Source organism: Rhinoderma darwinii, chromosome 5 (assembly GCF_050947455.1).
Source record: "Rhinoderma darwinii isolate aRhiDar2 chromosome 5, aRhiDar2.hap1, whole genome shotgun sequence".
NCBI classification, from domain to species: Eukaryota; Metazoa; Chordata; class Amphibia; order Anura; family Rhinodermatidae; genus Rhinoderma; species Rhinoderma darwinii.
The window spans coordinates 213,804,068-213,876,156 of NC_134691.1; the positions used below are offsets into that span (position 1 = coordinate 213,804,068).

Here is a 72,089-nt window from a genome sequence, read left to right on the forward strand (position 1 = left end):
TAACAGCATGCAGTGTCAATCAGCTGCTTCAAAGGCCAGCAGGATATTGTCGTGTATTAAAAGAGGCATGGACTCGCGGGACAGGGATGTAATAATGCCACTCTACAAAGAATTAGTGAGGCCTCATCTAGAATATGCAGTTCAGTTCTGGGCTCCAGTTCATAGAAAGGATGCCCTGGAGTTGGAAAAAATACAAAGAAGAGCAACGAAGCTAATAAGGGGCATGGAGAATTTAAGTTATGAGGAAAGATTGAAAGAATTAAACCTATTTAGCCTTGAAAAAAGACGACTAAGGGGGGACATGATTAACTTATATAAATATATTAATGGCACATACAAAAAATATGGTGATATCCTGTTCCTTGTAAAACCCGCTCAAAAAACAAGGGGGCACTCCCTCCGTCTGGAGAAAAAAAGGTTCAAGCTGCAGAGGCGACAAGGCTTCTTTACAGTGAGAACTGTGAATCTATGGAATAGCCTACCGCAGGAGCTGGTCACAGCAGGGACAGTAGATGGCTTTAAAAAAGGGTTAGATAATTTCCTAGAACAAAACAATATTAGCTCCTATGTGTAGAAATTTTTCCTTCCCTTTTCCCATCCCTTGGTTGAACTTGATGGACATGTGTCTTTTTTCAGCCGTACTAACTATGTAACTATGAAAAATGGATTAAAATGGAATTTCTGCAAAAAAAAATGAAATTTGCAAATTTCCCTTCCACTTTGCTTTAATTCCTGTGAAACACAAAGGGTTAAGAAACTTTCTAAATGCTGTTTTGAGTACTTTAAGGGGTGCAGTTTTTAAAATGGGGTGATTTGTGGGGGTTCCTAATATATAAGGCACTCAAAGCCACTTCAGAACTGAACTGGTCCCTAAAAAAATAGGCTTTTGAAATTTTCTTGAAAATGTGAGAAATTGCTTCTAAACTTATAAGCCTTGTAACGTCCTAAAAAAATAAAAGGATGTTCAAAAAACGATGCCAATCTAAAGTAGACATATTGGAAATGTTAGCTAGTAACTATTTTGTGTGGTATTACTATCTGTCTTACAAGCAGATACATTTGAATTTAGAAAATGCTAATTTTTTTGCAAATTTTCTCTAAATTTTGGTGTTTTTCGCACAAAAATATTGAATATATCGACCACATTTTTTCACTAACATAAAGTACAATATGTCACGAGAAAACAATCTCAGAATCACTTGGATAGGTAAAAGCGTTCCAGAGTTATTACCACATAAAGTGACGCATGTCAGATTTAAAAAATGAGGCTGTGTCATATGGTCCAAAAGTGGCTGCGTCCTTAAGGGGTTAAAGGACCTTTCCATGGAAGGTAAAGTTTTGGTAATCAAAGCAGAACTTTTGCCGGTCATTTTATTTGTGGGCCTTGTATTTCCCATGAATAATTTATTGTTAAAAAGACTTTAAAAAGTTTTATTCTTTTTTTTTTGGAGCTCGCAGATGGAAAAACTATCCAGAGACAACGTATGCAGAGAAAAAAGGCAAGGAGGCAAGAGTATGCCTGATCTTGATATGTTCATTTACTTGACATTTTTCAGCTTTGGTATGTGGACATTATTCTTCACAGGTTATGTCCTGCAGAAATATTCATGGGTAAAGTTGGAGTTACACAGACCTTATGCTCTGATTCTCCCCAAGTTTTACGAGGTGGTGGAAAAAATTGTAGTGCAGTTTAAACTACAGCATGTAAACATTGAGGTGTTAAAAGATCAGAGAAAGTTAACCTGTTATGTGCAGCAAAAGAAAAACTACATTGCCAATTGAACAGTACCCGGTTGCATTGACTAAACAAATTTGGAAAAATGTCTCTGCTAATTGTTTATTTAATCCGCAGAAGGATCTAGCCTGGGCAGCAGTGCATCAGTGTGTCCCTGTTAGGGATTTTCAGCATAATAGGGGCCTAGTTAGATCAGCCAAAAGTCCCAGAATCCATTGCGGCGAGTCAGAAACTGTGGAACATCTACTATGGGCGTGTAAATATGCAAATTAAATCTGGGAGAAAGCATCTAGCTTCATAAAGGAGGTCGGTAAGGTGCAGACTCTTTGTTACAAACAGGTACTATATGGAGTCTCCTTAAATCTAATGAGATGTGAAAACCGAGTCGCTTGGCAAGTGATAAATTCTGTGAAAGATGCATTGTGGAAAGCAAGAAACATTGCTCTCTTTAACCCCTTCCCGACATTTGCCGTACATGTACGTCATGGAAAGCATTGACTTCCCGCATCTTGCCGTACATGTACGCCAAATGCAGAAGGGGTTACCGTATCAAAAATAAAAGTTTTAAAGTAAAGATGGCTGCTGTTCATAACAGCAGGACATCTGTACACGATGCCCAGGGGGGTGTCGCCTCCCCCCCGCATCGGCGATCGCCGCCATTGGCCGTTCAATTCAGACCGGCCAATTGCGGCTGTTTGCGGCTTTTGCCAATCACTGTGCCACAGGGCACAGTGATATGGTGGTGATTGGTGCTGTCTAGGACAGCACCAATGACTACCATGTTCCATATAAAAAATGGCGGTGATGCCAGCCCCCAGATCGCTATGGTTGGTCGGTCAGCACCGACCGACCAATCGCAGCCATGGCGGGTGTTTGAAACACCCTACACCAGCCCTGCCCACCTCATTCCGGTTGGGAACGGTGAGCAGAGCTGGTGTGACCGTCTGTGAAGCCAACTTACCGAATCTGAGGCCTTCTGTGCTGCGATCCTGCTGTGACGTCTTCATCCGACTGCTTCCTGCAGAAGAGTGAACCGTCATCATCATCAACTGTGCTGCTGCTGATTTTTTTTTTTTTTTAGCAGCAGCACTTGTTTTTTTTCCTAAACTTCTTATCCCTGTACCCTCCCCCCCCCCATCCCACCCTCCCCCTCTTTCTCTTTTTACGTCCTGCGGCCGCCGAGTGCGGATCAGTGACCGCCATCACTGACCGCCAATTTTTGGCACAGGACTTCCTTTTTTTTTGTATTTTTGCACCTCCCTGTGTGCGCCCTGCGGCCACTGAGTGCTGATCAGTGACCGCCATCACTGATCAGCATCCGTGGTAATTTTTTTTATTTTTTGGCCTTTTTTATTACTGCACCTTTTTTTTGCGTGCGCCCTGCGGCTACTGAGTGCTGAGTCTAATAATCAGCCTCAGTGGTAATTTGTTTACGCAGGTTTTTTTTTGGCCTTTTTTTCTTCATTTTATAAAACTGTAAAAAAAAAGACTAGCATTAGAGTAGCGGACGTTTACTGACGTCCGTTTTGTAAAAAAAGATATATAGCAGAAGTTCTAGCTATATATTTTTTTATACAGTTTGAATAAATTGACTTCTTATAGTTAGCGTCCATTTAGTGACGGACATTTAGGTCGTTCACTAAATTTTTGATAGCGTAGCGACAGTTAGTATAAATTTATAGCGTTATAGTCAGCGTCCGTTTAGTGACGGACATTCAGTTTTTTTTAACTGAAGTTCGTTCACTAAATTTTTGATAGCGTAGCGACAGTTAGTATAAATTTATAGCGTTATAGTCAGCGTCCGTTTAGTGACGGACATTCAGTTTTTTTTAACTGAAGTTCGTTCACTAAATTTTTGATAGCGTAGCGACAGTTAGTATAAATTTATAGCGTTATAGTCAGCGTCCGTTTAGTGACGGACATTCAGTTTTTTTTAACTGAAGTTCGTTCACTAAATTTTTGATAGCGTAGCGACAGTTTTAGTATAAATTTACATCTTATAGTCAGCGTCCGTTTAGTGACGGACATTCAGTTTTTTTTTTACTGAAATTTGTTCACTAAATTTTTGATAGCGTAGAGACAGTTTTAGTATAAATTTATAGCGTTATAGTCAGCGTCTGTTTAGTGACATACATTCAGTTTTTTTTAACTGAAATTTGTTCACTAAATTTTTGATAGCGTAGCGACACAGTTGTAGCTCAGTTTTTTTTACAGTTCTATATTGAACGTTCAATAAATTTCTTTCTCCTAAATTTTTCTTATTCTTCTCTTCTTTTTCTTTTTTTTTTCCTATAAATTTCATATTACACGTGTAAAAGCACAACATACAAAACCACCTCTATAAAGAGTATTACACGTGTTGAAGCACTACATACCCCCCTAATAAAAATGGCCCAATCATCTCAAAGGCTCTACTCCGCTGAGGAGGCATACGCCATCCTGGCCTCTGACACTGAATTGGCCAGCGAGGGAGAAGAGGAAATTGCCCCATTCATCTTGACCTCATCATCCTCATCCAGTGATGAGGAACCCCCGCAAAGACGCCCCAGGACATCAGCTGAGGCAACCCCCCAAATGAGCGATACCCTGTGGAACCCACCCCCTGATAATTATGAGCCTCACATTCCAGAATTCACAGGGAGCTCTGGAATTCTATTTGAGACTGTAGGCCTCGCAGAAATTCACTATTTCAAGCTGTTTTTCACTGAGGATTTTGTTAATGTAATGGCGGCCCAAACAAATTTATATGCCCAACAATTTTTAGCCCAAAACCCCACGTCATCATTTGCTAGGTGGACCCCCATAGAGGCAGCGGAGATGATGAAATTTTGGGGCCTTGTCCTACATATGGGCCTAGTAAAAAAAACAGAGATTAGGCAATACTGGAGTGCGGACATTTTATACAGCACCCCATTATACCGCATGGCAATGACCCGGGCACGATTTGAAATTATTCTGAAATTTTTGCATTATAATGATAATGCACAGTGCCCGCCCCGTGATGACCCCACATACGACCGCCTATTCAAAATCAGGCCAATGATTGATTATTTCTGCACCAAATTTCAGGAAGTGTACACCCCCGAAAAGAACATAGCAATAGACGAGTCCCTTGTACATTTTAAGGGGAGACTAAAATTCCGCCAATACCTGCCAAGCAAGAGGGCGAGGTATGGAATTAACCGGTTAAGGACTAGGCTGTTTTACAGCTAAATGACCAGAGCAAATTTCACAATTTTGCTATGCGCTTCTTTAGATGACTATAACTCAGCAGGTGAATAAAGTTCATCTTTGAATTTTACACTCTTTTTAAAGGACAGATAGGGCTTTGTTTTAGTGGCATTTGTCAGTATATATCATTTTTTTTTTTTCTCTAAAGTGGGCAAAATTGGAAAAAAATGCAAGAATTTAGCAATTGCGCCAGTTTATGCTAGCATTTTTCACACACGGTATGGACCACGGCCAAAATTAATCTCCTTTCACATTCTTCCACTTCTCCCGTGCATGGGGATACCAAATATGTGAGCCTTATTCACTGTGCGGGCATGTGCCAGGGCTTGGCATAAAAGGAGGCTTTTTGTCCTTTTCGGTCCAGGAATTTTGCATTTGATTTTATAGCCGTATACTGTTTTCTGGGGGTCCTAATGCTGCTGAAACATTAGAAACACCCCATAAATGACTTCATTCACACAAGTAGACCCCACAAGGTTTCCTTCAAGGGGTTTATCATATTTTTAGCAAGTCCAGTTTTCTTCTGAAAGTTTCTTGAATAAGATGGAACAAAATAAAATCAGCACTTTTTTAGCAAATGCGTCAGTTTAGGCTAGTATTTTTCACACACGGTATAGACCACGGCCAAAATTCATCTCCTTTCACATTCTTCCACTTCTCCCGTGCATGGGGATACCAAATATGTGTGTCTTATTCACTGTGCGGGCATGTGCCAGGGCTTGGCATAAAAGGAGGCTTTTTGGTCCAGGAATTCTGCATTTGATTTTATAGCAGCATACTGTTTTCTGGGGGGCCTAATGCTGCTGAAACATTAGAAACACCTCATAAATGACTTCATTCACACAAGTAGACCCCACAAGGTTTCCTTCAAGGGGTTTATCATATTTTTAGACAGTCCAGTTTTCTTCTGAAAGTTTCTTGAATAAGATGGAACAAAATAAAATTAGCTTTTTTTTTTAACAAATGCGTCAGTTTATGCTAGCTTTTTCACACACAAAATGGACCACGGACAAAATTCATCGCATTTCACATTCTTCCTCTTCTCCCGTGCATGGGGATACCAAATATGTGTGCTTTATTCACGGGCATGTGCCAGGGCTTGGCATAAAAGGAGGCTTTTTGGCCTTTTCGGTCCAGGAATTCTGCACTTGATTTTATAGCCGCATACTGTTTTCTGGGGGTGTAATGCTGCTGAAACATTAGAAACACCTCATAAATGACTTCTTTCACACAAGTAGACCCCACAAGGTTTTCTTCAAGGGGTTTATCATATTTTTAGACAGTCCAGTTTTCTTCTGAAAGTTTCTTGAATAAGATGGATCAAAATAAAATTAGCAATTTTTTAGCAAATGCGTCAGTTTATACCAGCATTTTTCACACACGGCATAGACCACGGTCAAAATTAATCTCCGTTCACATTCTGCCACTTCTCCCGTGCACGGGGATACCAAATATGTGGCCTTATTTATCACATAGAGATGTAGGAGGGCGGAGGATAGAAGAAGATTATTTCACATATCGCTTTTTTTCAAAGCTGGTTTTACAAAACTCAACAGAGTTTCTATAACACTTCCAAAATATCTGCTCTTGAAGCAGAAATCCCAAAATATTCATCTAGGGGTATAATGGGAATTTATTTTTTGGGGTTTTCTAAAATAAGAAATTGCAGGTTAATGCAAATGGAGCTCTCCAGCAGATGAACTTTAGAAAACATCAAACATGACATCCACCCCCCACCCATTCCCTCCCTCACCCTTGGAGTAAAATCATGGGAAAAATAAAAACGTGATGTAGGGCAAATATATTTTCAACAAATTAACTAAAATCTAATAATTCAGAACAGTGTGGTATTTTTTAAAACATGGCTCAATGCACAGGCCTGGTTGCGAGGGACATGAGGGACAGAAATATAGGGAATCTTTGCGGTGCCCGTCTTTTCTGCAGACGCGGCACTTTTTCTGGGGGTTGCTTCTGGTTGCTGTTGGGGGAATCCGACTGATGAAGTGTCTTTCAGTCAGTCGCGTGACATCCTCAGACTGGGGGCATTCTCGGGTGTCCTGAACATCAAAAATGAGGCCTTCAATAATTTTCTCCTGGAAATCCAGGTATGTGTCTCTGCCTCTGTTTTTTTTATACAGCACAAATGAATTGTGGATTGCCACCTGTAACAAATAAATGGCCACCTTTTTGTACCAGGTTTTAGTTTTGCGTTTTACTAAATAGGGCTGTAAAACCTGGTCGCTTAAATCCACCCCCCCCATGTACTTGTTATATTCGGACACGCTGACTGGTTTGTGCTTGTCCGATGTTGCCCCCCTTTCCCTCACTGCCACTGTTCCTGCGGTATGAATCGTGCTTAGCACATACACATCTTTGCGATCCCTGAACTTGACCGCCAGCAATTCTTCAGATGCATAAGCACAGGAGTCCCCCTTTACCATGCGCTTCCCCACTAATTGCTGTGGAAAACCAATTCGGTTTTTGCGCATGGTACCACATGCCCCAGTCCTTGCAGCTTGCAAATGCCTAAACAGGGGCACACTAGAATAAAAATTATCACAGTACAGGTGGTACCCTTTTTGAAGCAGAGGCTGCATTATCTCCCACACGATCTTACTGCTGGTGGAAAGATCAGGGGGGCATCCAGGAACATTTATTGTGCGGTCCCGCCCTTCATAAATCCTGAAGGCGGTGGTATATCCTGACCCGCTTTCACACAATTTGTAGAGCTTAACGCCATATCTTGCCCTTTTGGAAGGTAGATATTGGCGAAAGCTAAGTCTGTCATGAAAGTTGAGGAGGGATTCGTCCACACTTACATTCTGCTCAGGGGTGTAGAGTTGCAGAAATAAATTATTCAGGGAATTTATTAGCGGTCTTATTTTGAACAACCGATCCCGGTTTGCATCGGTACTTGGGGGGGCCTGTGCGTTGTCATTGAAGTGGAGGAACCTCATTATTGTCTCATAACGAGACCTGGGCATTACTGCAGAATATACTGGGGTGGCTTGGGCGGGTCTTGTTGACCAGTAAGACCTAATGGAGGGCTTTTTGACAATACCCATATTTAGGGTGAGCCCCAAATTTTTTTTTTAATTCCTGCAAATTGGTGGGCGTCCAATCTCTGGCATGGGTGGATGAAGGTTTCTGCCTTATATATTGCGTGGCATATAAATTTGTTTCTTGGACAATCTGATTTAGAATGTCGTCCGTTATAAATAAATGGAAGTAATCCATTTGGACAAAATTTGTATTGTCCACGGTTATGCCAGGAGTGGCCGTAAATCCGTGGATTCTAGGCCCAAAAGATGGGGCAGGTGCCCATACAAGAGCCTGGACTGGAGGGACCAGGCTGTCCCGTGCTACAGCGCTACTTGGCCCTGCAGTTTCATGTTCTGCAGTTTCGACTGCATCAGGGACAACGTCCCCTGAAGATGAACCTGAAGTGACGCTGTCATCGTCACTACCTAAAACAGGTTCCATCTCGGACGCCATCTCTGATGCGGTCTCCGACTCAGACCACAGCATGGCATATGCCTCCTCGGCGCTAAACAACTTCCTCGCCATAACGTAACTAACACTAACTAAACAAATTTTTTTTTTTTTTTTTTTTTTTTATAAAACACACAAACTAACTGGTATATATATCTACACTACCGCTAACAAAAAAATAAACCGCTATTGCTATATATATTATATATATGTGGATATATATATAATTATATACTCCCTACCTGACTATTCTAATAGAATAAAAGATAGAAAGGTAGATATATAGAAAAAAAGATAGATGGATAGATAGATTGTATAGATAGATAGAAATCTATCTATACAGAGAATGTTTTAGAGTGTAACTGTATTTTTTTGTAACTGTAACTGTAATCTTCTGGCAGCAATTCTCCCAAGTCTCTTCTTCTCCTCAAACTGAAACAATGTTTGAGGAGAAGAAAAGAGGCAGGAGATTTACTGCCAGAAAAGTCAAAATAAAACAAATGTGGTCGCTGTGATAGGTTTTCACAGCGACCACATGTTCAGGGACCATCAGATTGGTCCCTGATACTCTGCCCAGTGCCCAGAGCTGTTGGTAACAGCGTGGGCACAGGGCTGTGTGCACGCGATCGCGTGCACACTGTTTTATAAGCAGGAATGCATGTGATTGCTGTGATTGGTTGTCACAGCGACCACATGTTCAGGGACCATCAGATTGGTCCCTGATACTCTGCCCAGTGCCCAGAGCTGTTGGTAACAGCGAGGGCACAGGGCTGTGTGCACGCGATCGCGTGCACACTGTTTTCTATGCAGAAATGCATGTGATCGCTGTGATTGGTTGTCACAGCGATCACATGTTCAGGGGCCAAAAGATTGACCCCTGACATTCTGCCCAGTGCCCATGGCTGTTAGCAACAGCCAGGGCATAGAGCTGTGTGCACGCGATCGCACGTGCACAGTCTCTGAAGTGCGGCCTTATATATACTATACGCCGGACTTCAGAGACCCTGACCGCTGGCCGTATAAATACGGCCAGCGGTCGGGAACCTGTTAAAATGTACAAGCTGTGCGAGAGCAGCTCAGGGTACACCTACAGGTTTCGGGTTTATGAAGGGAAGGACACTAGGATAGAACCTCCAGACTGCCCCCCTGTCCTGGGAGTTAGTGGAAAAATAGTGTGGGACTTGATGCACCCACTGCTGGACCAGGGTTATCACCTTTACGTGGATAACTTCTATACCAGCATCCCACTATTTAAATGCCTCTCCACCAGAAGTACTGTAGCATGCGGCACCGTGCGCAAAAATCAGAGAGGCCTCTCTAAAAATCTGATTGGGCAACCCCTAAGAAAAGGAGAAAGCAGGGCACTACACAGCGATAACTTGTTGCTGGTCAAGTATAAGGACAAGAGGGACGTCCTTATGTTGACCACAATACACGGTAGTGGCATCACCCCTGTCCCTGTCCGAGGTAGCACCACAATGACCCCCAAGCCAGACTGCATCCTCGGCTACAATAAGTACATGGGAGGTGTTGATCTCTCTGATCAAGTACTGAAGCCGTACAGTGCCATGCGTAAAACAAAGGCGTGGTACAAAAAGCTGGCCGTGCACGTGGTACAGATGGCATTGTATAACGCTTACGTGCTATACCGATGTGCAGGCCGGACAGGGACATTCCTTCAGTTTCAAGAAGCGGTTATCAAGGCCCTTGTATTTGGGGACCAGGAAGGGGAGAGCCCCAGTACTTCTAGAAGCGATGGTCCACGTATTGTACCAGGGCAACACTTTCCTGGCGAAATCCCCCCCACTGGTAAAAAGGGAAGGAGCCAAAAAAGGTGTAAAGTGTGTTACAACAGAGGGAGAAGACGAGACACAACTTATCATTGTGAAACCTGTCCCGACAAACCTGGCCTGTGCATAAAAGAGTGCTTCAAAGTTTATCACACATCCATGGATTTTAATTGAAACATTTTTTTTAAATGCTCACTATACCCCTAGATAATTTACTCAAGGGGTGTAGTTTCCAAAATGGGGTCACTTGTGGGCGGTTTCCACTGTTTTGACCCCTCAGGGGCTTTGCAAATGCGACATGGCCACCGCAAACCATTCCAGTTACATTTGAACTCCAAATGGTGTTCTTTCCCTTCTGAGCCCTGCCGTGTGTCCAAACAGCCGTTTATGACCACATGTGGGGTACTGTTTTACTCGGGATAAACTGCTCTACAAATGTTGTGGTGCTTTTTCTCCTTTAGTCCTTGTGGGAATGAAAAAAAAATTTGCTAAACCTACGTTTTATTGGTTAAAATTTACATTTTCATTTTCACGGCCTACTTCCAATAAATTCTGCAAAAAGCCTGTGGGGTCAAAATGCTCACTATACCCCTAGATAATTTACTCAAGGGGTGTAGTTTCCAAAATGGGGTCACTTGTGGGGGGGCTCCACTGTTTTGACCCCTCAGGGGCTTTGCAAATGCGACATGGCCACCGCAAACCATTCCAGTTACATTTGAACTCCAAATGGTGTTCTTTCCCTTCTGAGCCCTGCCGTGTGTCCAAACAGCCGTTTATGACCACATGTGGGGTACTGTTTTACTCGGGATAAACTGCTCTACAAATGTTGTGGTGCTTTTTCTCCTTTAGTCCTTGTGGGAATGAAAAAAAAATTTGCTAAACCTACGTTTTATTGGTTAAAATTTTCATTTTCATTTTCACGGCCTACTTCCAATAAATTCTGCAAAAAGCCTGTGGGGTCAAAATGCTCACTATACCCCTAGATAATTTCCTCAAGGGGTGTAGTTTCCAAAATGGGGTCACTTGTGGGGGGTTTCCACTGTTTTGTCCCCTCAGGGGCTTTGCAAATGTGGCATGGCATCCGCAAACCATTCCTGCTAAATTTGAGCTCCAAAAGCCAAATGGGGTTCCTTCCCTTCTAAGCCCTGCCGTGTGTCCAAACAGCAGTCTATGATCAAATGTGGGGTACTGTTTTACTCGGGACAAACTGCTCTACAAATGTTGTGGTGCTTTTTCTCTTTTAGACCTTGTGAAAATGAAAAAAAATTAGCTAAACCTACGTTTTATTGGGAAAAATGTAGATTTTCATTTTCACATCCTACTTCCAATAATTTCTGCAAAAAACCTGTGGGGTCAAAATGCTCACTCTACCCCTAGATAATTTCCTCAAGGGGTGTAGTTTCCAAAATGGGGTCACTTGTGGGCGGTTTCCACTGTTTTGGCACCGCAAGAGTCCTTCAAACCGGATATGGTGCCTAAAATATATTGTAATAAAAACAAGGCCCCAAAATCCTCTAGGTGCTCCTTTGCTTCGGAGGCCTGTGTTTCAGTCCATAAGCACGCTAGGGCGACATGTGGGATATTTCTAAAAACTGCAGAATCTGGGCAATAAATATTGAGTTGCATTTTTCTGGTGAAACTTTCTGTGTTACACAAAAAATGGATTCAAAATGAATTTCTGCAAAAAAAAACGAAATTTGTAAATTTCCCCTCTATATTGCTTTCATTCCTGTGAAACGTCTAAAGGGTTAAAACACTTTCTGAATGCTGTTTTGAATACTTTGAGGGGTGCAGTTTTTAAAATGGGCGGACTTTTTGGGGGTTTCTAATATATAAGGCCCTCAAAGCCACTTCAGAACTGAACTGGCCCCTGTAAAAATAGCCTTTTGAAATTTTCTTGAAAATGTGAGAAATTGCTGCTAAAGTTCTAAGCCTTGTAACGTCCTAGAAAAATAAAAGGATGTTCAAAAAACGATGCCAAACTAAAGTAGACACATGGGGGATGTTAATTAGCAACAATTTTGTGTGTTATAACTGCCTGTCTTACAAGCAGATACATTTAAATTGATAAAAATGCTATTTTTTGCAATTTTTCACTATATTTTGGTGTTTTTCACAATTAAATACTGAATGTATCGGGCAAATTTTGCCAGTAACATAAAGTCCAATGTGTCACAAGAAAACAATCTCAGAATCGCTTGGATAGGTACAAGCATTCCGACGTTATTACCACATAAAGTGAAACATGTCAGATTTGAAAAATGAGGCTTGGTTAGGAAGGTCAAAAGTGGCTAAAGAGGGAAGGGGTTAAAAGAGAGGAGATTACTCCCAGAGATTGCATTAAATTGGTGGTTGCTAACATGTACAGTACATCTATTTTCTGTTGGATTGTTAAAAGTTTGAAAGTAATGCTGTGAATATGTGGAAAGTTGAGCAGTGGTCAAATTATTTCCAGATTTAATTGACTTTGTATTTTCTATTTTTCAGATTATCAGCCTAATGGGCAGCCTTAAAGGGAAAGGAACATTGTAAAGGGAAAGATATGATGATATCTGGTGTTATGGCTAGATGTAATGCTATTGTGTAGAAATGTTGTAATTCATTTACATTGTAATATTTTCGTGTTTCTGTTATGAGGAAGATCATATGATTCTGATTGTATTGTGTATTTTTGTGATATTTCTATTGTATTATGGTTCTGTGATATATTTGTAAAATCTTGTGAAGATTTGTGTGTTTTTTGTGATATGTTTAAATTGTATTGTGTTTTTCAATAAAAAGATAAAAAAAAAAATCTGTTCTTATCAGTTTAATAACTGATACGTCCCCTATCTGGGGACCATATATTAAATGGATTTTTATAACAGGGAGATGGAAATAGAGCTTGCTCTGTCCACTCCACGCATTGACCTAGTATTGCAGTATCTCCAGGACCGGTGCACCCTTTCCTAAACCAGTGACTAAAATCAGATGTGAAATGTGCTTTTTACTTTTGCCATTGTTTTTTTCTTGCTGATTGGATCTCTCCTTTAATCCCATTATTTGAACGCCTGTTGTACAATGCATTTTTGTAATGTGTGATAATGAATGACCTAATTATTCAATGACTTCATTAACAGTTTGCCACCTCTTGTGCTGTGCGTGTCTGTGTGTGTTTCCAGCATTTCAATTTGGAACAGCTCATTCACCTTCCTTTTCTTCTCTCCCTCCTCTTTGCTAAGTTAAAGAGCTGCACCTGAGCCAGCCACTCAACCCACAGCCGTCTGATTGATGCAGCACCACAGTCAAGTAGAGGAATAGTGGAACAGTGGAGTAGGGGGACAGCAAGCAGCCATTGCACCCGCCACAATGGACCTACCTACCTGTGCACACTATATGGATGTGATGGAATGAGCTGTCCTCCCTACATTTCAAAGAAGTAAGAATTGAAGTTGCAACAAAGCCTTGCCTACACCAATCCACCAATTTGGATTTGTTACTATGTTACCTGGAAGAATAACAAACTGTGCAAGGATGGAGGTTGTAGCAGGAGGAAGGACAAGGTGTCAGTAAAGTTTGAGGATGATGCCTATTTGCCATTTTGCAGTCCCCTGTCTCCCTCTTGTGGCCTCCTGGAGGCAGCTAGCTGCACATGTTGCTGTGCAGGCAACACGGGCACGTGTTGCCCTCCAAGGCAACACTGAGTGACTGACTGAGCAGCAACGTCTAATATAAGGTTCTGACGGAACTTTGCCCTTGTCATAGTGGGGCCCTAAGAAGTGAGAGCAAGCTTTATGACATCATAATGGGAACCCAGACAGACAAGCCTGGGCCCAGGCAGTGTTGGTCAGCAGGCACTGTATTGCAGGTGATCGAAGGCGTGAAGGGAGAAGGGGTGACTTGGGCATGCACTTGCTGCTGCTAGCATTTGTCTGCACGGCAGGAGGGCATTTGGGTGTTGCCAGGATGGCGTTTTTATGTAGATTCCTCCACTTTCTGCACAGCATTGTGGTGCAAGCAAAAGAAGCAAGGCATGTCTAGCTTCCTCTCCGGCCTTTATTCACCTCCCGCCTGCCTGGCTGCTTGTGTGAGTGTGTGAGCCGGCAGGGCCCCATGGAGGTGCCTAGGAGTAGGCTGAATCGCTGCAAGGGGTGAACAGCAGTATTGCCAGGCACTGCCAACACGCGCCACTCTGGGGTTATCGCTTCTCGGCCTTTCGGCTAAACCCAAGTGGTTAGCTGAAGAGGCAGGTTCGGACGTGGCATCCTTGGCCTTGTTGCATCGCTCTTGCAGCTTAAGCTACCTGCTGCTATAAGGGGTGAACTGAAGAACAACTGGCGATCAATTGGCGATGGAAAGCCGAATTTAATTCCTGAAGGCTGGAGAATCCAGGATGAAGCATGGAATCCGTATCGACATCGACGAAGCCTCCCAGGAGAAGATTCATTTGGAATTTCTGGTGAACACAGTGCTGTTTAACATCTTGGCAGTTGACAAGTCGGATATCCTTTGCCTAGAAGAACATGGAAAAGGTAGTTATGTCCTTGTCTTGGAAGACTACAAAGCTTGCCAGAATTTCTACAATCAGCTCAAGATAAAGTGGAGTCTCCCTGAGTAGGAGGGATTGGTATTCACCCTACTCTATACTGCTGGTGAGCTGGTTGTGACTGTGTTCATGTATAACCCTTGGGTGAAGGTGGATGACATTGCCTGTTTTCTGCTTCTCGGCCTTTTGGCTAAGATCAAGTGTAGTACCTGCTCAAGCTGAGGTTAGTAATCATCCCTGCCGGTGGTTGATCGGCCATCGTAGGGGGATGACAGAACGCCGAGGTGAGGGCAGGGAACCACAACGGTCATCACTCTGGTGTACGCATTTGGTTTAAAGGTACCATTTGTAGGTGACCAGGCGACCGCCGGATCGAGGTCAGGAGGTCGGGTAGTTTGAAAGCCCGAGTTGCTATGTGCCCCAGGGCTGGTGACCCTGGGGTGCCCTAACTCACTGGGGGTGGGATCCCACTGAGTGAAGGCACATTTGCACGCACTCTTCTTTCACACTTCTAAGCACACACCTTTTTTCTCCTGGCCTTCTGGCTGGGAGATGAGGAATTTTTTATACCTGGCGGATGTCCAGGCTGTATCACAGCGCACATCCACTTATTTAATTTTGTTTTTCACTGTGTGTTTGTCACGTTTGTCACAAGGATTTTGGGATGCGGTGCCCTTTTTGGACCCTCCTGAGGTCTAGGGGGAAAATGTGTGGCCTTCTGGTTCCTTTTTCCCCTGCAACCCGGCCTCCCTTCTTCGGAGGGGAGGTGCACCTTTGATGCAGGCTCCTAGGTGGACACTGGGGTGGCAGCCCAGGTAGAAGCCTAGGAGTGTGTTTAGGTCTCCCTAAGCTTCGGCGAGGGGGGATCATCGATCCTTGATCCTCTAGGCCTATGGCTTGGAGGGTTGAGGAATAGTTATGCGGGGCCTCTCTCTTTTAACCCCTTAAGGACGCAGCCTAGTTTGGGCCTTAAGGCTCAGAGCCCATTTTTCAAATCTGACATATTTCACTTTATGTGGTAATAACGTCGGAATGCTTAAACCTATCCAAGCAATTCTGAGATTGTTTTCTCGTGACACTTTGGGCTTCATGTTCGTGGTAAAATTTGGTCGATATATTCAGTCTTTATTTGTGAAAAATTGCAAAATTTAGAGAAAATTTACAAAAAATTGCATTTTTCAGAATTTAAATGCATCTGCTTGAAAAACAGACGGTTATACCACCCAAAATAGTTACTAGTTCACATTTCCCATATGTCTACTTTAGATTGGCATCGTTTTTTGAACATTATTTTATTTTTCTTGGACGTTACAAGGTTTAGAACATAAACAGAAATTTCTCATATTCTTAAGAAAATTTCAAAAGCCTTTTTTTGAAGGTGCCAGTTCAGTTCTGAAGTGGATTTGAGGGGCCTATGTATTAGAAACCCCCATAAAACACCCCATTTTAAAAACTAGACCCCTCAAAGTATTCAAAACAGCATATAGAAAGTTTTTTAACCCTTCAGGCATTTCACAGGAATTAAAGCAAAGTGGAAATGAAATTTGCAAATTTCATTTTTTCTGCTGAATTTCAATTTTATTCAATTTTTTTTTAGTAACAGAGAAGGTTTTACCAGAGAAACACTACTAAATATGTATTGTCCAGATTCTGCAGTTTTTAGAAATGTCCCACATGTGGCCCTACTGCGCTCGTGGACTAAAACACAAGCCCTAGAAGCAAAGAAGCACCTAGTGCATTTTGAGGCCTCTTTTTTATTAGAATATATTTTAGGCAGCATGCCAGGTTTGAAGAGGCGTTGAGGTATCAAAACAATGGAAACCCACCAGAAGTGACCCCATTTTGGAAATTACACCCCTCAAGGAATTCATTTATGGTTTTTGTTATCATTTTGACCGCACAGTTTTTTCACAGCACCTATTTGAATTGGGCTGTGAAATGAAAAAAATGATATTTTTTCCAATAAAATGTCATTTTTGATCAAATTTTCTTATTTTCACAGGGAACAACATACCCCATTTTGTTGCCCAATTTGTCCTTAGTGCGGCAATACCCCATTTGTGGTGATAAACTGCCGTTTGGGCCCATGGGAGGGCTCAGACGGAAAGGAGCGCTATGTGTTTGTTGGAGTCCAGATTTTGCTGGATTGGTTTTCGGGTGTCATGTCGCATTTGCAGAGCCCCAGAGGTATCAAAGCAATGGAAACCCACCAGAAGTGACCCCATTTTGGAAACTACACCCCTCAAGGAATTCATTTATGGTTTTTGTTATCATTTTGACCGCACAGGTTTTTCACAGCACCTATTTGAATTGGGCTGTGAAATGAAAAAAATTATATTTTTTCCAATAAGATGTCATTTTTGATCAAAATTTCTTATTTTCACAAGGAACAACATACCCCATTTTGTTGCCCAATTTGTCCTTAGTGCGGCAATACCCCACTTGTGGTGATAAACTGCCCTTTGGGCCCATGGGAGGGCTCAGAAGGAAAGGACCACCATTTGGCCTACTGGAGCTTTTCTGGTGCTAAGTCATGTGTGCAGAAGCCCCTGAGGTACCAGTACAGTTGAAACCCCCGAGAAGTGACCCCATTTTAAAAACTACACCCCTTAAGACATTCATCTAGAGGTGTAGTGAGCATTTTGACCCCACAGGTACTGTGTAAAAGATAATGCGCAGCAGATGGTGCAGTGTGAGATTTGCAATTTTATATATGTATATGCCATTTCAGTGTCCAATATAGTGTGCCCAGCATGCGCCACCGGAGATATACACCCCTTAAATTGTAATGTGGGTTCTCCTGGGTACGACAATACCCTACATGTGGCTGTTATCAGCTGCCTGGGCATACGGCAGGGCTCAGAAGGGAAAGATGAGGGGGGTAAGCTGTGCGGAGTGCATCAGGGTAAATTAAAAATCAAGGGATGTATGATACATTTTAAAACAATCTTTTATACAGAGCCCTGGTTTTTCGGGACACGTGTCGCATTGGTATATTGTGTTCTTCCTTATCCCCCTCTTATAGCAGACTCTGCACCTCTTTTGACTCTTTCCCTTTCCACCGGTTTGGGGACCTTCTCCTGGAAAGTGTTGCCCTGGTACGATGCGTGTGGCCTCGCTTCCAGAAGTACTGGGTGCCCCCCCTTCCTGGTCCCTAAAGATTAGATCTTGAAATTCCAGGAAAGTTCCCCTCTGGCCTGCACATCGACGTAGCACATACGCATTGTACAAAGCCATCTGTATGATGTGCCCGGCCAGCTTCTTATACCACACCGCATGGCGCTGTAGGGCTTCAGGACTTGATTTGACAAGTCCATCCCTCCCATGAACCTATTGTAGTCCAGGATGCAGTCTGGTTTGGGGGTGGCCTTTCCTTCATATATCCTAAACCTGTAGGTATACCCTGATGCACTCTCGCACAGCTTATACATCTTCACGCCATACCTTGCCCTCTTACCTGGCAGGTACTGGCGGAATTGAACCCTCCCTTTAAAATGTACCAGGGACTCATCAATAGAAAAACACTTCTCGGGGGTGTATGCTTGGGAAAACCGGGCACTGGAACGGTCTAATAGGGGTCTCCGTTTATACAAACGGTCAAAACTGGGGTCATCTCGGAGTGGGCACGGCTCATTATCAGTATAATGTAAGAAGCGAAGTATTGCCTCATTTATTTATTTTTTTAGGTTCCAGTTCATTTCTGAAGTTGCTTTGAGGGGCCCATATATTAGAAACCCCTATCAAACACCCCATTTTAGAAACTAGACCCCTCAAAGTATTCACAACAGCATTTAGAAAGTTTATGAACCCTTTAGGTGTTTCACAGAAATTTAGAGCAAAGTAGAGGTGAAATTTACTCTTTTTATACCATTTTTTTTATAACACAAAAGGATTTATCAGAGAAACGCAACTTAATACTTATTGCCCAGATTCTGCAGTTTAGAGAAATATCCCACATGTGGCCCTAGTGCGGTAATGGACTGAAGCAACGGCCTCCGAAGCAAAGGAGCACCTAGTGGATTTTGAGCCCTCTTTTTTATTAGGCACCATGTCCGGTTTGAAGAGGTCTTGTGGTGCCAAAACATTGGAAACCCCCCAAAAGTGACCCCAATTTGGAAACTAGACCCCTTGAGGAATCCATTGTAGTTTTCTTGGGGTGCATGCGGCTTTTTGATCAGTTTTTATTCCATTTTTAGGTGGCGTGGTGACTAATAAACAGCAATTCTACTATTGTTTTTGTATACTTTTTTTTTTACAGCGTTCACCGTGCGCTATAAATGATATATTAACTTTATTCTGCGGGGCGATACGATCACGGCGATACCAGATGTTTATAGGTTTTTTTTATGTCTTATGGCGTTTGCACAATAAAATACGTTTTGTAAACAATCATTCACTTTTTGTGTTACCTTATTCTAAGAGCCATAACGTTTTTATTTTTCAATCAATAAAGCCGTGCGAGGACTTATTTTTTGCGTAACGAACTGTAGTTTCCATCAGTATCATTTTTAGGTACATGCGACTTTTTGATCTCTTTTTATTCCATTTTTTGGGAGGTGAAGTGACCAAACAATTGTGATTGTGGTACGGTTTATTAATATTTTTTTTTACGGCGTTCACCGTGCGGGATAAATAACAAAATAATTTTGTAGTTCAGGCCGTTACGGACGCGGCGATACCAATTATGTATAGTTTATTTGTTTGTTTATATATTTTTATTAATAATAAAGGACTGATAAGGGAAAAAGTGGGACTTTTACTTTTATTACTTTTAAAACTTTTATTTTCTTATTTTTACACATCTTTTTTTAACTTTTTTTTTACTTTATTACTTTGTCCCACTAGGGGACTTGAGGGCAGGAGGCCCTGATCGCTATTCTAATACACTGCACTACATGCGTAGTGCAGTGTATTAGAACTGTCAGCTACTCACTGACAGCAAGCATAGTGGGTCCTGACGTTGTCAGGACCCACTAGGCTTCCGTCTATGGCATAGCCGGACGCCATTGTTTGGTGTCCGGTTGCCATAGTCACCATCGCCGGCCGCTATCGCGTAGCAGGCCGGCGATGGCAGCTTAACCCCTAAAAAGCCGCGATCTCTATAGAACGCGGCTTTTAAGGGGTTAATCAGCGGGGACACAGCGATCGGTCCCCGCTGTAGGAGCTGTGACAGCTGCTGAACAAGACAGCAGCGTCACAGCTCCTGTATGTGTCGGGAGGACGGCCGAAACGGCCGTTACTCCCGTGACGTACTATTACGGCATGGAGCGCGAACGATACAGCTGCCATGACGTAATAGTACGTCAAGGAGCGGGAAGGGGTTAAGAGAAGGGCTGCGATAGACCGCATCCTTGTGCACTTTTTGTGTGGCACCTCTGCACTTTTTATGCACTTGGGTGATAGAATGCACAACTCGGGCTTTCAATAAAAAAAAAAAAAGACATTGCCTGTTTTCTGCTGAAATACTTCTCAGAGATTAAAGGAGGAACAAAAATCTTGAATCCTGGGAAGTATCGCTTTCTGAATAAATTAAAGGCAGACCTTGAAGGAATTGAGGGGTTTTGCCATCCACCCTCTAATTTTATGCTGGGGAATTAAAGATGTTATCTTTTCTATAGCGGTATGCCCCAATATTGCAGGAAGTGTCTTCATTTTGGACACAGACAGGATAACTGCCCTACACCAGAAGTGACAGTTTGTAACAATTGTGGAGAAGCTGGTCACACTTCTAATACCTGTGTGAAAGGTACCATCTGCAACTTTTGTAATAACTTGGGGCACGTACTTAAAGACTGTCCAAGCAAACCTGGAGCGTCTTGGGCAGACGTTGTTAAAACTAGACCATCTGGTGGTCTTCCTAAAGGTCCCTCTGGAGGCCCAGAGTCTGTGGAGAGTTTGAAAGCGCCTGGAAAACAAAAAGAAAACTTGATAAGTGGAAACATCTATTCTGACAAAACCCGTCCTGTTGACTAAAAAAGTGACTGTAAAATTGGCTCCCACTGTCCCTACTGTCATTCAGAAAGTGGGAGAGACATCGGTTACCGAATCGGGTGTTCCATCAGATATGGAGCAACCTTCTTCTTCCAGAGCGGCAGGTCCTGATCCCTCCGTCCCCTGGGGGGAAACTATGGAGCTGGAGGAGCAAAGGAAGAGAAAAAAAAGTTGATATTTCAAGTCCTAAACTAACAAAACTAGTTTTAATCAAACAGTCACAAAACACTGAGGTGTTTTCGTCTGATTCGGATAGCATCATTCCGCAACTCTCGGATTCAGATGAGTAACATCAGAGTAGCCTCTTTGAATACAAGGGGTATAAAGGGTCCTACAAGGGCGGCTGATTTTTTTTTTTTCCTTTCTTGAATCTTTCAATTATGATATTTTTTTTATTCAAGAGTGTGGAATCGAGCATAATACCAATTATGCTGAATAGAGAGATGAATGGAAATGTGGACCATCAATATGGTCAGGTGACAATGCTAACAAGAACTCTGGGATTGGTGTCTTATTTAAAAACCGAGACATCGAAGTAACATCTTTCACAGAAATAGTTCCAGGTCGAGCTCTGTTAGTAAATACATCTTATAATGGACTTGATCTAAGGTTAGTCAATATTTATGTTTCTCCTATGGTAGAGGAGAGAGCACAGTTACTTGAAGATAAACAAGTTTTTCTCCCTGGGTCTTGTCCTCTGATATTGGGAGGTGATCTAAACTGCATGATGCCGGGAGAGGTGAGGTTGGGAGGTGCTTCCGAAGTACGCTTTGACAAAACTAGGAAGAAATTGAGAGACCTAACTTCAGATTTTAGACTGGCAGACGTGTGGTCAGTCTTACAGCCATCGGACCCAGGATATACCTGGGAGAACAATCTCTATAAATCTCGTATTGATTTTTTGTTTACAAGTCGGTCCATAAAGAGACATTCGATACACCTTGAAAACAATATTTTCTCTGATCACAAATTGGTGGGAGCTTTGTTAGAGCTGCCTGCTATGAAAAGAGATAGAGGGGTATGGAGGCTGAATGTCTCCATACTTGAAAATGAACAGTTAAGAACAGATTTTGCTTTGTTTTATGCAAATTTAAGGGAAACAAAAGTTTGTTTTACGACAATGCTTGAATGGTGGGAAAATGCAAAGATTAAAATAAAATAATTCTTCTTAAAAAAAAAAGTATTCAGATAGCAAGAGAAAAGAGAGTGTGGCTTAACACTAAAATACAAGCCTGCTACCGCTTGTAGAGTGTTGGAGTTGACGTAGACGATCTCATCCTAAAAATAAAAAGAGAGACATAGCTAAAGCCATTGAAGAAAAAGGAAAAGAAGTTATTTACAGTGCAAAAGTTAAGCACCTTGAAAATAATTAAAGTTGTTCACGCTATTTTCTCAAAAAAACAACAGAATTAAAAGAACCAATCAAAGAACTGGAAGGAGAAAAAGAAATTACTGGAATCTTAAACAAAACAAAACAATTTTATCAAGAACTTTTTAGTGAAAAGAAAATTGATCCCCTTTTCTTAAAAGACACACTAAGCACTTTAGATCTTTCTTTGGATAAAACTGATCAAGAATTATTAACCAAAGAGTTAAAGATAGAGGAAGTACTCACTGCCATCAAAAACTTTGCAAGATGTTAGACTCCGGGGTCAGATGAATTGCCCGTTGAGTTTTACCTAACCTTCTTACAAAATATAAAAGAAGATTTATTCCTGATTTTTAAAGAAGCTTTTAATAGTAATCTATTGCCGGAGTCTTGGAGAAATGGTGTAGTCATCCTATTATTTAAAAAGGGAGATAGGGAATTACTTGAAAATTGGAGGCCAATTACCCTGTTAAATGTGGACTACAAAATTTTGTCTAAAATTCTTGTCAACAGAATAAAGCTAGTGTTGGAGCAAGTCATACATCCGGATCAGGTATGTGCTGTCCCTGGCAGAGGCGTATGGGCCAATTTGATCATAAGGGACGCCATCTGATACCAAAAAGAAAGAAACCAGAAGTTAGCGATCCTGAGTCTAGACTTTCAGAAAGCCTTTGACAGGGTATCACATTCTTTTCTATGGTCTGTTTTAAGAAAAATGAAATTTCCAGAAGTTTTTATCCAGCAAATTGCTCTTTTATATTGTGAATCTTTTAGCAGGGTTCTAATTAATGGGTTTTTAACCGAAGACATTTTATTACATTCAGGTGTCAAACAGGGATGTTCTCGATCGCCCATCTTGTTTGTCTGTGCAAGCTAAGAAGAGAAAAAATTATTCATGGTGTTCCTATACCTGGAGGAAGAGGACTAGAAATAAAAGTCAAAGGTTACATGGATGACATCAGTATTTTCTGTGACTCTGTTGTATCTTTGAAAAGAGCGATTAGGGTAACTGACTTTTTCTGTGAAGCATCTGGCTTTAAGCTAAATTTACAAAAAAGTGACTGTTTTTCAATAGGAGAATGGAGTAATGTGGACATACCTTTGTTACAACTACAGTCAGAGAAAATCAAAATCCTTGGAGTCTGGTTTGATCCCAGAAATGATGGTGTTTTAAGCTGGACTGTAACAAAAGAAAAAGTAAAACGTAAAATAGACTCTTGGAAGATAAGGAAATTATCTATTGAAGAGAAAATTCTTATAATCAAAGCAGTTTTAATTACAGTTTTATTGTATCTTAATATGGTTTTTTTCACACCAAAATCAGTGTGTGAGAAGTTTGCAAAGACTGTTCTTTGAATTTGTTTAGGGTTCTAAATCAGAGAAACTGCGAAGAGATAAGATGTATAAATTGCATAAGAACGGAGGGAAAGATGTTCCCAACTTATTTCTCTTCCTAACAGCAAATTATTTTAGTCTGTATTTTAGAAATATGTTTTCAGAGATATCATGGTCTTACTTTTTGAAATATGCTGCTGGACATGTTTTTAGAAGAAGTGGATTAATTTATCTTTGTCATCACCTGTAGTAACAAATATTTCTAAGCACAATGTCACTTTAGAAAAAACTATAACAATTTTTAAATTGACAGACTTGGAGCCTAGCACTTTAAAAAGTGGAAGAAATAAAATACTTATGCACTTTAGAAAGTCAGAGACAATGGAACCTGTTAAAAACTTTACATATAAAATAAGTCAGCAGATTTGGAAAGACACTAATTCACCTTATTTCGCTAATGAATTGAAGGATTTAGCTTGGATGTCAGTTCATGAATGTTTGCCTACAAAAGCATTCCAATACAGTCGGAGGATAAGTAATAGTCCTTTTTGTCAAAGACAGGGATGTCAGAGAGAGGAAACCACAGTACATCTTCTATGAAATTGCAATTTTGCACAGCAAGTATGGAGTACAGTAGGCGAACTTTTAAAATTTTTAACTGGTCTTAAAAAGCTAGACCATGAAGTTGTGCTATATGGACTGACTAAAGACTTATCCCAAGAAAAAAAGAGAATACTGTGGATCTTTTTAAACTGCATTAAAAATTAATTATGGAAGTCTAGGAATATTTTAATCTTCAAAAAAGACTATTGATGTAAAAGACTGCATTAAGCTAGCCTGCAGTGACATGCATGTTTACTATTTACTAGATAGAAAGAGATTAGGTCCTTCAAAAGCTGCAAGAATGTGGAACTTTAACTTGTGTAATATGATTATTTGATTTTGTGGTTGTGCTAATGTACTGGAATTTTTATTAAAATGTAAAAAAAATAAAAATCTGTTCTTATCAGTTTAATATCTGATACGTCCCCTATCTGGGGACCATATATTAAATGGGATTTTAGAACAGGGAGATGGAAATAGAGCTTGCTCTGTCCACTCCACGCATTGACCTGGTATTGCAGTATCTCCAGGACCGGTGCACCCTTTCCTAAACCAGTGACTAAAATCAGATGTGAAAATTGCTTTTTGCTTTTGCCATAGTTTGTTTCTTGCAGATTGGATCTCTCCTTTAATCCCATTATTTTAACACCTGTTGGACAATGCCTTTATACAATGCAGGTTGTGTAATGTGTGACAATGACCTCATTAGTAAATTACTTCATTAATAGATTGCCACCTCGTGTTTGGTGCGTTGTGTCTATGTTTCTGTGTCTCCAGCATTTCAATTTGGAACAGCTCATTCACCTTCCTTTACCTCTCTCCCTCCTCCTAGGTAAGTTCAAGAGCTGCACCTGAGCCAGCCAGCCAGCCCACAGTCACTGATTGATGCAGCCAGCACCACAGTCAAGTAGTGGAATAGTGAAATAGTGGAGTGGAGTAGGGGAGCAGCAATCAGCCATTGCACCCGCCACAATGGACCTCTGCGCACTAGATGGATGTGATGGAATGAGCTCTCCTCCCTACATTTGAAAGAAGTAAAATTTGAAGTTGCAACAATTCCTCCCTTGCCTACAAAGACGCCACCAATTTGGATTTGTTACTATGTTACCTGGAAGGAAGACTAAAACTGTGCAAGGATGGAGGTTGTAGGAGGAGGAAGGAAAAGAAGGTGTCAGTAAAGTTTGAGGAGGATGCCTACCTATTTGCCATTTAGCAGTCCCCTGTCTCCCTCTTGTGGCCTCCTGTTGGCAGCAAGCTGTGCAGACAAAACGGGCACATGTTGCTGTGTTGCCCTCCAAGGCAACACTGAGTGACTGACTGAGCAGCAACGTCTAATATAAGGTTCTGACGGAAATTTGCAAGTGTCATAGTGGGGCCCTAAGAAGTGAGAGCAAGCTTTATGACATCATAATGCAACCTCAGACAGAGAAGCCTGAGCCCAGGCAGTCTTGGTCAGCAGCAAGCAGGCACTGTATTGCAGGTGGTCGAAGGCGTGAAGGGAGAAGGGGTGGCTGTGAGCATGCACTTGCTGCTGCTAGCGTTTGTCTGCACGGCAGGAGGGTATTTGGGCGTTTCCAGGAAGGCGTTTTTACGTAGATTCCTCCGCATTCTGCACAGCATTGTGGTGCAAGCAAAAGAAGCAAAGCATGTCTAGCTTCCTCTCCGGCCTTTTTTCACCTCCCGCCTGGCTGCTTGTGTGAGTGTGTGAGCCGGCAGGGCCCCATGGAGGTGCCTAGGAGTAGGCTGAATCGCTGCAAAGGGTGAACAGCAGTATTGGCCAGGCACTGCCAACGCGCGCCACTTTAGGGTTATCGCTTCTCTGCCTTTTGGCTAAGCCAAGGGATTGGTTTAGGCAATTAGGTCCTCTGCATTTGCAGGAGTGTTTAGAGACCCCCCTTCTCGGCCTTGGGACATCGCCCTTCGTTGGGCTTAAGTTCCATGTAGCTATAGGGAAGGGGGCTATCTCTGGCATTGAGGAGTGATCCCCTTGTCTCAGTGGTTTGCAATAGCCATTGTAGACCATTATTGGAGAGAATGGATGTGGATCCAGGCTCTGTTTCTGCCTATTCAAGGCTAAAAAATACGGTCCGAATCTCCTTTATTTCAGATTCGGATGACCGTGGGCTGAAGTACATTGTTGAGGAGATCCTGTTCAGGACATTTAGCATTCAGAAGATGGTAATTTTGGGTCTCCAAGACTATCCAAGAAGAGGACTCTGACTTTCATTTCTGTTGGAATCTTTCAGGACTTCGTCAAGAAAGCGAAAGATATGAAGAACGACTTGGTCTCAAGAGGGGTCTCCATTGTGGAACATATTCCAGAGGACAGGAAACTCATAACGGTAAAGATGTATTCTCCCTATGTTTCTGAGCATGATCTATATATCTTCCTATCTACTTTCTTTAAAGGCGTCAAATGTTAAAGAAAAGTCTACAACGAATATATGGACTGTAAAGTGGCGGTTTTCTGTTAAGCTAATCTTGGACCCGGAAGGCATTGGAGGAGTGCGCTTGCCTCCAGCAAGATTCAAAATTGGGCAAGTTTTTTTTTGCTGAAATGCCTAAATTTTTTAGATTTTGCAAACAATACAGGCACGAAAAATTTGACTGCAAATCGTGACTTTTCTGAATGCACCGCGGAAAAGAAATGCCGTTTATGTTACCGTACAGGTCATCTTTTTTCCTCCTGCCCCCATAAGGTACTCCCCCCACAGAGGGAGAGAAATGAGACCCCTCAGAGGCCAACTGTCGTCCAGAGTGTTGGGACAAGGAGAGCCGTCACTCAGGGAAACCAGCAAGGGGCCAGCAGGCAGCAGATGGTAGTACACACCCAGAAGCAGGGAAACCAGATGAAGCTGTACCAGCCCTCGCAGAATATGGAAAAGAGTGGACGGAAGTGAAACCAAAGAGACCACGCACTCATAAGGACTCTTCAAAGGCCATTATACCTCAAGAAGGAAGCATCCAAAGGAAAACTTCTATTGCCTTATCCCAAATGGGAGAAAGAAATATAAAGGAGGACAGTGCACCCCAGATGGTACCAGTGCCGTATACAGAGAAGGCCATCAATCCTGTCGAGACCCACCTGGACCCTGAAAGCATTCCAGAAGGGAGGCCGGAGGGGCCCATGATTGCTATGGAGGTAACGGCGGGTGAAGGTGTGCCAGGCGAAATAAGACCAGGGGTAATGTCTATTGAGGGAAATGTGCCTAGATATACTATAGATACGAAAGAAGGAAGTACCTTTGACATCGGTGGCTTTGACAGCTCTCCCTATTCCATGGTGTCTGTGGATAACATGCACTCTGACAGCAGCTCTTTGAGCCAGGCTGGATCCGAAGATGATAGCTTTGGTGAACTCATGACCTAAAACCATGGGGACTGTAATAAAAGGTATCTCTCTCAATGTGAGAGGGATAAAAACTAGAACTAGTAGAGTAGTCGCTCTTAACTACCTTTCTTTGTTTGCTGCATCTTACTTTTTTCTGCAGGAGTGTGGGATACCTCACTGCCTAGACTACGAGAAATACTAAAAAGACTGGCCATGTGGCCCATCAGTCTGGTCAGGCTCAAATGAATCAAGAGCGGCAGGTGTGGCAATCCTTTTTAAAGGAGATGTGATTATAGATTGTGTACAAGAAATCATGCCTGGAAGAATTCTACTAGTTAAAATAACAATAGATGGAAAAAAATGCAGCTCATACATTTTTATGGTTCAACTGTGAAAAGCACCCGCATAGAAATGCTGGAGACTTTGTTGTTATTTATTAATAATTCCTATCCCTTGATTTTAGCTGGCGATTTTAACTGTATTTTTAAAGGAGAAAAACGGTTTACTCAGGCAGCTTCTAGTTTTTATGATAAATCTTCGGTTTTATTGAAAAATTTAGTAATGGATTTTAATATGTCTGATATGTTTAAAATATGCAACAAAAACTTACCTGAAGTGGAAGGAGCCACATGGAGTAATGTAAACACTAGTTCTCGAATAGATTTTATTTTCTCCTCAAGCCATTTAAAGCCAGTAGAATGAATGTAGGGTGGAATCAAATGTCTTTTTAGACCATAAACTTTTGTGCTTTGAGTGTTCTCTTTCAGGGGGAGTGAAGCAAAAAAAAAACTCCTGAAAATTGAACACGACCCTCCTGGAAGATCCAGAGATTGTGGAGAAGTTCAAAATCTTGTATGAAAAATGTAAAAGAGAAAGAAAGTTAAATATGCAAATGAGCCTATGGTGGGATAACATGAAAACCAAATTAATTTATTTTTTCATTTCAGCTGGTGTAAAGAAAGCAAAGGAAAAAAATAGGTTTTTAATAAATTAAACATGCAGATACAAGCCTTGTTCAAACTCAGATGTGTGAGGGTAGAGGTGGAGGAGGAGTTGGAAAGTGTAAAAAAAGAGATAACCTACGCCTTAGAACAAAAAGGAAAAGAGATTATTTTTAATGCTAGGGTAAAGCACATTGAAAATAATGAAAAGTGTACCAGGTATTTTTTTAAAAAGAAAAATGTGAAACGTACTCTTATAGATGAATTGGAGGGAGAAACAAATACAGAGAACATCCTAGAAAAGGTGCACATGTTTTATTCAGATCTCTTTAATGAGAAGGAAATAGATGCAAATTGTATGCGTGATACCTTAAATGAAATAAAAAATTTACTGGATGTCAGGTCTCAGCGGGTGTTAAGCCGAGTCCTAACTGAAGGAGAAGTTCTTGACAATTAAAAGTTTAAAAAAAGGCAAAGTTCCAGGGGCAGATGGTATCCCAATAGAATTTTATACGACTTTTTATGATGTTTTAAAAGAGGATATTTTTGCACTTTTTTCGGAGATTTTTTAGTTCTAAGGTTTTACCAACTTCCTGAAAGAAAGGTTTAGTGGTTTTACTTTTTAAGAAAGGTGATAAGCAAGATCTTAAGAATTGGAGACCCATTACCTTATTAAACACTGACTACAAAATCATGGCGAAGGTTTGTGCAAATAGGTTGAAAGAGATCATAGATAAAATAATTCACGAAAACCAGGTCTGTGCGATACCGGGTCGTAGTATGTGGAAAAATTTAAACCTGGTAAAAGATGTAATAGATACTACAAAAAGCAGGAAGAGAAAGATGGCTGTATTAACAATAGATCTTGAAAAGGCCTTCGATCGAGTTTCACATCAGTTTATTTTTAAAGTACTTGCAAAAATGGGAATACCTAATGAGTTTTTATCCTTTTTAAGAGCGTTTTATGATCACTGTACCAGTAAAATTTTAGTCAATGGTTTTAAAACAAAAGGATGTGTTTTTAAAATCTGGGGTAAAGCAAGTTTGTCCCCTCTCCCCTTTGCTTTTTATATGCGCCCTTGAGCCGCTACTGTGTGCAATAAGGAGGAACAAGCTACATGGACGATGTGACGGTATTCTGCAGCGATGCCCGATCACTCAGGCAGACGCTTAGAGAAATCTATTTTTACTGTGAAGGTTCTGGTTTTAAGATAAATCTTAATAAACGTAGTATTTTAAAGATTGGGGAGCTAGAATTTTAAGACATAAATATACCTGTAGTTGAATCCATTGATGTTTTAGGAGTAAATTTTAATTACCAAAATAATGGGCAAAATAGCTGGGATATTGTAGCCCAAAAAGTGAATCAGAAACTCTATGTGGAAACTGAGAAACCTAACGATGGAAGGGAAAATGTTAATAATTAAGATGGTGATCCTACCACTGCTGCTATTCTTGAGTTTAGTTTTCCCTCCAAGCCAGAAAATGTTGAGTAAAATTTGGAGCTCTAAAATGGAAAAGTTGAATGGAGATATCGTTTTTAAGCCTAAAGAGAAAGGAGGCAAAGATTTTCCTAATTTTAGTGCATTTTTATATATTAGGTTTATTAGCTTCTGTTTTAACGCTCTTTTTAAGGAACATTATTGGTCGTTCTTTGTACGTTTTAACTTGGGACTTTTGATGAGAAAATGTAAATGGTTTAACCTTGTTTTAACTTGCCCATAAAATTTTGAGGAACCCAAAAATTATATAATCTTAGAAAAAATTATTATTACATTTCATTTAACAAATAAGCCAAATGAGGAGCTGAAGGATTGCAGGAGGGTTTTAAATAATTTTAGAATTCAGACAGGTCTTTGTGCAATCAATGGTTTTAATGAATAGAAAACTAAAATAATATGGAAAATGATTAACGCTTATTTTCTTTGTAACCAACAGAAGGACCTAGTTTGGAGCTGTGCGCATCAATGCACCATAGAGGACTTGTAAGATCAGCCAAATGTCCAAGAGACAGGTGCCTGGACGATGAGACTGTAAGGCATATGCTTTGGACCTGTCCTTTTGCCAAAAAATGATGGAAGAAGTTTTTCCCGCTTCTAAAGAATATAACCGGTTTAAAGGACTTCATATGAAGCTGGGTTATATGGGTAGCTGGAATGCCCTGCAAAAGAAAATAAAGAAATGGCATGGAAGGCAATAAACTGCACAAAGTTAGCTCTATGGAAAGCTAGGAATATTGCCTTATTTAAATTTGACTTTTTATCAGTAAATGATGTTTTATCAATTGCATTGAGTGACTTATATTTATATTATGTATTAGACAAAAAGAGAAATGCTGTCCTTGCAAGAAAATTGAATGTTGATATTTGGTACTCTGTAAAACTGTAAGGCGGGATTCACACGACAGGGTTTCCCGGCCGGGTGCCGGCCGTTCATAAATCGGCCGGCACCCGGCTGCATTAGGAATAATAGACCCCTAATGGGGCTATTCACACGACCGATTTTTTGACGGCCGGGAAAACCGGCCGTCAAAAAATAGGACATGCCCTATTTTCGGCCGGGTGCCCGGCCCCCATAGAAGTCTATGGGGCCGGGTAATACACGGCCATCACCGGAATGTGTCCCGAGTGATGGCCGGGTCTACCGTGACTCGCGCACTCTCTCCTCCTCACAGCGCATAGTGTATGTGAGGAGGAGGAGTGTATCCCATTGAGAAGCCCTGTATTCTGGAGGTAAACTGTGGGGGTACTGCTGTAGCGAGGTCCCTGCTATGTGCAGGGGTACAGTGTGTCACGGCTGTTGTGTACAGTCGGTGGAAGTTCGCGCAGTGATGGCTCCCTTCCCAAATCTCCCTGGCCCGGCGAATCAGAGTACTTTCCAACCCTGGCGCTTCTTCAGGCGTCGCTACAGCAATAGCAGCCATAGCGGTTGCTAGCGTCGACACCTACCATTGCCGATGGCGCCGCAAGCAGCTACTGCTGTAGCAAGGTCCCTGCTATGTGCAGGGGTACAGTGTGTCACGGCTGTTGTGTACAGTCGGTGGAAGGGGGCGCAGTGATGACTCCCTTCCTTCCGCTCTGGCGCTACTTCAGGTGTCGCTACAGCAATAGCAGCCATAGCGGCTGCTAGCGGCGACACCTACCATGGCCGATGGCGCCGCTAGTAGCGGCTGCTACTGCTGTAGCTTCGTGCCTGCTCTATGTGCTAGCCCCACTTTAGCTCCCTGAAGGAGCGGAATCCCCGTGTGTTCGGGGATTCCGCTCCTGGACAGAGCGCTTGATGTCTCTGTCCATCTATGGACAGTGTCATCAGGGGAAACTCCTGAAGTGGAATCACCGACCACATGGAGATACCACTTCAGGAGTTGCCCCTGATGTCCCTATCCAGATATGGACAGAGACGTCAAGCGCACTGTCCAGGGGGACATACTAAAGAATGTTGAAAACTAATGAAGTAAAAGAATGAACATTAGTAATGTGAAGATAATCTAAAAAAGGGCATAATGATTTTTTTTATGCTAGGTAGACATGGCATGAACAGATGGAGGTGAGGAGGAAATAAACACAAACTTCATATGAACAGATGTTTTTGGAAATTCCTGTGCTTGATAGACCTGGAATGAACAGTATCTATGTGTAGTTTAATTAGGCATCTGTTACTATGGAATATGTGTTCATTCCACTATAAACTTCATTTATATCCTATTCATTCCAGGTCTATAAAGCACATGAAAATAATTACGTATTTGTTTCTATGGAATAAACTACACATAGATCAGGGGTCTCAAGCACGCGGCCCACAGGCCGCATGCGGCCCCTGGGGCTGTCATCTGCGGTCCGCGGGACACAGCCGCTAGTATCGGCTCTGCTCTGGGACTCTGGAATTCCCTGACATCGCTGTCCACATATGAACAGCGATGTCTGGGGCTTCCCCAGAGCCGGTGTCCTGGGCAGAGCGCTAGTACAGGCTCTGCTCCGGGACTCTGTGGAATTTCCTGACATCGCTGTCAACATATGGACAGTGTGTCAGGGTCTTCCCCACAGCGGAGTCCCGGGCAGAGCGCTACTATCGGCTCTGCTCCGGGACGCTGTGGAATTCCCTGACATCGCTGCCCATATATGGACAGTGTGTCAGGGTCTTCCCTAGAGCGGAGTCCCGGGCAGAGCGCTATTATCGGCTCTTCTCCGGGACTCTGGGGAAGCCTCTGACATCGCTGTCCATACGTCGACTATGATGTCAGGGGCTTCCCCAGAGCAGGAGTCCCAGTCTACAGGGGGCACTGCTGTGGCGACATCTACACGGGGCACTGCTGTGGCAGCATCTACACAGGGCACTGCTGTGGCAGCATCCACACAGGGCACTGCTGTGGCAGCATCCGAGGGCACTGTGGCACTATCTAACAAGGGGCTGCCCAATCTTGACATGTGTGCTAACTGAGCCGCCGGACTGCATTTAGCGACACTTAAACTGGAATGCTGGATTGTTTAAATAAGCACGTGGAGAAATCTCTCAAATTTTAAACCTAGCGCTATTATTATAGTAATATAGTGTTATAGTAGTTCAAATAACTAATTGATTAACAATAATTTTGTATTGTATCAAATTTGAAAGTAATGCGGCCCGACCACTTCACATTTTTTTCTATATGCAGCCCACTTACCCGGCCGAGTTTGAGACCCCTGACATAGATCCTGTTCATTCCAGGTCTATCAAGCACAGGAATGTCAAAAGGCGTCTGTTTATATGGAATATGTGTTTATTTCCTCATTAACTACAAAGAAAATCTGTTCATGCCATGTCTACCAACCATAACAATTTCATTATGCCCTTTTTTATATTTTCTTCCCATTAGTAATAATGTTCATTCTTTTTCATTATTCTTTTTACTATGTCCCCTGTCCAGCAGCGGAATCCCCGATCACACGGAATTCCGCTCCTTCAGGGAGCTACAGAGGCACTATCTACTGGAGGTAGAGCGGGGTGTTGCTTATACTGTTTGGTGGGGCATTACCTTCATGGTGCACTTTTCCAAAATATGCAGAGGTGCAGTGTGTGGCATTATATATAGATATGGACTATCCCTAGTGATAAAGTGAGACAGTACCTGCCTGTGTCCCCCCACCTGAATTTTCCCCGTTTACTTGCTACAGATATGCCTCGATACATAGAAGTAGAGCGTCTCATTGGCTGGTGCAGGATCACGTAGCCATATGGGACAGCCGGAGTGATTTGTACCATGATCGGTACAGCAAGGATGCGGCGTGGGAGGAGATTGCCCGGCACATCTACCCGGAGGAGTGCTCAAGAGAACAGAAGTCAAGGGAAGCAGTCGGTAAGTTGAGCTGTTTCTGCTTGTTGCCCATGTTACTGCTATTGCGGCATGTTATGTAAAAAAAAGCGAAAGTTACTAATGTGTTCCCATTATTTTTATTTTTTTTAAAGTAAGAGAATTGAAGACACGATGGTCAAACACTCGTGACCAGTACAAAAAAGACTTGCGCAAGCATGGGAAGAGTGGGGACGCCCCTACCAGCAAGCGTCCCTACATTTTCTCCAGACAGCTGGAATTTATGCGCCCGGTCCTGGATCTGCGGACGTAAGTAGTTCTAGAATAGTATTTTGCGTAATCATGTTAACTTAAATTTTAGTACATTTTGGTTGTTAGCATCGTACTTTTGGTCGTTATAGTGTGTGGAGTGCAGGGAAGTAACTAGGTAAGACGGTGACCCATAGCAACATTTAGGCTGGGGCCGCACCCTGCCGTGGGTGCCACACAATCCCCCTTGTAGATAGCGCTTCCTTGTAGATTCCGCCACACAGCCCCCCCAGAGGATAGCACCATACTGCTCCCCCTGCAGATCACACCATACAGCCCCCCAGTATATAGCAGCATACAACCACCCCAGTCGATATCGTCGTACAGCCCCAAACTCCCCCCCCCACCCAAAAAACAAAATGTAGTCTATGCTTTGTCCTACAAAAGCAATGGACCCCCTTGTTTAAGGAGAACAGGGGACCGAAAGTCCCGCGAAGTTCACCATGAGAAAACTCGGACTACCGTTGTCTGCATCCAGCAACGCTATAATTATTAAAGGAGGGATGGTCACGTTTACGCTCGAGCACGCTCCGTTCATTCCTACGGAGCTGCCGACACAGATCACGGAAGTCAGAGTTTTTCCCTATGGAGAACATTGGGGGACTGTCAGTCCCCCATTCTCCTTATCGCTGGGGGTCCCAGCGATCACACATCTATCCCCTGTCCTGGACAAACAACCCCTTTAATACCAGAGCTCTGCCATAGTGTTCGGTGTAGTCGCGCTGTAGCAGCTAGAGCGTCTCATAGCAGAGCCTCCGGCCATGGGGAGCCGTGACGGCGGGTGGCACAAGCTTTCACATGCTTCGTGCCCCGTAGCAGGCGCTATGGCTGATACAGCGTTAGTTACGCCACTGGTAGACTGGTTTACAGCTAAGTGCAGGTTGAAATGTCAGATATATGGCTACAATTTTTAACATATTTAGATGTTTAACATTTTCTTTATTTCTTTTATAACTAATAAAAGATCCACATATAATCTCATGGATGAGACTGTAGTTGGTAACTCTGACGTGGAAGAGGCTCCAGATTCGGATTTAACAAATATAGAGCAGAGTGAGGAGGTCAATGAGGTCTCTGCAACACCTGAGACAGGAGCAAGGCTGGCATCCCCTTCTACGGTCACAGAACCTCTCAGGAGGGTATCAACACGTAGACCTCGCCAGGCTGCCCCTGATGTTGCAGCAATGAAAGCAATTATAGATGCCAAAGTGCTGGAGCATCTAACCACTTTTACAAAAGAGGGCGAAGAACAACTGTTTTTAAAGTCCTTGGCACCTCTTGTGAGACGGATCCCGCTGGAGAGGCGCAACAAGCTGCAAGCGGCAATGTTAGCTGTCATTGATATGTTTACACCGCCTAATAATCCTCTTCCAATTGTGAGGGCAATACAGGCCTGCAGCAACATTTCTGATGAAGCCTTATTTGGCCCAGCACCAGCAGCACCTCCTGCCCCTTGGGATTCCTCCCAAAGCTTGTTCAGCCAGGACCGGTACATGCAACCTTCTTCCTCTTCTGTCCATCCTGGCTATTCTGCAGCCCATTCTTATGGCCAGCATGTCCCAGGTAACTACAGCGGACATGTCAGTGGACCTCCCAATTGCCACTCGTTTACTGCAACCTCCATGCCGGCATTTACAATGGTGGGACCATCGTCTGCCCCTGTCTTCACTCAAGCTAGGCCATCATCCAGCTTATCCACCACTTTTCTGAATCTTTTGAGCCAGGACATTAATGCTGGAGGTGGAGGGCCCTCACAATAAAGTTACATTTTTGTTTTTGGTTATATTTCTCTATTGCGCCATGTTGGCGCATTTGCACTTTATTTTTTGTTAACCTGTTGAATAAAATTAGTTTCATGTAACTGAAAACTTGTCTTTGTTTTTGCAATTAAACTTGGTGTGACATTATTGTCTTCACACAGAGGAATTTTGATTTCTCTGTGTCGAGATAACATAGTAGTAGTAGCAAGCCACCCATAAGATGTTTGCTTTTTTTTTAAAATATTACTTTTAATTATCATTGTGTAACTTGTGAAGTATTCAGAGACAGAGGGACTCCTCAAAGTCCTTTACAAATACCATGGTAGAAATATACATTGATAATTATGGTTACACAGAAGTTTCGACAGGAATTTGAGTCAATCGTATGGATGAATACCCTGCAAATTCCTGTGTGTGACCATAAAACAATGTATGTGTCTATGGAATAGATGACAGACTTTTGGACACACAGTTTAGTCGTTAAAGTGCAGCTAAACGATCCACAAACTTCAGACATGTCATAGTGACATGTCAGAAGTTTGGATTGGTGGGGGTCTGAGCACGGAGACCCTCACCAATCGCTCGAATGAAGCAGCTGAAACGCTCGTGTGAGCACTCAGCTGCTTCGTTTCTGTTCAGCTTTTTCCAGAAAGACGATGTACCGGAGTACAGGCTCATAGACTTTCTATTGAGTCCGCACACTGATACATTTATTTCCGGAAACAGCTAAACAGGCACGGAGCGGCTGAGCGCTCACACGATTGCTTAAGCTGCTTAGTTCTAGCAATTGGTGGGGGTCACAGTGCTCGGACTCCCACCAGTTCAAACTTCTGACATGTCACTATGACATGTCAGAAGCTTGTCAAATGTTTAGCTATACTTTCAGTAAACATACACAAACACTTCACCAATATTAGTTCTATGCACACAATTCAGAAATGAGGTATTGGTTTATCTTTGCCCAGCTTTTCAATATTATGTAAACCAATCAAAAACATTAATAAAAATGTAGTCCACTATGGATTTTAATTATAATATTTATTAAATAGAAAACTAAAATAACACTATTTTGGCTCACAAGCCGACGTCGAGTCCCCATTATCTTGTGAGTCCCTAAACTACCTAACATTTAACTAACTAAATAACTAACTAAACATATAGAAGAAAAGGTAATGACCCAAGCATTACACAACAGAATCAGATGTGTTCCTGCTGCCAAAGGAACATAACCCTCCGGGCTCAAGAAAAATTCTGCATACAAGTCCCGAATTGCCAGACCAGATGATCCTGGTCTTCCATGGGGTGTGTGATCGAAAGGTACATTAGAAGGGGGAAACTAATGCTCCACGTCTATGTCAAAGGTGGCATCGTGAATGCGGACGAAGTTGTGAAGCATGACACAGGCTTGGATAATTATGTCCACATTATCTGGCTTCATCTGAATAGGAGAAAGAAACACCCTCCACTTGTTGGCAAGGATACCAAAAGCGCATTCCACATAACGACGGGCCCTGGTGAGACGGTAATTGAAGATACGCCTCCGGGTGTCCAATCCTCGTCTGGGAAAAGGACGCATTACATGCCGTGAAAGTCCAAATCCCTCATCTGCCACAATGACAAATGGGACAGCTGGTCCAGAAGCCCCGGGAAGGGGACGTGCTTCAGGTATGGACAACTGGTTGTTAAGACGACGCTGACCCATTCTGGAAGCCCTGAAGATGCCAGCATCCGCAGTGCTCCCATAGGCTCCAATATCCACAATCACAAACCGGTAATTGTTGTCAGCCAAGGCCAACATCATCACCGAGAAAAACTGCTTATAATTGTAGAAACGGGAGCCAGAGTTCGGCGGTTTCTTAACACTGATGTGCAGCTTCCTGAAAACCATCAGCGATCTGAAGCCAGACTTCTGGGGAGGGTGCAGCCATCACAATATCCTTGAGGGTAATCCAGATGAGCCGGCAGGTGGAAGGGATGATCCCTGTGATGGTGGAAATCTCCAAAAGGAATTCAAAGTGCAGGGAAGCACAAGTGTTGCCGGTCGCAAGGTATCTGTTGGGAAAAAAAAAAAGGACATGGATATTACAAAATACTGTCTGCTCTGTGAGGGGCACTTGGGGGGAGTAAGGCACTAAAGGACCCATTACACTGCATGGTGTGCACTAAAGGGGACAATGTACTGTATGGGGGGAACATTATACTGTGAAGGGAGGGTAAAGGTGGCATTATAGTGTGTGGTGGGCACTAAAGGGGCATTATGCTGTGGGGGACATTCCAGTGTGTGGTGGCATTATGTGTGGCTTACTAAAGAAGACATACTGTGGAGGGGGGAAATAAGGGGCATTATTTACAGCAAGAATAGGGTTATTTGCTTACCTCAAAGTCACGATGAGCCGTACTTCAGCAGAAATACAACGCCTCATGTTGGTCTCCTGGAGGGTGAGACAAGACCGCAGCAACTCCAGCAGCCTGTCAAACGTAGGGATGGACATCCGGCAGAATGCATGAAATTTCTCCGGGTGCTGTCGCAGGTCCTGGTAAAGAGTGTGGAAGTGTCCCTTCCAGGAACGCTGAGACACAATGGGGTGAACCCAGTACCGCCGACGCTTCCAACTTGGTTCTTCCGTCAACGTTTCCAATTGCTGTCCAAATCGCCGAGAAATCAGCCAAAGCAGCAGCACACGGTTCAAATCTTCTGAGGACATGTTAGCAACTCATAAATAGTAGAGAAAAACCCTGAAACCAATGAAATGCAGCTGAGGGATTCAGACAAAGCTCTTTATACTCTGCAAGTGAAAAAGGTTGACTGGCAATCATGTGACCTTACTGGGTGTGTTTATAGTGGGACGACTCAAAAAAACAATTGACAAATGAAATTCATCCGATTGAAAAACGGTCAGGGAAAAAAACGGTCAGGGAAAAAAACGGATGCAAATCGGCCGGTAAAAACGGCAACAAGGCCCGGAACGGAATCAGAACGGATGAAAATCGGATTCAAACCTGCCGGGAAAATCGGCCAAAAACGGCAGATTTTCCCGGCAGACACTCGGATCCTGTCTTGTGAATGAGGAATAAAAGAATGTATTGTAAATGTTTTTTAAGTGAAAAATAAAGAAGGTGTAGCTAAAAATAAAAACAATCTGTTCTTATCAGTTTAATATCTGATACATCCCCTATCTGGGGACCATATATTTAATGGATTTTTAGAACAGGGAGATGGAAATAGAGCTTGCTCTGTCCACTCCACGCATTGACCTGGTATTGCAGTATCTCCAGGACCGGTCCACCCTTTCCTAAACCAGTGACTAAAATCAGATGTGAAAAGTGCTTTTTGCTTTTGCCATAGTTTGTTTCTTTCAGATTGGATCTCTCCTTTAATTCCATTATTTTAAAGCCTGTTGTACAATGCCTTGATACAAAGCATGTTTTGTAATGTGTGATAATGACCTAATTTATTAAATGACTTGATGAATAGATTGCCCCCTTTTGTGTTGGGTGTGTTGTGTCTGTGCTTGTGTTTCCTGCATTTCAATTTGGAACAGCTCATTCACCTTCCTTTTCCTCTCTCCCTCCTCCTAGGTAAGTTAAAGAGCTGCACATGAGCCAGCCAGCCCACAGCCACTGATTGATGCAGCCAGCACTACAGTCAAGTAGTGGAATAGTGGAGTTGAGTAGGGGAACAGCAAGCAGCCATTGAACCCGCCACAATGGACTTGTGTGCACTAGATGGATGTGATGGAATGAGCTCTCCTCCCTACATTTGAAAGAAGATTTGAAGTTGCAACAAACCCTCCCTCGCCTACAAAGACACCACCAATTTGGATTTGTTACTATGTTACCTGGAAGGAAGACTAACAAACTGTGCAAGGATGGAGGTTGTAGGAGGAGGAGGAGGAAGGACAAGAAGATTTCAGTAAAGTTTGAGGAGGATGCCTATTTGCCATTTAGCAGTCCCCTGTCTCCCGCTTGTGGCCTCCTGGAGGCAGCTAGCTGTCCAGGCAACACGGGCACATGTTACTGTGCAGGCAACCCAGGCACATGTTACTGTGCAGGCAACCCAGGCACATTTTGCTGTGTTGCCCTCCAAGGCAACACTGAGTGACTGACTGAGCAGCAACGTCTAATATAAGGTTCTGACTGAACTTTGCGCGTGTCATAGTGGGGGCCCTAAGCAGTGAGAGCAAGCCTTATGACATCATAATGGGACCTCAGACAGACAAGCCTGGGCCCAGGCAGTGTTGGTAAGCAGGCACTGTATTGCAGGTGATTGAAGTTGTGAAGGGAGAAGGGGTGGCTTTGGGCATGCACTTGCTGCTGCTGCCGCTAGCGTTTGTCTGCATGGCAGGAGGGCATTTGGGCGTTGCCAGGAAGGCGTTTTTATGTAGATTCCTCCACTTTCTGCACAGCATTGTGGTGCAAGCAAAAGAAGCAAAGCATGTCTAGCTTCCTCTCTGGCCTTTTTTCACCTCCCACCTGGCTGCTTGTGTGAGCCGGCAGGGCCCCACGGAGGTGCCTAGGAGTAGGCTGAATCGCTGCAAGGGGTTAACAGCAGTATTGGCCGGGCTCTGCCAACACGCGCCACTTTCAGGTTATCGCTTCTCGACCTTCTAGCTGAGATCAAGTGTAATGCTGTTTATTCGTATCAGTACTGCCTTGGTCTTGGTTGGAAGGTGCTCCGGTACCCTCTCTCTCGGCCTCGGGGGATCGTCCAGGTTTGCCTGGACTTCACCCCCGTGCTGCTATTTGTGAGAGGCACTTAGTCCGGAGCAACGAGCGTCGATCCCCCCCAGCCCCTTGGTCTCCATAACCAAAGGGGTGCAGCGAAAGCTGTGCAGTTCGGCCTGGCCACCCAAATGGCAGGCGAAACTGATGCGGTGGAGGCGGTCCACGAGGTGTGAAGTTCCTTGTTTACGAGATCCTCGAGTAGGTGTTGGCAGTCCACAAGCATGAGATTTTGGCGATCCAGGACTACCCAAGGCGTGGAATTTTTTATGTAACCTTTGTGGGAGAAGGTATCCTCTGTGATGCCATGGACAAAGCTGAGAGGGAAAAAGTTCAACTCACAGCTTTGGGAGTCCAGGTAATACAGCATGCTTTTGAGGTAACCAAACTCGGTGATTATGATGTATTCACCATATAAGAAGAAGGACCAGGGAGTGGCAGCATTCTTAGCTGCCTACTTTAAGAACATCAAACTTATGGGGAGAGTTATGAACGAGTGCGGTGTGTGGACTGTCATATGGAAATACCTGGTAACTTTGGTAAAGGACCCCTCCACCCAAAATACAAGACTCCCACCGGCCCGTTTTAAGATTGGAACGGTGAATGGCGACCTCTACTTCTCGGGGATGCCAAACTTTTGCAGGGCCTGCGGTACCTATGGGCATAACAGTTTTAACTGCGATGTCACATGCAGAAACTGTGGAAGTAAAGAGCACACTATAAGAGAATGTATAGGAGAAAAAAATATGTAATTTCTGTCAAAAAACTGGTCATTTGTATTTTTCTTGACCCTATAGTTCAAGAGGCGAAGAAGATGAGCAACTCAGAGCGCCCCCACGTGCTCCACCAGAGGACCAAACCCGTCCCCAGGGAGAGGAACAGACCAGCCACACAAAAGAGGAGAGGTACCTGGGCTTCAAAAGTGCGAGGGACTGGAGCAAAAACAGGTACCTCACAGCCAACAACCTTGGAGGATAAGAGGGAGCCCAACGCAAGAGAGAAAAGGCAGGCGAAGCGTAAGGCGGAAAAGGAGCAGGCCGGAAAAACTGAGGCATCCCAGAAGGCTGGTTGCTCAGGGGGTGCCGGGCATGCTCCAAGCCCTGGGTCCTCGTCGGATGAAGAGGACGAGGTGCCCGTGGGTCCCCGAAAAAAAGGGAGGCAAACCAGAGTCAATAGGGCGGAGACAGGGGAGGAACAGATGGACACAACTGTGAAAAAAAGATGTGGCTCCTCCTAGGACCCCTTCCTCGCCGCGACTGGTGAGGAGGGCGGGTACTGTTCCCCCCGTGGCAACTGATAACCCACCTTGTGCGCAACCTCCCCCTCCAGAAAGGCCTGCACGGTCCCAGGGGGGAGGTGCGAGCCCCCTAGGGGAACCACCTGACTTGGATGGTCAACCATTTGAGACCCAGGGAGATCCGCATGCGTTTGGGCTACCCATGCACAGAGGTTTGGTTGCTGGCGTTACCCTCAGCTAAGGCAGTTCCTCTCCTTCGTTTTCCCGCCTGACGAATGATTCGGACGGGGGCGGGTATCTTAGTCCAAGCGAGATGTTTGGTATTGCTGGTGGAGAAAATGTCTGATTTTAAAACAAAACCGCTACTATTTATTTATTATTTTAAAATCAAGACTTGCTTTTAAAATCTCCACACTAAAGGGAATCTCCCTCAACATGAGGGGCGCCAAGTCCAAAGTAAGAAGGGTAGCTCTCTTTAGTTTTTTATCTTGCCTGGCAGCCTCTGTTTTTTTCCTGCAGGAGTGCGGTATTCCTCATACGATCAAGTACAACAAATATAAGGAGGATTGGAAATATGGTCCATCCGTCTGGTCTGGATCAAATGAGTCCAGATCAGCAGGGGTCGCCATTCTTTTAAGGGAAACGTTTTAATTGATTTTATTCAAGAAATCTTACCAGGACGTATTTTATTGGTTAAGGCTTTTATTGACAGAGTCAAATGGCAGTTTTTAAATTTTTACGGCTCACCTGATAAAAATGAGAGAGCAGAGATGCTAGAAGTTTTACCTCTTTTTATTAATACAACTGAGTCTTTTATCCTCGCAGGTGATTTTAACTGTATCCTAGAAATTATGACAAGACCTCTGGACTGCTCAAAGACATGGTGGATGATTTTAAGTTAAAAGATGTTTACAAAGAGTGTAACAGGAGCAGTCAAGAGGAAGCCGACGTTACCTGGAGCAACGCCACCTGTAGCTCCAGGATAGATTTTATTTTATGTAATGAATATCTACTGCCTTTTAAATGTGAAGTTTTAACCAACGTGTTTTCAGATCATAGGCTTTTATCTTTTTATGTGAAGCTTGATCTTAATAATATTATTTGTAAGAAGTCCTGGAAGATGAATGTTTCCCTTTTAGAGGATCCACAGATTTTAACTGATTTTACAAGAAGAACAGGCGGGTGAGAGACAAGAGGGCTCCCATCAGTGTATGGTGGGAGAAGATGAAAAATAAAATAAAGGATTTTTTTATTAAAAAAAAGTGTGGCGAAAGCCAAAATAAAATATGCTGTTTTTAATACTCTAAACACCCGTCTGCAGACCCTGTACAAAATGCGAGACAATGAAATAGAAGTGCAAACCGACATCACCGACCTGAAGAAAGAGATAGCCCAGTGCCTGGACCAGAAAGGTGAAGAAATAATATTCCGTTCAAAAATACAAAACATAGAGGAGAAAGAGACCTGCTCCAGGTACTTTTTAAAAAAAAACAACAATAAAAGGGCTGTCATCAAAAATATTGAAGGTGTGTCGGATGTACAGGGTCTTTTAAGTAAAGTTCATGAGTTTTATACTGACCTTTTTAATGTTAAGACTGTGGATCGTGATTTTATGCGTGACTGACTGTAGGAGATTACCACTGTTTTAGACCCTGTCTCCCAGAATTATTTATTGCAGGACCTGATGGAGCAGGAGATTTTAGAAACAGTAAAAAGTTTTAAAGCAGGTAAAGTTCCTGGTCCGGACGGTATACCCAGTGAGTTTTATGTAAAATTTTATGATCTTTTAAAAGATTTGTTTTTACTATACACGGATGTTTTTAAATCCAAGATGCTGTTTAAGTCCTGGCAGAAGGATGAGGTCTCCCTATTATACAAGACGGGTGACATCGCAGTTTTAACCCTTTCAAGACTGAGCTCATTTTGACCTTCATGACCAGCCCCATTTTCTCAAATCTGACATGTGTCAATTTATGTGTTAATAACTCTGGAATGCTTTTGCCTATCCAAGCGATTCTGATATTGTTTTCTCGTGACATATTGTACTTTATGTTAGTGGAAAAATTTGGTCAATAAATTCATTGCTTATTTGTAAAAAATACCAAAATTTAGAGAAAATTTGCAAAAATTATGATTTTTCTCATTTTAAATGTATCTGCTTGTAAAACAGATAGTAATACCACACAAAATTGTTACTATTTTATATATTCCATATGTCTACTTTATATTTGCATAGTTTTTTGAACATTATTTTATTTTTCTAGGACGTTACAACGTTTAGAACTTTAGCAGCAATTTCTCACATTTTCAAGAAAATTTCAAAAGGCTATTTTTACAGGGACCAGTTCAGTTCTGAAGTGGCTTTGAGGGCCTTATGTACTAGATAGACCCCATAAATCACCCCATATTAAAAACTGCACCCCTCAAAGTATTAAAAATAGCATTCAGAAAGTTTCTTAACCCATTAGGCGCTTCACAGGAATTAAAGCAAAGTAGAGGTGAAATTTACAAATTTTATTTTTTTTGCTGAAATTCATTTGTAATAAAAAAAATTCTGTAACACAGAAGGTTTTACCCGAGAAATGCAACTCAATATTTATTGCCCAGATTCTGCAGTTTTTAGAAATATCCCACACGTGGCTCTAGTGTGATAATCGACTGAAACACAGGCCTCAGAAGCAAAGTAGCACCTAGTGGATTTTGGGGCCTCCTTTTTTTAGAATATATTTTAGGCACCATGTCAGGTTTGAAGAGGTCTTGTGGTACCAAAACAGTGGAAATCCCCCAAAAGTGAGACGGTTTTGGAAACTACACACCTCAAGGAATTTATCTAGGGGTACAGTTAGCATCTTGACCCCACAGGTCTTCTGTTATATTTATTGGAGTTTGTCTGTGAAAGTGAAAATCTACTTTTTTTCTGAAAAAATATTTAAAAAAAATAATATTTGCAAGGAATAAAGATTAAAAAGCACCCCAGAACTTGTAAAGCTACTTCTCCCAATTACGCCAATACCCCATATGTGGTACTAAACTGCTGTTTGGACCCACAGCAGAGCTCAGAAGGGAAGGAGCGCCATTTGGATTTTGAAGCGCAGATTTTGCTGGATTGGTTTTCAGTGCCATGTCGCGTTTGCAACGCCCTGGAGTAAGCAAAACAGTGGAATCCCCCCAAAACTGACCCCATTTTGAAGACTACACCCCTCAAGGAATTGTTCTAGGGGTATAGTTAGCATTTTGACCCCACAGTTTTTTTGCTGAATTAAGTGGAATTAGGCTGTGAAAATGAAAATCTACTTTTTTCTGAAAAAACATAGAAATGTTTAATTTTTACAATGAATAAAGGAGAAAAATTACCCCAAAATTTGTAAAGCAATTTGTCCTGATTACAGCAATATGCCATATGTGGTAATAAACTGCTGTTTGGACACACGGCAGGACTCAGGAGGGAAGGAACAATATTTGGCTTTTGGAGCTCAAATTTAGCTGGACTGGTTTTCGGGTGTCATGTCGCATATGCAAAGCCCCTGAGGTACCAAAACAGTGGAAACCTCCCAAAAGTCCCTTTAGGGGACTGGAACGAGCGATCATTAGGTCGCTGGTACAATACACTGCAATACTAATGTATTGCAGTATAATTTCATTTTACAGGCTCCTGTAACAGCGCGATCGCTGTTCCTGTCCGTTAGTCCCGGGTGTCAGCTGTAATACACAGCTGACAGCTGCAGAATATGGAGCGGGCGCAGCGCGTGATTCCGCTCCATATATAACCCCTTGCACCACGACATTCTATTAAGTCGTGGTGCGCCAAGGCGTTAATGGGCAGCGGATGGTGCAAAGTGAAAATTAAAATTTTCCACTGATATGCCATTTTAATGCACAATATATTGTGCCCAGTTTGTGCCACTGAAGACAAATACCTCATACAATGTTGAGCGGGTTCTCCCGGATATAAAATGTCATATATGTGGACGTAAGCTGGTGTTTGGGCACGCTGTGGGGCTCAGAAGGGAGGGAACACCATTTGGCTTTTGGAGCGCAGATTTTGCTTGTTAACTGTTCTGTTTGGGGTTTTGCTCGTATTTCAGTTATGATGTGGGGGTATATGTAAGCTGTGCGGGGTACATCAGGGCATAATAATGGGGTACATAAATAATAATTCGCAGATATGTGGCCTGTGTCACACTGATAAATGGCGCCTGATCCTATCCGCTTTTGGAACACTGCACATTTTGCATCGCCATATTCTGAGAGCCAGAACTTTTTTATTTTTTCTCCAACGGAGCTGTGTGAGGGCTTATTTGTTGCGGGACAATCTGTACTTTTCATTAGTATCATTTTAGGGTATATGTGATTTTTTTTTATCACTTTTTATTAGATTTTTTTGGAAGCAAAGTGACAAAGAAACATAAATTCTGACAATGTTTTTTGTATTTTTTTTTTTTTTTACAGTATTCACCGTGCGGTATAAATGACATTTTACTTTATTCTGCGGGTCGGTACGATTACGGCGATACCATATGTATATAGGTTTTTTATGTTTTGTGGCGATTGCGCAATAAAATCACTTTGATAAAATTATTTATTTTCTGTGTCACCATATTCTGAGAGCCATAATTTTATATTTTTCCGTCAAAAAAGCGGTGTAAGGGCTTGTTTTTTGCGGGACGGGATGTAGTTTTTATTGGTATTATTTTGGGGTACATGCGACTTTTTGATCACTTTTTATTCTATATTTTGGGAGGGTTGATGACCAAAAAAAAGTGATTCTGACATTGTTTTTAATTATTTTTTTTGCGGTGTTCACCGTGCGGGAAAAATAATATTATAGTTTTATAGGTTGGGTCGTTACGAACGCGGTGATACCAAATATGTGTACTTTTTTTAACATTTTCATTTTTTTCCTATAATAAAAGACTTATTATAGGAAAAAAAGCATTATTTATTTTTGTAACTTTTATAACTTGTTTTTACACTTTTATAAAACTTTTATAAAACTTTTTTATTACTTTATTTTTTACTTGTTTTACTTGAAGCCTGGCAGCACTGATCGCTACTATAATACATTACACTACCTAGGTAGTGTAACATATTATAAACTGTCAGTGTGACGCTGAGAGTCACACTGACAGGAAGCTTATGAGAACCAGCATCCGGCTGGTTCTCATAGGCTGCTGTGCATGGCAGACCCGGGGGCTGTTATATGGCCCCCGGTTCTGCCTTATAACCGACTGCAGCACCAGCAATCGGTCCCCGGGAAAGTTTGTTGTAGCAACAAACTTTCCAGTTCGTTGCTACAACACACTTTCCCTGCGATCACATGACCGGGACCTGAACTAATCAGGTCCCGATCATATCTCCAGGAACAGAGGTAGGTGATAACAGCGCGATCCGGGTGTCAGCGCTACTCTGAGACACCCGGATCGTGCTTTTAACACCCACCGTGAATTCACGTCGGCACTGCACAGAGCCCAGCAAGTGCCGACGTGAATATACAGTGGGCGGTCGGGAAGCGGTTAAAGAACTGGAGACCAATAACCCTCCTAAACAGCGACAATAAGATTATGGCAAAATTATGCGCTAACCGGTTGAAAGCCATAATACCCCACATAATACATTCCAACCAGGTATGTGAGGTGCCAGGCCGCAGCATCTGGGATAATCTTAACCTTATTAAAGACGTGATTGAGGACACGAGGTCTAGGAAGAACAATTTAGCAATTTTATCAATAGACTTTGAAAAAGCTTTTGACCGTGTCTCTCACTTTTATCTTTTTAAGGTTTTAGAGCGTATGGGTATACCTGCAGGATTTTTATTATCCATCAAAGCCTTTTATAAGAATTTTACCAACAAGATTTTAGTAAATGGTTTTAAGACACAGGACGTATTTTTAAACTCTGGGGTGAAGCAGGGGTGTCCCTTGTCCCCACTGCTTTTTATATGTGCGTTAGAGCCTCTATTATGCGCAATTCGCCGAGACAAACAAATACGTGGAGTCTCCCTGCCAGGGGGAGGCGGCATAGAGGCTAAAGCAGTGGGGTACATGGATGATGTGGCGGTTTTATGCAGGGACACCCGGTCGCTTCAGGAAGCCCTCAAGCAAAGAGTTTTATTGCTGTGCTTCCGGGTTTAAGATAAACTTTAGCAAGAGTAGTATTTTAAGCATACGAAGCATGGTTTTTAGTGACATACCAGTTCCTGTGTCGGATAATATTAAAATTTTAGGGGTCTCCTTCAATGAGTACGACAATGGTTTTATCAGTTGGGACATGGTGGCGCAGAAAGTAAACAAGAAGATATGTATGTGGAATATGAGGAAGCTTACGATGGAGGGAAACATTTTAATTAATAAAATTGTTATTTTACCCCTGCTTTTATAGCGGAGTATGGTTTTCCCTCCTCCCACGGTTTTACTGAGAAAAATAACCAAAGCTTGTTTTACTTTCTTTTGGAGTTCCAGAATGGAGAAATTAAAAAGAGGAATTGTGATGAAGTCCAAACCAAAGGGTGGCAAAGACTTTCCAGATTTTAATAGGTTTCTTTTACTAAAAATTTTTAGCTTCTGTTTTAATTCCCTTTTTAAAGAGCACTATTGGTCGTTTTATTTACGTTATAATACAGGGTTTTTTATGCGAAGGTGTGGGTGGTTCCAGATTATTTTAACCTCACCTTATGCTTTTAATTTACCCCCACAATACGTAATTTTAGAAAAAATAGTGGCTTTATTTAATTTAAAAAGGAAAAATATTGATGATCTTAAAAACAGTAAGAAGCTGATAATAGACCTAAAAAGAGAGGATACGGTCAGCACAATAGACAATTTTAATGAGAAACGCTGTGGTTTTATCTGGAAAGTGTCTAATATATTTTATCTCTAATACACAGAAGGACCTGGCCTGGAGCTGCATTCATCAATGTCTTCCATGCCGGGCATTCCAATACAGAAGAAGATTCGCGAGGTCTGCCATCTGCCCGAGGGAAGGCTGCCAGGCTGAGGAGACAGTGCGTCATATACTTTGGACATGTTATTTAGTGCAACATTTTTGGAAAAGAATATTCCCTCTTATGGAAAAGATGGCAGACCTGAAGGACTTATGTTATGAGGATATTTTATATGGACAATTTGGATGCCCGACCGCGAATCAGAAGACAATAGCATGGAAGACAATGAATTGCGCCAAAGAAGCTCTTTGGAAGGCCAGGAGCATCCTTTTTAAACACGACGTTTTAACAACGGATGATGTTTTAGGTCTATGTTTTAGTGAAATGTATTTATATTATTTAATTGACAGGAAAGCAAATGCCACCCTTCTAAATAGATGGTTTGTGACTGACTGGAACTCCAATAAATAAATATTTGCCGCCATGTCCCCCTATAAATTTTAATGTAATTTGATTTTACTATTGTTACAATGTGAAAATGATCATTTAATTGTAATGTAATTTATTGTAAAATTTAATTTTTTATCAATAAATCATTGACACCCCCGCGAGGGGGTAGCCAACTGAAAAAACAATCTCTTCTTATCAGTTTAATATCTGATACATACCCTATCTGGGGACCATATATTAAATGGATTTTTAGAACAGGGAGATGGAAATAGAGCTTGCTCTGTCCATTCCACGCATTGACCTGGTATTGCAGTATCTCCAGGACCGATGCACCCTTTCCTAAACCAGTGACTAAAATCAGATGTGAAAAGTGCTTTTTGCTTTTGCCATAGTTTGTTTCTTTCAGATTAATCCCATTATTTTAAAGCCTGTTGTACAATGCCTTGATACAAAGCATGTTTTGTAATATGTGATAATGACCTAATTTATTAAATGACTTGATGAATAGATTGCCACCTCTTGTGTTGGGTGTGTTGTGTCTGTTTCTGTGTTTCCTGCATTTCAATTTGGAACAGCTCATTCACCTTCCTTTTCCTCTCTCCCTCCTCCTAGGTAAGTTCAAGAGCTGCACCTGAGCAAGCCAGTCACTCAGTCAAGTAGTGGAATAGTGAAATAGTGGAGTTGAGTATAGGAACAGCAAGCAGCCATTGCACCCGCCACAATGGACCTGTGTGAACTAGATGGATGTGATGGAATGAGCTCTCCTCCCTACATTTGAAAGTAGTAAGATTTGAAGTTGCAACAAACCCTCCCTCGCCTACAAAGACATCACCAATTTGGATTTGTTACTATGTTACCTGGAATTATAACAAACTGTGAAAGGATGGAGGTTGTAGGAGGAGGAGGAAGGAGAAGAAGTTGTCAGTAAAGTTTGGGGATGATGCCTATTTGCCATTTAGCAGTCCCCTGTCTCCCTCTTGTGGCCTCCTGGAGGCAGCTAGCTGTGCAGGCAACATGGGCACATGTTGCTGTGTTGCCCTCCAAGGCAACACTGAGTGACTGACTGAGCAGCAACGTTTAATATAAGGTTCTGACGGAACTTTGTGCGTGTCATAGTGGGGCCCACAGCAGAGAGAGCAAGCCTTATGACATCAAAATGGGACCTCAGACAGACAAGCCTGGGCCCAGGCAGTGTTGGTCAGCAGGCACTGTATTGCAGGTGATCGAAGGCGTGAAGGGAGAAGGGGTGGCTTTGGGCATGCACTTGCAGCTGCTAGCGTTTGTCTGCACGGCAGGAGGGCATTTGGGCGTTGCCAGGAAGGCGTTTTTATGTAGATTCCTCCGCTTTCTGCACTTCATTGTGGTGCAAGCAAAAGAACCAAATCCTGTCTAGCTTCCTCTCCGGCCTTTATTCACCTCCCGCCTGCCTAGCTGCTTGTGTGAGTGTGTGAGCCGGCAGGGCCCCACGGAGGTGCCTAGGAGTAGGCTGAATCACTGCAAGGGGTGAACAGCAGTATTGGCCAGGCTTTGCCAACACATGCCACTTTCAGATTATCGCTTCTCGGCCTTTTGGCAAAGATCAGTGGTGGGGGACTGCTGCTGGTTTGCTTTGGAAGGAATGATCAGGGTCCTACTTGCGGGGGGCCCTTGGATATTTTGAGCTGCGATCGTGGGTTGGTGAATTTTGTTAGCCTGAAAAATGTCTCGTGGACTCAAGGACACTGTACGACTTTACGTCGGTACCGAAAATCGAAAGGACATGGGATTGGACAACATCGTTTTGGACGTTTTGAAGAAACTGGAGTACCTACAGGTAAAAGATGTATTGGGGTTACAAGATTTTCAAAAGCAGGGGATTTATGATGTTACTCTTTCTTCTGCAAGTTTATGCCAGCGAGTGTATATGGACTTGATGATGATGAAGGAAGAAGGGAAGACGGACACGATCAGGAAAGTATCTATTGACCCATTATTTATGAAGAAAAAAACAACTGTGATCGTACATATCTATAACCCCAAAGTTTCGGATCAAGTCGTATCTGCTTTTTTGAAAAGATACTGTGATGAGGGGATTTTTGTTGAACGCTGTAGGAATAGACATGGATACCTGAACAGCAAGAGGAAATATCTGGTCAGGCTCACTCTGGATGTAAGCGCTTTGAATGGGATAAGGTGTATACCATCTTCATTTTCTATAGGAGGGGAGAGAGGGTTTTTCTTTTATTAAGGACAAATCTGTTTTTGTAGGAAATGCAAAACATATGGGCATGTGCAGGAGAATTGCCCTGAAACTGGTGTGTGCTGTAGGCACTGTGGATCAGCAAAACGTGTTTAAAGATTGCCAGGTTAAAAATACATGTGATATTTGTGGAGGTGCTGACCATTTGGCCAAAAAATGCTTGCTTTGTAAGGAGGGTAATAAACCAAGGTCCTATGCTGATGCTGCTGGAGGTAGGAATTTTGGAGGTGCTGCCAGGAGTGGGGATAGTGATGCAGTAAGTATAGGACAAGAAGGAGGGAGTAGTGCTGCAAAGTATAAGGAAAAAAGGGATGATGGGGTGAGCGCTCCAAAAGAAAGGAGGGAAAAAACTGTTATTAGTACTACAGGTCTCAGTCAGATAGGTAAGAAAATGGTGGGGGGAAAAAGGGCGTCGGCTGCTAGCAGAGGAGAGATGGAGGCTGCTGAGAAAGATGATGGTGTTTTGCATAAACCCTTTACAAGTGTTGCTAAAAAAATCAGAGGTAGATTTTGAATCCCTGTTTGATATAGGCACTGTGGGGCTCTCCCTAAGTGAGGATGACCGTTTTGAGTGCCCGGACCATGTGGTGGGGGAAGGTGCAGTCAGACGGGCGGCTGTTTTTGATTATTTGGAAAACATAAAGGCAGACAATTTGTTTACAGGAGTGTGCAATAAAGTCATCCCCACATGAGTGAGTGGAAGAGGGGACAATCGTTTTGGTCCCCTCGCACTGAAAATAAGAATGAAGGTATTGGAATTTTAGACTGTATTATCGTTTTACCTGGGTGTTTTATCATTTTAAACTTGGAGATTTTTGGTCAGAGAATTTGTGTTTTCAAAGTATATACCCCAGCTAAAAAGCAAGCACGAGTATCGTTTTTAGAGTCTCAAGTTTTTTATGCCGGGTAGGGATTTTACGGTTGCATTCGTTTTGCAAATGACCGGGAAGGCTCCACAGACGTAAAGATTGATATTACCACCAATATACTGAACCAAATTGTGCAGGATTTGCGTTATACGGATGTGGGTCTGATGGTGAATATAGATGAGAAATTTACTTATATAGCCGATAGTGGGCGCTGTAGATCCCGTTTCGATGTTTTTGCATCTGAAGGGGTTAAGGCGACCCAGTGTACCCAAGTGACGACACCTTTTTCAGATCATAAAATTTGTGCGCTGAAATAAGTATTACGGAGTCTACAGTATTTGGTAAAGGTCTGTGAAAGCTAAATGTGAACTTGCTCAAAGAAGATGATGTGATAGATTTTACAAAGGTGTTTTTTTCTGTGTGCGCAGACAACAGGCTTTTAGTAATGTACTTTTATGGTGGGACTGGGCGAAAGTGAAATTTATTAAATATTTTAAGTCTGTTGGTTTTAAAAAGGCGCAAAAAAGGAAAGAGATGCTGTACTTGTTTTAAAATTGGCGGCTATGTATAAATTTCAGCAGGTGGGGATTGATGTTGATGAAGAAATTAAGGAGGTTAAGAGAGAAATGAAGGAGAATTTAATGGAAAAAGGGAAAAATATTGTTTACAATGCAAAGGTACAGCATCTCGAGGAAAAAGAGCAATGTTCCCGTTTTTTTTTTAAGAAGTGTTTTAAACCCAAAGGTTGTTTTAAGTAGTATTAAATGATGAGATGGTGGAGAGTATTAGTGGGTTTTATGAAGCACTTTTTAATAATGAAAGCAAAGCGAGTAATTCATGATTATTGTAATATTTACAAAAATAATATTCCAAAAGAAGAGGCTGAAATTTTGAAGGAGGATGTACAGGACGATGAGATTAGAGGAGCAGTAGAAGGGACGGCAAAAGGGAAAACTCCTGGCAGTGATGGCCTCCCTGCAGAATTTTATTCTGCTTGTTGGCATTTTATTGGTAGCGAAGTATGTCGGGTGGTGAGATATGTTTTTAATACTGGGATTTTATCTGAGTCTATGAAGAAGGGAGTGATTACTCTTATCTATAAGAAAGACGATGAAAGGGAGATTAAAAACTGGCGCCTGATATCGTTGCTGAATGTGGACTACAAAATGGTAGCGAAGATCATCGCCAACAGAATATCTGTGGTGATTGGCAAAATGGTAGATGAGTACCAAACATGTGCAGAGCCAGGGAGGAGGATTTCTGATAATTTATTGCTTTTAATAGACATTTATTGTACGAATTTTAATGACGCTTATTTATTGATTGAAGCTATAGACTTTGAAAAAGCTTATGATAAAATCTCACACCGGTTTTTATTTACTGCATTGGCACATCTAGGTATGCCAGATAGTTTGCTGAAAGTAATTAAGGGCCTCTATAAGGGGGCAAATAGCCAGGTGTTGGTTAATGGACATGTGGGTCCAGTTTTTAAAATTTTGTCTGGTGTGAGACAGGGGCGCCCGCTGTCACAGATTTTATTTATCTGTGCTATTGAGGCTCTATTGAAAAACGTGCAAAAAGATAAGAGTGTGGATGGTTTTCATGTGCCTGGGAGCAATGGGAAACGTGTAAAATCACTGGGATAAATGGACGATGTAGTTTTTGTATGCAATTCCCAAGCAGATATTAGAGTGAATTTGCACGTCCAGATTTTTTGTTGTGTGACCGGGATGTCGGTAAATTGGGCCAAGTGTCAACTGTGTAATTATGGAAGGAAGGAGGATGTGGTGGTGGATAGGGTTAAAAAAGTTAACGACGTGAAGGTGTTGGGCGTCATCTTTGAGGAAAATTTTAAAGGGAAGCAAAGTTATGAAAAAGTGGAAGAAAAATTGGAAAAAAAACTAGCTTTCTGGAAATTGAGAAATTTATCTTTGAAAGGGAAAATTTAAATTATCAAGGCCTTTGTTCTACCACTATTATTGTATACGGCAGTCATCTTTCCGCCTGGAAAATTATGGACAAGGAGAGTTACAAGGAAATATTCGTTTTTTTCTAGGGATCAAAAATGGAGAAAATAAGGAGGACTGTGGTAACAAGGAATACGAGACAAGGTGGATATGACTTTCCCGATATTGATTTGTTTTTGAAGATGCATTATTTTTTAACAATTTTTAGAACTGTAAGGTGCTTTTCCAGGACTGCAGATATGTGTCGGTTTTTAGCAGGATGGCTTTTTATCAAGTGGGGCTGGTGTGAAAAGGATTTGAGGAGACCAGTATCCCTGATTGTTCCCTGTTTTTATGTGATCCTTAGATCCTTTCATCAGTACGGTTTGAGCTCCCTAGGTGAACCTGAGAAAAAGAAAATAAAAGCATATGTTAAAAGGAATGAAATTGTATGTGATGTTCCGTTCTGCAATTTGGTACAAGCAGATAAAATTTGGCAGTGTTATAAATTTTTGGGTTTGTCAAATAGGCAAACGGATGTGGCATGGCTGTCTCTGCATGGTTGCCTCCCAACTAGATCTTTTTTTAAATGGTAGAGGAATAGTAGTGAGTGACGTCTGCCCAAGAGAAAGTTGTGGAGGCATAGAGACTATACAGCACATTTTTTGGACCTGCCCTTTTGCTAGGAGTGTTTTTGGAATACTGGAAAAGATTTTTAAGGCACTTACAGGTTTTAGTAGTTTTACTTTTCAAGTGATTTTAGTCGGTCAAGATTTTAATACGCAGATGGATTTTGGAACATGCTGGATTGCTTTTAGTATTTTTAAAGAAATGCTATGGGATGTAAGGAATTTGTTGATTTTTAAAAAAAAATCTTTCCCCTGAGCAATGCAGCAGAATCTTTTTATCCAGACTTTTACTGTTTATTTATGCGACAAGAAGAGAATTGGAGAAGATAAAGCGGAAGAGGTATGGAAACTCAAGATGGGGTAGGCTGCTATAATTTAATCTTGACCGTTTTTTTTTTATTCAAAAGGTAGGGTTTTTTGTTTCCTGTCAGGCTTGTACTTCCAAGGATGTTTTTTGAAGGGCTCTTTCTATTGATGAGTCATGTGGCATGTAATGATGTTTCGGATAACAAGAGTCTTTAAACTGAGGGAAAAATAAATAAGTAAAAAAAATCAGTTTAATATCTGATACGTCCCCTATCTGGGGACCATATATTAAATGGATTTTTAGAACAGGGAGATTGAAATAGAGCTTGCTCTGTCCACTCCACGCATTGACCTGGTATTGCAGTACCTCCAGGACCGGTGCACCCTTTCCTTATGCATTGACTAAAATCAGATTTGAAAAGAGTTTTTTGTTTTTGCCAATGTTTGTTTCTTGCACATTGGATCTCTCCTTTAATCCCATTATTTGAACGCCTGTTGGACAATGCCTTGATACAATGCATGTTTTGTAATAATGACCTAATTTATTAAATGACGATGAATACATTGCCACCTCTTGTGTTAAAGAGCAGCACCTGAGCCAGCCAGTCAGTCTATCAGCCAGCCCACAGCCACTGATTGATGCAGCCAGCAGCACAGTCAAGTAGTGGAATAGTGGAGTGGAGTAGTAGGGGGAACAGCAAGCAGCCATTGCACCCGCCACAATGGACCTGTGTGCACTAAATGGATGTGATGGAATGAGCTGTCCTCCCTACATTAGAAAGAAGATTTGAAGTTGCAACAAACCCTCCCTCGTCTACAAAGAGAGCACCAATTTGGATTTGTTACTATGTTACCTACCTGGAAGATTAACAAACTGCAAGGATGGAGGTTGTAGGAGGAGGAGGGAGGACAAGAAGGTGTCAGTAAAGTTTGAGGAGGATGCCTAATTGCCATTTAGAAGTCCCCTGTCTCCCTCTTGTGGCCTCCTGGAGGCAGCTAGCTGTGCAGACAACATGGGCACATATTGCTGTGTTGCCCTCTTAGGCAACACTGAGTGACTGACTGAGCAGCAACGTCTAATATAAGGTTCTGACGGAACTTTGCGCGTGTCATAGTGGGGCCCTAAGAAGTGAGAGCAAGCTTTATGACATCATAATGGGACCTCAGACAGACAAGCCTGGGCCCAGGCAGTGCTGGTCTGCAGCAAGCAGGCACTGTATTGCAGGTGATCGAAGGTGTGAAGGGAGAAGGGGTGGCTGTGGGCATGCACTTGCTGCTGCTGCCAGTGTTTGTCTGCACGGCAGGAGGGCATTTGGGCGTTGCCAGGAAAGAGTTTTTATGTAGATTCCTTCACAGCATTGTGGTGCAAGCAAAAGAAGCAAATCCTGTCTAGCTTCCTCTCCGGCCTTTTTTCACGTCCCGAGTGCCTGGCTGTTCGAGTGTGTGAGCCGGCAGGGCCCCATGGAGCTGCCTAGGAGTAGGCTGAATCGCTGCAAGGGGTGAATAGCAGTATTGGCCAGGCTCTGCCAACGCGCGCCACTTTGGGGTTATCGCTTCTTGGCCTTTTGGCTAAGATCAGAAGTGGATCAACAAGCTGAAGGTATGGAGCCTCAAGGAGTGAGGAACACCATTCGGTTTCTGGTGAAGTCAGATAGCACTAGAAGATATGATATAAAAACAAACGCACTAGGTAACCTTGGCCTCAATGAGCGCAATGATTTAGGTGTGTTTTTATAACTTCTGTCTTTTTTAACATGTGCCGTGTTTTATGTTTATATGTTTCCATGACAACCCACGAAACTCACGCATATAAGGGCGTGTAGGCGTGTGCTCTCAGCAGAAGGCTTGAGAAAGCGTGTCTACGCGAAACAGCTGTTGCCTGTAATCTGTGTACTCCGTCTCTCCCCCCACTTCATTTTGTGAGCAAATAAAGCATTTGAAAACGTTGAATACGGTGAGTGAGGCTCTATTTCCTTCTTGATTCATTGTGTTACAAATTAACTTTCCTTGCTGAGCCAGCACCTCCCTTGACACACAACGGAACAGTGTGTATGCTACCTTGGCAGTGAGCTGCCAAACGTCCGGAGGACTATTCATTGCAGCAGTGCCGACTTATTTTCTTTTTACTACTACTAGAAGATGAGCTTGGCACCTTTGTTCAGAACGTCCTTTTCAGGATGCTGAACCTGAAAGCACAGGAGATCTACTGCTTGCAGGATAATACCTCTCAAGGGCTTTTTGATGTCTCTTTCGAGACACAAAACGAATGCCTCAGTGTTTTTGAACGCTGCAAAGAGCTGAAATCGGAGCCAGAGATGAGAGACATCACCCTTCTGCTGCTGTTCCTGATGGATGAAAAGCCCGTGACCCTGCACCTCTTCAACCCTTTCACGGAGCTGTCTCATGTGTTGGCTTTCCTCCAGAGATACTGCACCAGCGTAAGAGGAGGAATCAAGCTGAAGAACTGCTTTGGGATCCCAAACGGAAAGCTACGCTTCTGGGTGCGTTTCCGCCCGGACTCTGATGGCATCGGAGGAGTGAGCCACCCGCCTTCTTCCTTCTTTCTGGGTGGTAACCGAGGATACCTAGTATCTTTCTTTCCTTTGATATTTATATCCCTTTTTTCTTGACTTTCTTTTCATTTCTTGAATATATTAGTTTACTTCCCTGGTTGGCACCGTACTGACTGTACTGAGCTCATGCCTGTGTCACTTGGATCTGGAACTTCTCTTTATTCCCGATACCTAGTATACCCAGGACAGCCGAGATATTGCCGACAGTGCTTCAAGTTTGGCCACACCCAAGACGCCTGCCCGACCAGACGATGCTGCCGCAACTGCGGCACTATGGGCCACGACGCAGGACATTGCTCTCAGCCTTGATCCTGTGACCTGTGCGGCTCCAGAGAACATCTGGTAAGAAATTGCCTGAAAGGCTTCATGACAAGCCGAAGTTATGCGGATGCGGCTCGTACAGGCCGCGGACCCATCTTCCTGGAGACTTCCTTCGCTGTGGAGAATTCGGAGCCGGCCGCAAAAGACCTACCAATGGACCAGGCGATATTTTTTGTCTTCAGGAATGTGGTCTTGCCGCCATCCCCAAAAGCTCGGAATGGGCTCACGGCCCATCCCTCTGGTCCGCTTCCAGCAACAACAAAAATGACGGAGTGGGCATTCTATTTAGAAATACAAATTTTGTTATTGACAGTTATGTGATTGTAGAAGAAAGCAGATGTTTAATTGCTTATGTTAAGTATAGAAATGTCACCTTTAGGGTTATTAACATTTATGCTCCTGCAGACAAAAATGAGAGGAAGGAGCTTTTTGACAAACTTAAACTGTTCCTTCCTGGGCGTTTGCCATGCATAGTAGTGGGAGATGTCAACTGCCACCTGCAGGGGGACAAAATTCATTTAACGGGAAAGCAGTTTGTCCAGTTGACGTCTGATTTTCATTTACAGGATGTTGTGCTATTAAGTCAAATCAAGCCTGCACCTGACACATACCATGCTGACAGGGGTGGGATTCACTCCAGGTTTGATTATCTCTGTCTCACGTGACTTTACTGTGAAATCTTATCACCAGGAGAGGGTGCTGTTCTCTGATCATGAATGTTTGATGTGTGCTTTGAATTTGGATGATAGGAAGTATGGGAAAGGAGTTTGGAAATTGAATGTAAGCATCTTGGAGGATGAAACTGTGAAAGGTAACTTTAAAAAAATGTATGACAGATGGCCACAACAGAAAGCTGACTTTGAATGCATTTTAGACTAGTGGAATTGGGTGAAAGGTAGAATAGGTTTTTTCTTTAAACAAAATGGGTATAGATTAGCTGCTAGGAAAAGGGGTATGTATGCCAGAGCGCAAGTGAGAATGAATACCTTACATAGGCTTAGAAAGGAAGGTCTGAATGTGGATGAACAATTGGGTGTGGCCAGAAAGGAGGTGAGCGATTTGTTAAGGGGGAAACAGATTATATACCAGGCTAAGTTAGACTGCCTGGAAAAAGACGAGTCTTGCTCACGTTCTTTCTTCAAAATGGTCGCAAGAACAAACAGGGATTTGCCCAACATGGCAGATACGAGTGGGAATAATGTGAGTGGTGCCGCTATGAAAGAGGTGGTTGAATCATTGTACAGTGAGAAAGTGAGAGATGTGGGGCTAGAGGAAGAAGTGATAGGAGCGCTGCAGGACAGGGTTGGACAAGATGATCTGCCAGCACTAGAAAAGGAAATCTTGGAAGATGAGGCAAGACGGGCTTTTTCTAACATGGCTAGAAAATAAAACACCAGGGGAGGATGGACTGCCTGTATAATTTTATATTGATTACTGGGACATAGTGGGTCCAGAGGTCCTAGAGATTTATACTTATATGTGGAAAGAGGGTAAAATTAGCTTAAGCATGAAGGAAGGGGTTGTAGTTCTTATCTATAAAAAAGGAGATAAAACTGACCTCCGGAACTGGAGGCCGATTACTTTACTTAACGTTGACTGCAAAGGGTATGCAAAACTCATTGCAAACCAAATGAGCAGGGTGGTAGGTCAAGTGGTACAAGATGACCAGGTATGTGGGGTGCCTGAGAGGTATATTGCAGGGATCCTTAGTCTCCTTAGGGATGTGATATGGGATTGCACTTAAAGAAATAGGAGTGTAAACGTGTTTTCACTGGATTTTGAGAAAGCCTTTGATAGGCTCTCTCATTCCTTTTTGTTTCAGGTTATAGAGAGGATGGGCTTTCCGACAAGTTTCATTAAGGCCATTAGAAGCCTGTATGAAGGAATAGGGAGTTAGGTTTTAGTTAATGGCTTTCTAAGCAATAGTTAGTGTTTTCTCGGGGGTCAGACAAGGTTGCCCGCTATCACCGCTAGTTTTTATTTGCGCTATGGAACCTTTATACTGCATGATACAGAGTGACAAATTTATGGGAGGGGTACAAATACCTGGGAGTGGGGGCCAGTGTGTGAAAGTTTTAGGTTATATGTATGATGTGTGTGTGGTGAGTGAAAATAAAGCTGAATTGTTAAGAGCTAAACTATTAGCCAACATCTATTGTGGGGCATCGGCCTTCAGAATAAATTGGGACAAATGTGAAGTCAAATGCTTTGGAGGTGTATGTGACATGTCTGATGTGCGGGTTAGGATTGTTGATAGTATAAAAGTTCTGGGTCTTCAGTTTGATGAATGATTGAATGGTCATCAGAGCTGGGGAACGGTGAGGGAGAAAATAGGACGAAAACTGGATTTCTGGGAATTGAGGGATTTGACTTACACTGGAAAGGTGTTGATTGTCAAATGTGTAATTTTGCCCATTTTGCTGTATGTGGCAAACATTTTCCCACCCAGTTACATGGAACTCAGGAAAATTAATAGTTATTTTCCTCTTCTTATGGGGTTGTAAAATGGAAAGAGTTAAACGTAGCACAGTAGTGAAATCTAAGAAAAACTGAGGATTGGGTTTCCCTGAAGTTCACCTTTTCCTAGCTATTAACCTTATAGTTACTGTATTGAGAATGTGTAAAGGTAACACAAAAGTAGCAACTGGTGAAGATCACCTGTCTCACTCGGGAAAGTAGGTTAGGGGGACCACATTGGTGTACACCACCGTATAGAGCTAAGTTTAATCAGGAAGGGGGAAAGGGGACAGATGTGGTCTAGAGTTGAATTAATAACTTTTATTGGTTTACATTAAAATTTTATTAAAAGTCCATTGGTGCAAACTGGTATGTGTGAGTGACCCCCAAACTCACATACCCTTGGCCTGGAAAATTGAAAAATTGATGTTATATTGAGTGATATCACTAGGTACAATATCGAGTGATTTCACTATCGCTAATATTCCATTGTGGTACACGTATCACTGCACTGTGAATAGGGAATGTAGCTCCAGATGAGACGGAATGGAATCAAATTGTTAATTTGAACAGTGTGTCACCTAGAATAACTAGCCCGTGCTAGAAAGGTGGGCTCGTTGTGGTAGTTGCTGCGCTGTGAAAACAACAGGCAGCTGAGTGGACTTGAGATGCTTTGGTTGCTTCCTGTAAAAGGTCTACATCAGTACATATTCTCTCCAGTATGTTCACATCTCCTCATTAACCCCTTCACGACCAGCCCACGTAGATTAACGGGCTGCCGTGCTGGGCTTTTCTCCTGCAGCCCGTTAATTCACGTGGTGCCAGAACAGAGTGCACAGCGTTCTCCCTGTGCTCTGAATCTCTCAGCACACGCTGCTACTAGCAGCCTAAGTGCTGAGAGAAGACATCAGGACCGGATTGGTGTCGGTCCTGATGACGTGATCACCATGATAAAGCTATCATGGTGTTCACAGCAAAGTTTCTTGCAGCAGCAAAGTTTGTTGCAGCAACAAACTTTCGTGCTGTTTGTTACACTGTTTCTCCTCCCTCCCTGTCAGATCGTTCTGAGACAGTGGGGGAGAAGAAGCTGTGCCGAGCAGCTGCTGTGTGTCTCCTATAAAGACACAATGACTGTGAAAAACACACACAAATAACACCTCCACATAGATAGTTTAGTGTAGGCAGCTAGCTATAGTTTAGGTAGATAGTACTCAGACTAGGACAATTAATAATCAATTAGGGCTTATAATGTGTATGTATGTATATATATATATATATATATATATATATATATACACACACACACACACATTATATAAATATATATCTATATAATTTTATATATAGAGAGAGAGAGAGACAGATATATATATCTGTCTCTATATATTTACATCTATAAAATTATATAGATATATATTTATATACTGTGTGTGTATGTGTGTGTGTGTGTATATATATATATATATATATATATATATATATACATACACGTCTAAATTATATATATATATATATATATATATATATATATACACACACACACACACACACGTAATATATATTATATATAGACATATATTTGAAATTTGTTAATACTAAAAACTAATAATTAGGGATGTTATATATCTATATCATCATATAGATATATACGTACATGTAATATATACGTATACACACATATACTTATATAAATCTCTTCATATATTTTACACGTCTGTAAATTCTAAATACATTGATTCATTGTTAGGCTGTGTTCACACAGAATTTTTTGCAGGAGGAAAATGCCTCCAGCAAAAACTGCTCCGAACGTTTTTTGCACAGTGGTTTGCCAAAAACTTGTCAAAACACTCGTCGAGGTGTTTTTTTTAACCCTTCTGACTGATTGAGATGGGGTTTTGGAGGCGGAAACCGCCTCAAGATAGGTCATGTCGCTTCTTTTTACCGCAATGCGTTTTTTTTGCTCACGGTAAAAAAGCTCATCCAACTCCCATTGAAATCAATGGGAGACATTTTCGGGCGGTTTTTGACGAGTTTTGCGGAGCGGTTTCCGCGCCGAAAAACTGTGTGAACAGGGCCTTAGGGTTGTTCATAAATTTATTGATCAATGGATTAGTGGACTTTTTCTTTGTTACTTTTATTAAAACTGTTACAAAAAATAAGTTTAAAAAAAAATACGTAAAAAATGGCACGCAAGTTATATACCACTTAAGAGGCATTTGCTCTCTTGGATTCTGATAGCGAATGGGGTCACTTTTGGGGGGTTTCTGCTGTTTTTTTCCCTCTAGGGCGTTGCAAATGGGACATGGCACCGAAAACCATTATAGCAAAATTTGAGCTCCAAAACCCAAATGGCGCTTCTTCCCTTCTGAGGGCTGTAATGTGTTCAAACATAAGTTTATGACCACATATGGGGTATTGCCGTAATCAGGATAAATTTCTTTACAAATGTTGGGGTGCTTTTTCTCCTTTATTCCTTGCAAAAATTAAAAATGTCTATGTTTCTTCAGAAGAAATGTAGATTTTCATTTACACAGACCAACGCCAATAAATTCAGCAAAAAACCTGTGGGGTTAAAATGCTCACTATACAACTAGATAAATTCCTTGAGGGGTCTAGTTTCCAAAATGGGGTCACTTTTTGGGGGTTTCCACTGTTTAGGCACCACAAGACCTCTTCAAACCAGACATGAAGCCTAAAATATATTGTAATAAAAAGGAGGCCTCAAAATCCACTAGGTGCTCCTTTGCTTCTGAGGCCGGTGTTTCAGTCCAGTAGGACACTAGGGCCACATGTGGGATATTTCTAAAAACTGCAGAATCTGGGCAATAAGTATTGAGTTGCGTTTCTCTGGTAAAACCTTCTGTGTTACAGAATTTTTTCTATTACAAATTAATTTCTGCAAAAAAAAATACATTTGTAAATTTAACCTCTACTTTGCTTTAGTTCCTGTGAAATGTCTAAAGGGTTAAGAAACTTCCTGAATGCTGTTTTGAATACTTTGAGGGGTGAAGTTTTTAAAATGGGATGAATTATGGGGAGTTTCTAATATATAAGGCCCTCAAAGCCACTTCAGAACTGAACTGGTCCCTGAAAAAATAGGTTTTGGAAATTTCTTGAAAATATGAGAAATTGCTGCTAAAGTTCTAAGCCTTGTAACGTCCTAGAAAAATAAAAGGATGTTCAAAAAACGATGCCAACATAAAGTAGACCTATGGGAAATATAAACTAGTAACTATTGTGAGTGGTATTACTATCTGTTTAGCAAGCAGATACATTCAAATTTAGAAAAATGCAATTTTTTGCAAATTTTCTTTAAATTTTGGTGTTTTTCACAAATAAATATTGAATTTATCGACCAAATTTTTTTACAGACGTAAAGTACAATATGTCACGAGAAAACCATCTCAGAATCGCTTGGATAGGTAAAAGCAATCCGGAGTTATTACCACATAAAGTGACATGTCAGATTTGAAAAAATCGCCTGCGTCCACAAGGCCAAAACAGGCTGTGTCCTGAAGGGGTTAATATATATGTGTATGTGTATATATATATTCATTCACTATATATACACATTTTTTTCCAACCTTCTCGCTGTCCGATTATTACCACTCTCACTACTATAGGATTTACATGCCGTTTATTCATTTCATTTTATTTTATTTTATTTCATCATTTTTTTCGTTTTGGCTGTATCCTGATGTTGTTGTGGTGTCCTACTAACAATTATTGCAATTTCTCATAATATTCTATTGAGAACTTCATCAATATTATACCAGTCGAGACCTAGGTCTCGGATTGGTTTTTGAGACTGTCAATCAAGAAGGACCCTATTTATAGGGCGCTTTAATGGCGGCCTCCCACCCCTGGAAGAAGCCAGAATGCTGGCGAAACGCGCGTCGGGTGCTTAATCCACTATCCATTGGTGCTAACAATTGGCCAGAGCTGTCTCTGTTCAGCTCCCAATAGACCACGCTACACAATACGGCTGACAGCTGACAGCTGTCAGCTGCTCTAGTGCGCTACACCACTTCACTTGCAGTGTGTCTCGCTGCTTAACATTGATCAGTCGGGGAATCCCTCTCACCTCCCGCCACAATATGGTCTGACGGCTGGTGACTTTATGCACAGTCCTCCCGAGGTTATATTCATTCACCCTCGGGCTTAGACCGCAGGCGAGGTGTAGCGGGGCTGTGGGGTCTCGGCAACCGAGCCCTCACCGCCCCACTCATTAACTCAGCCCACACACTGAGCTAACTGAGCGGACCTATTTACAAACCGCTCTAATATAAGACACGACTCAGTGGACGGCTGCATATCGCCGCGTCTGGGTTGACAACCAGCGGTGATAGCAGCACACATCATAGCCGCTCTCCACATTGCTGCTTTTTGGGCAGACAGCGGCGTGAAGGTGCGCTTGTATTCACAACTGCCTATTATTAACGCAGTAAGAATGCTAGATGTGCATGTGGCCAGATCATATTTGCTCATCTAGTTATTGTAGGGCCAACTTTGAGTCCAATCAGCTGCTCGCTGTTTTAACAGCGCAGCAACAACTACAAGAACTACCTTCTAGCACAGCTCAAATTTCTTAGCTGATACACTGTTTAAATTGGTATTTGGACTCCACTTCATATCATTTGGAGCCATAAAAATAAAAAAATCTTTCTTTTACAGTTCAGCGATGTGTGCACTATAATGGAACATCAGTGACAGTGAAATCAATCAACATAACACGAAGTGAAATCACTTAATATACCATTATTTCCAATTCTTGAGCTATGATAACTGCCTACCATTAACGCAGCAATAACGCTGGGTGATCATGTGGCCAACATTATAATTGCTCATACAGTTAGTGTAGGGCCATCTCAAGTCCACTCAGCTACCTGTTGTTTTCACAGCGCAGCAACTACCACAACGAGCCCACCTTTCTAGCACGGGCTAGTTATTCTAGCTGACACACTGTTCAAATTAACAATTTGATTCCATTCCGTCTCATCTGGAGCTACATTCCCTATTCACAGTGCAGTGATACGTGTACCACAATGGAATATTAGCGATAGTGAAATCACTCAATATTGTACCTAGTGATATCACTCAATATAACATCAATTTTCCAGGCCAAGGGTATGTGAGTTTGGGGGTCACTCACACATACCAGTTTGCACCAATGGACTTTTAATAAAATTTTAATGTAAACCAATAAAAGTTATTTATTAATTCAACTCTAGACCACATCTGTCCCCTTTCCCCCTTCCTGATTAAACTTAACACAAAAGTAGCCCACATGATCCGATATTCGGGAGGATGGCTATGGTGCAGAATGGGATGGTGTGGCCGTAACCTGTAACAACCCGTGGCCTTTGTCCATCCTGGTATAAAGGTATAGAAATTTTTATTATTAAACATGAACTGTGTGATTTAAGTACAACGGACCTATGCACTAAAAAGTAAGTCCTGGCAGCTTGTACAAAGGATGAAACAACCACCAACATACATCTCCTGATATCTGTAGAAACCCAACAGGTATGGAAAAATCTGTCTATGGATGGTATGACTAACAAACAAACACAGGTAATGTGGCTCAGTATGCAAGGGGCCCTACCAGTCAGGGAAGTACAGAAAAAGGGAGATTTAGTAAGAACGGACATGTGCCCAAGACAGGGATGTGGGGGCAGGGAAAGCATTCTGCACCTCTTCTGGAACTGCGATTTTGCACAACGGGTTTTAGACCAATTAAAAACAGTCAAAGAACTGACAGGGGTTCAATATCTCCCATTTGCCTATGTCCTTTTTGGAATAGGTTTGACGGACAAAAACAAGAGCCGAGTGTTATGGTTGCTCACGTTATGTGTTAAAGAAGTCTTATGGGATGCCAGAAACATTTATGTATATAAACGTGAAGTGTGGGAGGACTGTGTCAAACTGATTTTAAGCCGACTGTACTTATGCTACCTTTGAGATAAACGCTGAAGGTGTTTGGAAGTTTAAAAAATGGAAACACCTAGTTTTAAAATAAAAACACACACTTGTAATTGTACTTATCCTGAACGGGATCTTCTAAGAAGCTCGGCCGCAGAAGAAGAAGCTCGACGAGGAACAGCTGCGGAAGAAATTTCGTGGAAGAACCTCGGCCAGCAAGGAGAAGATTTGCATAGCTCCGCCCCATTCGGGAAGAGAGCTAGCGAAGACCCTCCATAAGCGACAGGAACAGCTGGAAGAAGCCATGGCCTCAACAAGCAACCCTGCCACCCAGGAGAAGGCTGATCGACCAAGCCATTGGACCCAGGTCAGGACATCTCCTCCTGAAGACTCCTCAGTCACACAGGCTACCAGGAAGCCGAACCAGGCCGCCCCAACCCTGGAGCCCTGGATGAAGCAGACGGTGGCCCTGAAGCTGAAGGAGGTGGACGGGAGAGTGCTGCACATGACGCAAGAAGTGTTCTGCCAGAAGATGCTCCTGGACCAGGGCTTCGGTAAGCCGGAGACCATGAGCATTCAAGCCTTCATGACCGGTATCTTCTTTGTGACCTTCACATTGATCAACATCTGCAGAAGGTACTGGGAGATGGTGAAAGTGGCGAGGCCTGATTCCCCTTTCTCTCGCTTTGTGGGCAACTGCCCTGTCCAAAGAGAGGAAAGACGGGTGACAGTCTTCGAAGATTCCCTTGCACAGCAGGAGTAAATGGAGCAGATGGTGGAGGAACTCGTGTCTGAACCTGAGGTCATCGACTTCACAACAGACATCCAGGCGGCTTCAATCCTGGAACAATATTTGGCAGAGCCTGCTGGATCTTCCGGACCCGTCAGGCTCCAGAGAGGAAGATCCGCCCGACCGGATTGGTAACTAAGGTGTATCGTTTGCACTAACCTTCTTTGTTCTCCCCCATGGCTGCTAAACTTAACATCTTTGGCCTCAATGTGAAGTGTTAGATATAGGACTAGATGTCAGATGGCGTTAACTTTTCATTCCAAACATTCGAGTGATGTTTTTATGTGCAGGAATGTACTCTCCCCTCTTCCAGGTCATACTACCATCTGGCCAGGCAGTGGACCCATGGCCCGTCCTACTAGTCTGGTGGGGGCGACTAAGTCTGCAGGGGTTGCCATCCTGATTAGGGGAAGCGTGTACACTGTTAACTCTGTCCAGGAGCACGTCTGCGGCCGCTGGTTGGTAGATGGTTCCTGGGCGGGAGAGTCGATTAGGTTCATCAACGTGTACGCTCCCCCTATGAAGGCTGAGCGCCTGGAAATATTCTAGACTCTGCGGACCCAGCTCGCCACCACTAGGGCAGTGGTGATGGCCGGGGACTTCAACTGCCCCATCGAAGAGGATGGACGAAGGTCCGGCACTTCAAGCAAGCTGGATGTCCGTTCCAAACTGATTATCGAGATGGTAACCGAAGCATCCTTGCAGGACTTTGTGGGCTCCATAGGGAACAGCTCTGTGAACTATTCATGGAGCCGACCCGATGGCTCACTTCGTTCTCGGATTGAGTGTGTTCACCTCCCGGGCAGTCAAGCAGCATGGTCACTCCATGGTCCCCTGCTTCTTCTCTGACCCCAGGGCCATTCTCTTCCAAGGTGCCATCGGCCACGGTTTTCCTCCCGGCCCTGGCTCCTGGAAGCGTAATTGCGTCCTGCTGGAAAGAGAGGAGGTACTGGCGGAACTTAGAGACGCCTATATTGTTTGGAATTTTGAGGTAGAAAAAAGAGGGATATAACCACGGCGCTGCTACTCAATGAAAATGCAGAAATTAATGATAGCATTTATTAGTAGGCTACGCGTTTCAATGCCGCACCGGCATCTTCCAGGGTTCATTTGTGGAAACTTTTTCCGCATTGGTTGGTAATGAGTTTCGGGCACTAGACAAACCCCATTTCATGCCAGATAATCTGACTACTAATGAGAGACGAGCGATCAAATCTTTACGCAATAATGAAGACATTGTTATCCGCTCTGCGGACAAAGGTGGGGGTATTGTTATCCAGAACAAAAGTGACTATTTAAATGAGACCTCTAGGATACTATGTGACAGTTCATTCTATTTAAAATTAATGGTTAACCCACTCCCCACTTATATAGGTGAGTATAGACATTTGATTGACACGGCTTTTCTTGATGGGCTTCTAACTAAAAAAGAAAATAATTTTCTAAATGTATCATCTCCTAGCTTACCATTCATGTATCACCTCCCCAAGATACATAAATGTGTTATTAACCCTCCAGGCCGGCCCATCATTTCGGGCATTGGGTCGCTTACGAGCAATTTGTCCCATTACATCGATTTACATCTCCAACCATTTGTGCTACAACTGCCTTCCTACTTGAGAGATTCTACTCAGTTGATTAAAGAGTTACAGGATCTAATAGTCGACCCCTCTCTTACCAATATATGTTTTTTAACAGCAGACGTCACTGCATTATATAGTAATATACCTCATGATAAGGGCCTTGAAGTGGTGGAAACATTTTTAGCCTCTAATCCTATGCTCCCAATAGCACAAATCCAATTTTTAACTAATTGTGTGGAATATATACTCAAACATAATGTTTTTAGTTTTGGAAATAATTTTTATAACCAGATAAAGGGCTGCGCCATGGGCTCTAGATTTGCCCCGTCATACGCCAACCTTTACATGGGGGAATTTGAGGAGAAGTATATCCTCAATGATCATAATTATAGGAACAACATTCTTTTGTATAAACGTTTTATTGACGATCTATTTATTGTGTGGAATGAGAGGGAAGATGAATTAATTTGCTTTATGGACATGATCAATAGAAATAATTATGGAATATCTTTTACTTACACTTTTTCTGTCACGAGCATTGATTTTTTAGATCTCACCATTGATTATGATAGAACTACTAATAATTTTAATACCAGAACACATTTTAAAACAGTCGATGTGAACAGTTACATTGATTTTAAAAGTGCTCATTATCCCCCGTGGATTAGGAATGTGCCGTTTGGACAGTTCAGGAGAATAAGGAAGAATTGTTCTTCTGACCACAATTTTGAAAAGAAATGCAACATACTTGAGGGTAGATTTAAGGAAAAGAATTTTCCAATTCAATTAAGGGAGCTCGTTCCAGAGCGGCCCTTTTGTCTCAAAAGTCTTGTGTTATCCCTGTAAAATTGGTGTCGACATGTGCTGATTGCACAAATGAAATTGGTAAAACAAATGCCATTAAGAATACTAACAAATTCCCAAACAATTTTATTACAGCATACAACAGTGGTCACAATTCTATAAGATCAATTTTGTCCAAACACTGGCACATCCTGAGAAACGATCCTTTTCTCAAATAGGTTTTACCAGATAAACTGGGTATAACCTTCAGATGGTCATCGAATTTGAGGAATATATTGGCACCAAGCCGGGTTCGTAATACCAAGTCATCTATTCGAAAAAAAAATCCTATATTAAATGGCACTTTTAAATGTGGGCAAGGACGTTGCTTATGTTGTGATAACATTTCACACAGGGAGCACTCTTTCCGTTCTAATATTACTAATGAAATATTCCCTATCAAAACTTTCCTCAATTGTGCCAGTAATTACGTCATCTATCTTTTAGAATGCTCATGTCATTTACAGTACATTGGACGGACTATCCAATGTCTGCGGAGCAGAATTACCAAACATAGGCATAATGTCACCAAAGGTTTTCTGAAACATAGTGTTTCAAGGCACTGTGCCTCCTCTCATAAATGCCAATTTGAAAAAATCAAAATTACGCCTATAGAACAAATATCTTGTGATGTTCCTAATCGTTTCCAAAAATTAAAACAGAGAGAGAACTTTTGGATTTTTAAATTAGTGACTCTGCATCCGAATGGTCTAAATGACATCTCTGAATCATCGCTTGACTAACAAATTGTTTGCCATTCTGGCTTCACTTTTGCTCGGTTGATCATTGTTAATGTGTCTGGCTTTTATCTTAAATTTATTTCATGGTATTATAATTTTAATGGTCTACTTTACATATCTACTTTTGTTGGTCCTAGGATCCCCTTTTTTCTGAATCACCCTTAGATTAACAATTCATCTTTAATTCAGTCTTGAGGGTTTATATATTTATATACTCTTTTGGTTTGGTTCTACAGACAATTATTGTCGATTTTTAGATTTTTTTAGAGAGATATATATGTGTGTTTATATTAGAATGGGTCAATATTGCTGTTGTGTTAACATTAACGTCACTTGTTGCTTTTAGACATTTCTTCTATGTTGAACTCGAGAAACTAGAGAGAGTTGTATGTGTGTTTATATTTATATTTTACTCATATTTGTATATTTATATATTTTCCATGCATTGCCTTCTTTTTTTCACTGTGGTTGGCATCATGTTCTTTCTGAAGCGTAATGGTGTATGTACACATTACAAACCTCTTAGTCCGGCTTTTTTGTTCTCCGGAGCTGTCCGCGGTTCTGATTTTTGAACGACTACGTGGGAGCCTGTTTGGCTTATTGTCGGGTTTCTGCTTTTTTCTTTGTATTAGCGCTGCCATTGGTCTGCATCTTTTCCATGCGTGGTTATTTTAATTACATCCTTTTAAATATATTTGTTATTGAAGTATATTAAATATATTCATTGATTATTTATTATGCTAAGAGGTTTCTGGATTTTACAAAATGTAAATGTATGCAATTTTTTTACTATATAATTTTTTTACTGCTTTCCATCTCATTCATTAGTGTATTTTAGTAGTATAATGGTGCAATGGTTTGTGTTCACATTACAACCTTTGTTCTTTGATCCGGTTATTTCCCTGTCTCTGAGCTGTCCACGGTTCTGATCCTCGGGCGGCTATGTAGTTGCACAGCTGGTCTTTTACGGGCGCTGCTTTTTTCTCTATAATAATGCAGATATATGTTTCACACATTTTTAGGCTCATGATACTTGTAATTTTAATTTTATTTATTCTAATTGATTCATTGATTATTCATTACACTTACAGGTTTTCGACCTAACTAAATGTACACATAAGTAATTTTCATCTTTAGATCCTATTGATTAATTATTACGTATTTTGTATCGCTTCTTCAGACATTTTCCAGCTGCCCCTACTATAGTAATTGTCTTTTCATTTAACGGGCAACTTTTTTCGGGCATTTCCATGTATGGGCTGTCTTCCCCGATTTTTTTATTTTTTTACTTTTTTCACTTAATTTATGTATTTTAACTAATTTGTTAATATTACTATGTGTCAATTTTAGTGTTTGTTTAAACATTAATGTGATTTGTTATTTTTAGATACCTTTTCTGTTTAACTGGAGATTTGTGTAGTTGATTACGTCATTGTTGCCCCCTGACCCTGATCACATTGGCGGCTTTTTCATCCGGCGTGGTGCTTATAAATCTGCCATGTTTTAACCGCATTTCATATGGCCTGAGGAAGATGCCGGTGCGGCATTGAAACGCGTAGCCTACTAATAAATACTATCATTAATTTCTGCATTTTCATTGAGTAGCAGCGCCGTGGTTATATCCCTCTTTTTTCTACCTCAAAATTGCTTATATTGTTTGGAGGAATGAAAGTTTTCTTTGACAAAACCTGTGACTGGTGGGAATATGTAAGGCTGGGTTCACACGTGGCGGAATTTCACTTAAATTCCGCTGCGGACACTCCGCAGCGGAGCCGTTTGTCCATTGACTTCCACTCTAATTTAGCAGTGTTCGTTTAGACGATGCGTAAAATTCCGCTGCGGAGCATAGGCTGCGGAGCGGAATGTGGTGTCCGCAGCATGCT

General features: G+C 42.1%; 1 long non-coding RNA gene, 4 other non-coding genes and 1 pseudogene across 5 annotated transcripts; 5 read left to right on the plus strand and 1 right to left on the minus strand.

The window, feature by feature from the left end:
* Nucleotides 1-13,008: 13,008 nt before the first annotated feature.
* Nucleotides 13,009-13,195, plus strand: LOC142654151 (U2 spliceosomal RNA). The gene has a single exon (XR_012848899.1). It is a non-coding gene; the product is annotated as a U2 spliceosomal RNA (small nuclear RNA).
* Nucleotides 13,196-14,586: 1,391 nt separating this feature from the next.
* Nucleotides 14,587-25,362, minus strand: LOC142652849 (uncharacterized). Its single transcript, XR_012847952.1, has 6 exons — nt 25,270-25,362; nt 23,233-23,313; nt 22,004-22,042; nt 20,816-20,906; nt 20,559-20,678; nt 14,587-14,740 (listed from the first exon to the last, which is right to left on the minus strand). It is a non-coding gene; the product is annotated as an uncharacterized LOC142652849 (long non-coding RNA).
* Nucleotides 24,435-24,617, plus strand: LOC142654129 (U2 spliceosomal RNA). Its single transcript, XR_012848886.1, has one exon. It is a non-coding gene; the product is annotated as a U2 spliceosomal RNA (small nuclear RNA).
* Nucleotides 25,363-38,789: 13,427 nt separating the features above from the next.
* Nucleotides 38,790-38,991, plus strand: LOC142654361 (U2 spliceosomal RNA; annotated as a pseudogene).
* A 10,137-nt stretch (nt 38,992-49,128) lies between these two features.
* Nucleotides 49,129-49,326, plus strand: LOC142654440 (U2 spliceosomal RNA). The gene has a single exon (XR_012849049.1). It is a non-coding gene; the product is annotated as a U2 spliceosomal RNA (small nuclear RNA).
* Nucleotides 49,327-55,182: 5,856 nt separating this feature from the next.
* LOC142654456 (U2 spliceosomal RNA) lies at nt 55,183-55,366 on the plus strand. The gene has a single exon (XR_012849058.1). It is a non-coding gene; the product is annotated as a U2 spliceosomal RNA (small nuclear RNA).
* Nucleotides 55,367-72,089: the final 16,723 nt, after the last annotated feature.